The sequence below is a fragment of the Excalfactoria chinensis genome, chromosome Z (genome assembly GCF_039878825.1).
Source record: "Excalfactoria chinensis isolate bCotChi1 chromosome Z, bCotChi1.hap2, whole genome shotgun sequence".
In the NCBI taxonomy this organism is placed as follows: Eukaryota; Metazoa; Chordata; class Aves; order Galliformes; family Phasianidae; genus Excalfactoria; species Excalfactoria chinensis.
Window position 1 is genome coordinate 65,699,700 of NC_092857.1, and position 60,948 is coordinate 65,760,647.

The 60,948-nt window shown below is 41.2% G+C and overlaps 1 protein-coding gene across 1 annotated transcript; it reads right to left on the reverse strand.

Moving 5' to 3' along the window:
- Positions 1–43,698: 43,698 nt before the first annotated feature.
- LOC140264002 (E3 ubiquitin-protein ligase Topors-like) lies at positions 43,699–49,091 on the reverse strand. Its single transcript, XM_072359412.1, has 2 exons — positions 48,801–49,091; positions 43,699–47,499 (listed from the first exon to the last, which is right to left on the reverse strand). The coding sequence occupies exons 1-2, from the start codon at positions 48,960–48,962 to the stop codon at positions 44,299–44,301; spliced, it is 3,363 nt and encodes a 1,120-aa protein (XP_072215513.1). The 5' UTR covers positions 48,963–49,091; the 3' UTR covers positions 43,699–44,298.
- Positions 49,092–60,948: the final 11,857 nt, after the last annotated feature.

The following is a 60,948-nucleotide window of genomic DNA, read 5'->3' on the forward strand; positions in this document are numbered from 1 at the left end:
GCTTAATAAGAAACTGGTAAAAGCTCTTAATCACATGTTCAGTGATTTGACATCACCTTATATAAGTTGCATGGTCAGTCTAGCAGTGTTATGTTAATTCCATGTCTATTTACAATAACAAAATCTTTTTCACAATTACAACTTGTGAGAGCATGTGCAAAATTTTCTGATTTTTTCCTCTTTATAAATATGTTTCCCCCCAAAAAATAACATTTTTTGTGTAGCAATACTTCCTTTTTTTTGTTTTAAATATCAGCAAACTCTGTAAAGAAGAAAAATATATGCTTTGAATGAAGACACTTTTCAATATCAGAAGCAATGTTACAAGAGAGGAGGGTAAGAACTAAGAAACAATTTATAGACACCATGTGTGACAAAGGGGTATTTTCACCAAGTTATGGTGATACTAGGAAGCTTAATTTAACACCTGTTCATTCCGGAGAACCCAGGTGATAGTTTTCTAGCCTTTAACTGTATGGTCTTTATGTTGACTGGTTGAAATGTAAGTCAATCAGAATATGAGCAAGTATTGCCAGATATTGTGTAGTCACTGATGTTACACAGTTGAGAGCTATAAACTGATAGAGTGATAGATATTACTGCTTACCTGAAAAATGGACACGTGCCATGGGATACCACAGTGACTTTTAGCTCCCTGTGGCACAGATAACGTGTAAAGAAGGTCTTAATTAGACATAATTAGGCACTCGCTTCTATAAAAAAATGAGGAAAACTAGAACACTCATTAAGCCATTACAGTTTCAGTTAAATAAATAACACATATCAAATGAAGTAGCTGCTGACCTTGCTTTAGCTGCATCTACTTTTGTCTGTATGGTTGAAGAGACATCAGACAGTGGGTGCCAGTGATCTGTTTTTCTTGATGTGTAGAGCAACTCAGAGAGAATTACTGGCCTGGTAGGTCAACCATTTGTTAGATTATGCACAGAATTTGAGTGCTAGTATTGTAAAAATACTATTTGTGAATGATGACTATTACTAATTATATAAGTTAGTCACTGCTTTAATTGCTTTACTATAGTGTGATTATATTATTATGTTTTCTAATGACAGTAAATAGCATATAGAAAAAAAGCTGAAGGATGCATCAAAAAGATTATGTAAGTGGTAGTGACCTAATACAACAAACACCCCCTGAAATGAGTATGTAGCTGTGGGAGAAGATGTAATTTTGTTGAGTGAGTGTGTATGTGGGACAGAAGAGGTGATTTTGAACTTGCTTCTCATTTACAGATCTGTGTACATACTGACTTTAATGGCAGTTCTTTCCAATGTGTCAAACAATATGAAAGCAGAGTAGAGCCCTGAGATGAAAATGAGATGCAAGTGGAATGGTCAGACATTGAGCAGCTGCAATGCAAAACCACAGGATACTGTAGGTTGTACTGTGCTGTAGGTTGTCTGCCTCTGAAATGTGGGCATCCAGCACTTCCACGGGATTTTTACTTTGGAGAGGTGATGTCACTGTGGTTTGTTATTACTGTGGGCATTGCCATGTTTGCTCTGGCACAACAGTCCACGGGTTCTGTTGTCGCAAAGGGCAGTCACTAGCTTGCTCACCCCTGCTTCTATTCCTGCTGAGGAGTAGCAACATTTTGATTAAAATCAATGTCTATCAGTGTGCGTGCACTTCAGAAATGTTACATAAGGTTCTCATCTTTAACCGAAATTGTACTGTCTGTCATTATTTGGAGTCTGTGCTGTGCACTATAATCTTGGGCCAGGCTCAAAGCCTAATTCTGACTGTCTGTCGATGTTCCAGTGCTGGAGGATCAAAAAGCTTTGAAGTAACCTGGTCTCCAAGCTCTCTGTCAGTAACAAGCTTAGTTCACTACATGCCTCCAAAATAAAGCTTTGTTTTCAAAAATGCAGTTGTGGTAGACGGACAGAAGAAAAGTTGCAGTTTTCCAGTATTAATAGTGAAATTACCTTTGTGTTCTCAGGTAGGCGCAGTATTTTCCCATACGTGTTCCTCACTGCAGCAAATCTTCAGAAAGACACCCTGAGTTACATTTATAGTCTCCCCTCCTTCCTCACCATTTGCAAAATATTATGTTCATTAAGTTAAAGAGCATGGTATCGTTGTGCTTATAATTTTATCTGTCTATTGTGAGCCCACTAGTTTAGATTTAGTTTAGACTCAACTGCAACTGGGTGTTCCAAATACAAGCATTAGTCCCTTAACAGCTAACATTATGGCTTGTTGCTTGGTATAGGTGAAGTATTACTTCATATTATGTACTGTCTTATTAGTAGAGTCTTACAAATGCTGACCTCTACCATGAAAAACACATAAATTCCGTTTACCATTCTTATGCTAATACACTGGGAAATAAGAAAAACCTGAAAGAGACATTATAACTCAACACAGAATTCCATAGAATCACAAGGTTGGAAAGAACCTACAAGGTCATCTAGTCCAACCGTCCTCCCATTACCATAGCTACAGCAAACCACTAAACCAGATCTCATAGCTCCTCATCCAGATGCCCCTTGAACACTGCCAGGGACAGCGACTCCACCACCTCCCTGGGCAGCCATTCCAGTGCCTGACCACCCTCTGAGAGAAAGAGTTCTTTCTTATGTCTTGTCTAAGCTTCAATGTAACATTACAATGCAGTGTATAAAATAACGCATCTATTTGGGCTTTCAGACACAGGTATGTCAGAACAGTGACAGTTTCTTCACCTGAGCTGTATGTCATTTGTGTTGATAACTCACTTCAAGGCAACAAAGAAAGCTCTTTACTTGACAAGATTTGACAGCTGCTGCCAGGGATGGTGTTAGATGCAGAGCACTGGTCTAACTCAGGATACCTCTACTTACATTCTTTAAATATAAGAATGTTGGTTTTCATTTCACAGAATCATAGAATGGTCTGGGTTGAAAAGAACCACAATGATCATATGGTTTCAACCCCCTGCTGTGTGCAGGGTCACCAGCCACCAGACCAGGCTTCCCAGAGCCACATCCAGCCTGGCCTTGAATGCCTGCAGGGATGGGGCATCCACAACCTCCTTGGGCAACCTGTTCCAGTGTGTCACCACCCTCTGTGTGAAAAACTTCCTCCTAATATCTAACCTAAACCTCTCCTGTCTCAGTTTAAGACCATTTCCCCTTGTCCTATCACCGTCCACTTTTGTCCACTCTCTTCCAGGAGCTCTGTGCCTTTCTTATGCTGGGGGCCCCAGGCCTGGACGCAGTACTCCAGATGGGGCCTCACAAGAGCCGAATAGAGGGGGACAGTCACCTCCCTCTCCCTGCTGGCCACCCCTTTTTTAATGCAGCCCAGAACACAGTTGTCCATCTGGGCTGCAAGTGCACGCTGCTGGCTCATGTACAGCTTCTGGTTCACCAGGACCCCCAAGTCCTTTTCCACAGGGCTGCTCTCAAGGAGATCGACCAGAAGTTTGTATAAATACCTGGCTTTTCCCAGGTATTTCTTTCCTTCTTCCCTGTTCTTTCCATGTCTTGTGTCCACACAAAGGAAAAATGTTTCAGGACATGTGGGGGCATTTTTATCACTAAGGGAAATGAGTCAAATCTGGAAGATTTTCTGTACCACAAAAATATTCCTTCTGTAATTTGCAGTTTTTCCCTCCTCTCTACAAGCTCCAAAGCACAGCTGCCATGCTCACAGCATTTCAAAGGCTGTTTTCATGTCCTTTCAGGTTCTATCTTCAGTCTAAAAAATTAAAAAAAAAGAAAAAAGAAAAAAAGGGAACCTAAATCGGAAGGTTTGACACCCCCAGGAGGATCTAAGACCTGAAAAAAGCCTCAGCCACCTGTGAAATGCTACTGAATGCTGCAGCTGCGTGCTCGGAGGATGAGACAGCATTCATGTTGCCTTCCACATAAGTATATATAGGGATGATGCATCATATGGGAATGTGGAACACTTCAGTATTTCCTCTCCATCTGAAACACATAATCAGGTGCATGAAAAGCCTTCCCTTTTAATTTTACTGAAATGGTAACTACTGAAGTGGCTTTCACAGGGCTCAATGACTGAGCAGTTGAAAAGCCGGGTCAGATGTTTCAGTGGTTGAATGGTGCAGAGCTGCTGAACTCAGCTGCTCAAGAGCAGTGTGACAAGCACACCTCTGGGTGTGCAGTGCACTCATGAGGCAGGTAGGTTGCAGCAGAGGAAGAGGGAAAATGATGAGAATGAAGTAAACCTACAGTAAATACATAATGAAGGGGAGGAGAGCGGTAGTGACATATTCCTGTTGTGGAATCTTTCCTGCTCCCATTTTTAATGTAGTACCAGTGATATTTCTTGTATAGGTACAACAGCACAGTCAGTTGTGTGAGGCAGGGATCTCACATGGCACCAGCTGAGGTAAAGGCATCACAACCCTATCTTCCAAATAGGTTCCATGCCATGGTCAGCAACAGCACTAAGATTAGGTGAATGTGTGTTTTATGTAATGCCTTAGCCATAGATCTCCGAGTGGATGAAAACTACTGATGCCACCATGATGCTGATCAGCTGCTTCGCTAACTTACACTGCACGTTCATCCATTTGAATGCTTAATCCAGCACCATGCAGTTTCCCACAAGGACACCAGTGTTCACAAGCTCTGCTGAAGATCATTTCACAGAATCACAGAATTGCAAATGTCAAAAGGGACCTCTGGAGATCACACAGTCCAACCCACTAGCTAAGGCAGACTCCTTACAGTAAATTACATAGGAAAGTGTCCAGGTGGGCTTTGAATGTCTCCAAAGAAGAATACTCAACTCTGGGCAGGCTGTCCCAGTGCTCTGTCACTCTCACAGTAAAATGTTCATATGGATCTTCCTATGTTCTGGTTTATGCCCACTGCCCCTTTTCCTGTCTCTTCGCACCACTGAGAAGAGCCTGGACCCATCTGCTTGCCTCTCATTCCTTAGATATTTATAGACAGTGATGAAATTACCTCTCAGCCTTCTGAAAGCCGAATGGTCCCAGGTCTCTCAGCCTTTCCTCACAAGAGAGATGCTCCAGGTCCTCAGTCATCTTTGTGGCCCTCCGCTGGACAGTCTTTTTTGATCAGAGAAGCCTAAAGCAATGCAAAGGTTCTTCTATATTTTTAGGGAATCAGGATACAAGTAAAAAGAGCAGGTTACTCTGCCATCAACAAGACATGTTAAAATCCCATAGAAAAGATTCTGTGGGGTTTGCAAGTTCAAAGAGTAATTTAAGCACATCCGTATTGGTGCCTTCCACATTAAATTATGTAGAACTGTCCGTACGTGCCTCTAAAAGTCTTCTAAAAGGACACCTTTCAAGTTGGCTGTTTTTCTTAATCAGTTTTCAGACCACTGTAAGCCACTCTGATCTGTGTGTTAAAAATATATATATATACAGAGTGGAATTTGTTCTCCTTCTCTGGAGTTTAAAATCAGTTAAATTCCTTTCAGAATTCAGAAATTTTGCTCAGCTTAAAAGTAGTGGAAATGAGATTGTAAACAGGGCCACTGCTTTTATTTATTTAACTATTTGAAGTGAAGGGAAAAAGTAGCATTCCCAAAGCAGTGTTGAGGAAGAACTGTTCAACAATGAAGGGGTGGAAGAGAAAGTGAAATTATTCTTTCTTCTATTTGAGGATGTTTCTTTCCAGATAACCCCCCCTCCCCCCAAACACACACACACACTTCACACACGATCCTTTAATAAACATCAGAAACTTTTAAAGTGTTTAAAACAAGCATTCAGAACAGGAGAATCACATGAGATGTGTACCTGCCAAAAGAAAGGAAAGAGGTCCCAAATACAAAGGACAGCTGTGTTCAGGGGTCTGAAGTCACCAGCTGTTCCCAAGGGAGAGATATCATCATTTCCAAACGGCTCACACTTGTATTTTGATACACGCTGTCCTGCTTCGGAGGAGAGTCCAAAGCACAGTGGGTTAATCTGCAAAGTAGGTTGCTCCGAAAGTAATGCCTCCCATTTATTTCAGTGGAAACAGCAACAAATATGAAGAGCACAATAATACCATTTGGTAGAGCAAATTCTCACCTACAAAATGTTAATTTTCAACCTTGTCTCCACAACTAGCACTGATTTTTCATTAACAATGAATGAGAGCCTGCAAGCCGTGTTTGTAACAATCTGCACCAGCAGAAGTGACTGTTGTCACTGTCACAACCACAGAAATGTACCGCCCACAGCCTCACTGTGCTCACATCCACTGTTTTGTCTCCATAAACCCTCAGCAAGTGTTGAGGAATGTCAGCGGGTGCCATTTTTTCTGCACGGAGGAATTCAGATTCACCCCTTTGCTTCATCTGAGTATCCATGTCAGATGCCGTTCTGTCAGAGCGCCCCTCTGCTGCCATCTGTCACACAGCAACAAAACGGAACAGAATATTCCTGAGAAGGTTCTACCTCCATGCCACCAACATACACTTCTGACATTGAGGACCAGCATCCTAAAACAGGAGGCGTTACTTTCAGAGCTGTCCTGTTAGCACTGATGAAATGAATAAACTTAACTTCCTGAAGTAAACAGAGCTGAAGGCAGATTTCAGCTACGCTTGTGGAGCCATGGAAGCTGTGCTATAGAACTCAGAAAAATGGTAGCACAATACGTAAACTGCTGTCAATCTCAGTTCACAGTTATCTTTAAATTGTGATCTACCTTTTTGTAGGAAATCTTAGCTAGCTAAAGCTTACAGAGAATTTTCCTTCAGGGTCACAAAAATGGGGAGCTTTTAGAGCAAAAGGTACAACATCCTTCAGTGCAAAAAAAATGTGGCATTGCTTATAAAAAAAAAAACAAACATGAAGCACAGAATGTTGCAAAGCAGGATCACACTGTTTTGTGGCAGATTTCCTCAAAATTCTGAACAACAGCACCTTATTTCCCATATTTCGCTTTAATTACTAAAGTAATATCCAATTCTTTGCTTTTGTTCATACAGTTGTTGCTACAGTGTTGGACGGGCATTGTATATTAGCATGAAACTGCATTATGCCAAATTTGAATATTTTTCTTTGTTGTTAAGGGTTCAATTTAATTAATTATTCATACTTTTAATAGGAGAAACCTTAGACAGTGTAACATATGTAGAATGTGCTTCATGCCCATGTGTTTGCCTGATAGAGATAAAACAGCACTGCATTAAATGAGGATTAAATCTCTCAGTCCATTCTGAGCTGAGCACCTGTTGAGTGTCTTCCATGTGAAAGACATCCTTCCTGGCCTCTGTTGTTGTTGCTGTGACAGGTACTAACTGGCAACACAGCAAGGAGCTCTGGTATCAGCTTGCTAAAAGTACTCACCAGCCTCCTATGGAGAAAGTAAATCACAGCACTTGAGACACAAAGGCATGATCATTTAACAAACTGTCATACCTCACCTGACCTGCAGAAACTTACCAGAGGCAGCACCAAATGACAAAGCACTTTATTTTACTGACATTTTGCCTAATTATTTCCCATTTTTATCTACATAAGAGCACACCTTCACTTTTAAATGACCTTTTATGAGCACACACTGTCTGCTTTTGGATGAATTTTTGCGACAGTGCTTTAATAATATGTCATAAATGTTTTACTGGGAACTGAAAGCTGTTAAGTTCTTCTGTAAATCCAGTCGTTTATATTTGGTTTTAAAAGATACAAACTCACAGACAACTAGTTCTAATCAAGTCAGTAGCCTAAAGCTACCATAGTAGTAGTAGTAGTAGTCTACAGCAGTACTACAGTAGTAGTAGTACCATAGTAGTAGTTTATGGTAGTCTACAGCTACCATAAACCCCAGGGAGTTTATGATATCATCACAGAAAGGTTTCTAGCTTTCCCACTGAGCTGGCAACTGTTATTCCCCCTCACTCCCCTAGGAACACACATGGAACAAAATTTTCTGGACACTGCCTGCACTGCTGCTTTGAGATGATCATTAAATACTCTTCAATTTTGTCAGGGTAAAATGGGAGTTTAAATAGAAATGTCCATCATACAGAAAAATGCATTCTCAGCAGCAAGGTCTTTTAAAGCATCTTCTAATTGTAGGTAGTGAAGGCTCACTACGTCTCTTCAGCAGGTTTAATATTTCTCTTTATGCTTAACTGAGTGGAGCAAACCGGTTTTTAAATCACAGTTACAGGATCCTTTACATCTGCAGGCAAGATGGATCATGGCCTGCTGTTTTAGAGGCCCCTGAGTTACAAAACTAATTCTCTTCCCCAAAATTGTTTCACACCAACCACTTACTCTCATTTACAATTAGAGAAGCATATACATAACCACCAATACATACACATACTCAAACACACGAGATGCATTGTTTCTGTTCTTTGAGCAGATGCTTCAAAACCAAGGGAGACCTTGGTCACTCCTATAAGAAGACATGAAAGGAAAAGCCTCCTGCGAAAGGAGATTTCTGCTTCTGTTAACTAAACAAAACTTATTAAAATATAATGAAGCTCTTTTACATGAATATGAAGTACGTTAATAATTCATTGAAAATTATGAAGTTCCTGTGTTTCACTACATAAAAAGGTAAACTACAAAGCTGACCTAATTTTCAGGGGCAGACCTTCTGCAAGAATATGTTTTCTGTATACTGAAACTGAATATTTATTGTGCTTTCTCCTATTTTATTTTATTTTTTTTAATGAAATGATTGAATTTGTCCATTGAGGTCACTGTTTTTTCTATGTGTGAATAATGGACAGGATGAATTCTTTCCCACTCAAACATTTCTACTGTGGAATTTTCACTTCTTGTCCACAGAATAACTTTGTCAAGTTCTGGAGAGCTTTTCAGCTTGAAGACAGCTCCACAGTGCAGTTGTCCCTGGAATGTGTGGTATCACAGACTCACAGGATTGTAGGGATTAGAAGGAACCCCTTCACTGAGTCCAACCCCCTGACAAAGACCCTGCAGCAGGTTGCTCAGGGAAGCAATAAAACCAGTTCCATTTCTCTCTTCAGCCCAACTTCAGTTCACTCATGGAGACAGCCCATGATGACGCACCGAGTCATTTTGTACAAAGCTCCATCTGATCATTCTGGGGATACCAGAGGACACTTAATGCAATTTTTAATTCAATTTGATCAGTTCCTTTAGATACTCAGCTCTCTTTTGATGTTCAGCTCTCTTATTTTCATTATGCAGTTGGTTCAGTGTATGAATTTTCCTTATACTTGTCCAAGTGTAAGGCAGCTAGAGGAACTCCCTGGTGAACTTGATCTCTTTTCATCAAATATACCACTCAGTCATTTTCAGTTTGACTGGCCCTGCATACTGTCGTGTTCCACATCATTCAATACCTACTGAGGGTTCACACATGTTGACTGGAAAGTGATTAAATCTTCCCCTCGGGTCATACACATAACTGTTATGGTATTGCTTCAGAAGCATCAGGCACTTGGCATCAGTATGCAACAAAGAAAGAAAAGACAAACAACCACTGCTGGAATTAAGAGAAATAAACTCAGCTAAAAATGCCCTAGCAGTAACCTCCATCTTGGAGACTGGTACAACAGATCCAGGCATGAGGAATGCTTGTGTTCAAGGATCCAAGCTCAGGTGGAATTTGCTATGAACCACCATGTATTTTACATTTTTGCAGCAGTGGATGACCTAACAGGTAGGCACACACTGTAACAAACAACCAACAAAATATTTCTACCCTTACCGTTGACCACAATTCCCTCCCCCTGTTCCCCAAAGCAGGTACAATGGAGTTTACAGCCTGTCCAGGGTGGAGTTTTTGATTTACCTCCCTGTAAGCCATTCCCTTGAGAAGGTTCTGCTTCATCTTAATTTCCAAGGTTGTAGAGTCAATACCACAATGATTGTGACCCACGGTTCCCCTACAGGACACTGGTTTCCCAATTCTTGCTCAAGCCTTGTCACGTAGGCCTAGCTGTGTTCTGTAGCCCAGTCCCACATAGCAACAGGTTGCTTAGCAATTTCTGGAAGGAAAACATAACATTCTATATGTCATGCAGGCAATAGTGCTGATACCTTGTGAAAAAGTAACACATATTGGGGGGGAAAAAGCACAAAAGCTATTCCTGTATTTTTCTCCTGTCAAGGAACAAATATCTCCTAATAACACAATGGAAAAATATCCTGCAAGGTCCTTTCTGTTGATCAAGGAAAGCTGTAAATCACCACCTCTGTAGGATGTAAATGTATCACAAAGGGATAGAAATTTGGTGTCTTTTCCAACAGGCAGACATTGCCACACTGCAAAAACAGGGACAGATATCACTGATTAATTGTCCACTGTGCGGATTTCCTTGTCAGTGGAAAAGATATCAATTATACATTTTGGATAAGGTACAAAAAAGAAACATCACCAAATCTGGAATTTCTAGTGATGTCAACAGGGAAGCACAGTTCAAAACCATATTCATGTTGCTGTATGGAATAGTCAGTTATGCAGGAGAACAGAGTTTCACCAAGCATAGATCAAAACTGTACCCTTATTTTTGCATTATTTAAAAGAAACTGCCCCTGCACAATCATGATTTGCTGCAAAAAGGTACTAATGTTATGCTTTCAGTTTGGTTCTCCAATGAATCTCTCCTCATTAATGAGTGTGAATGCATTTTGTTCATCTTCAGGTCCTACCTCCCATTCAGATTTGGCTGTCCATATGATGGTATACAATGGATCTGAGTAAGGAGCATCATGTAGTAGGATGTAAACCATGCTGTGTCAAGTTCATTTTAATCCCCCTCGGAAGAACCCCAATAAATCTGACCACTACTTGAATCTGAGTGCCAAGCAAAGCAGCCAAGAGCCATGAAAATGAAGAAATTTAAAGCAGCTATTCACAGACATTATGACAAGAAGTCTGGGCCAAGTTTATCCCTCATGCAAGTGCTTTGACTACAGTGAAGTTATATGACAGATGAATTTGTTCAGCATCCTCTGATCACAAGGAATTTCAGTTCTAAAACAGGAGATAAAAATGGTGACCTGAGCATAATGAAGAGGCACGGACTGGCAGGGAGCAAATAAATGAAGATGGAAACTCACTGACTTGCAGTATCCTGAAAGTCAATCTGCCCTTGTAAAACTTTATTCAAACATAGCAGCAGATGAAAATACATACTTGGAGCTCTCCAAATCATCTGTTCAAGAGGAAGATAAAACGTACATTCACTGAGGCTGCAAACAATATTATTGAGATTAAATTGCAGCAACGGAAGAAAATGTGTTTTCCAGGCACAGCATTGCAGGATCTGCAGAACAGCTATTACAGGCTTCAGAGGAGGAAGACAATACGACAGCTCACAGGAAAATCATAGGAGCAGCTTCCTCCATGGGGCAATGTACCGAGCTGTGAGAACATAGGCAGCCTGATGAGAGTATTTCCCCAGAAATTATTGTATTTGGGGATGTTTTTATATAGAAAATTGTTTTCAGCTTGATTATTCCTTGGTAATTTCTTTTCATTTTTCTGTATTTCTGAGGGGTTCTGCTGTTGGTTGTGGGGGTTTTTTTGGTTTGGTTAGTTTGGATTTTTTGTTTTGCTTTTTGTTTTGTTTCTTTGTAGTTTTGCAGTGTGATGCAAAGCTCCTAAAATCCACCAGGGCAGATGCTTCAATGTTCCCACTCCTGAACGTTCAATCAGTCCTGCCTTCTAAAATACATCATGAGTCAATGAAGTACCAAAAGAAACTTGAAGCACTCAGGATAAAATACGAAGGTTAAGTCTTCCTGTTCTATTAATCTTAATAGAAGGAAGCAGGCTATCTTCACATGTCCTGACACAACAGATTTAAGAAACCGATTTCTAAAACTATTTTCGTCTAACCAGTATGACAACAACCTTCAGTCTTCATGATCACCAGAAACCCCTTTTCTTCCCTGTCCACAAGTATGCAATAAACAGTAGCTGAACTATTCTATGCAAAGCTGACTATAGCCTCATGGTCCATGGAAAAACAACACTAAACACCTCTTTTTCACTGTGGGCATCCTTGAACTGCGTTGCTTCCTAAGTGTAATCAGGGGTTAGTTTTCTTTTCTGGCTATTAAATATAATTGATTATATAATTAGGAAATTATCGGATCTATTTGTGCCATCTATGTTTCTCAGATGTTATTTAAAAGAGTATTAAAAGCTCTTGCATGGCATAGTGAATTTTCTTCTTCAACATGGTACATATAGCCATAGCAACATCTGTCGTCTGTGATACATCAGCAAGTCTTACAGTTAGCGAAGCACTTGTTTCAATGTTCCCTTGGCTGGAAGAGGCCAGAAAATTGCAAGATGTAGTAACTCTAGGAAGAAAAGATTACAATCCATTTGAAAACCCAATCAGAATCTGATAGCTGTCAAATATGTTATTTATTGTTGCATCTTTTACATCATGAAGTCTAACTGCAGACAAGACAGTATGTGGATTTGTGGGGCACATTTTGAGTTATAGTAAATAGAAGCATTGAAAACCTTGGATTTTAGTTAAATAAGTATAAACTCATTTCAGTGATACTATCCACATTATATATATATATATTTCTTTTCATGTATAAACAGTGCAGCTTGTTAAATGGTATTTTTTATTTGATAAGAGACAAAGCATATTTGATCACTTCCTGAAATGCCAGTTACACGTTTATTATCTTATTATTATCTTATCCTGCCACCTCTGAGTTTTTAAAGCTCTATTGCCACTTCTGTTAGCCCAAGTCATTATTATCATTAGATCATCATCATTATCATTATCATTGCATCATCATTAGATTTTCTTGCTACTAGAGTATCAGTAGGGATGAAATGTAAGGTAAAAATTGAACAAGAATTAGCAGTTTTCTCCCCAAGTACAATGTTTTGACAGGAAGGCTGGATGGATAGCAACTAGAATACAAAGTTCCCTTCACCTGGACTACAGGATAGGAAAGAAAGATGAAGTGGAAGTGGAAATGGAAATAGAAATAGGAGTAGAAATGGAAAAGAGAAGGGAATGAAAAAGAAGTCATTCTGATGTCACAATGTTTCTGAATCTCTAACGATGTTATTAGTTGATGAGTGAATCAAGTACAGAGAAGAAAATCTAGCAACAAAAAGGAGATAAGGCATAAAATTCTTTCTTACAGAGAAAGAAGTAAAATGCAGTGAGGAAAATAATTATCATCTGGAATATATAAGAAAATATGGAAAAAATCCTATGGGGAGAAGAGGGGAGGGAAGCTATTACTTTCTTCAAGAGCAACAGCTCTGAGACCTCAAGTTCTCTGATTTATACCACGTATTAAATCTTGGGCAAAAACTGTGAAGTTCAGCTAACATAGCATTCCTTCTGTTATTAACAAGGATATGGCATGGCACAAGAGAAAACTGCATAGAGGAGCTGGGAGTAAGAAAATGAAGGCTTAAACCCAGTTTGAGTGATCTGTGAATCACTTTCACACATATTTCAACACAAAACTGACATGGACGAAAGGACAAGTATCGTGATTTCTCTAGATGTGTAACAGTTTAATGTTGTGGCCTTTAGACCACCTCACAGCACTGTGGTATGTAAGCAAGAAAAGTAAAATCTTTCATATCCTTGTTCCTGTAAGAGCAATACAATTTTCCAGTACCTACAGAGTGCTCAAAATAAAACAGTGTCTTTTTCCTGCTCATTAAAGCGGCGCTAATAAAGGATGGGTACTGTTCAGCAGTGTCTCCTGCTGGCTGCCACACACGAGCGATACTATTTCTCTGCAAGATGTCTGCCATGCACACAAGAACATTACTTATCTGTAAAATGGCTGATGACGGCAGTGGGCTCAGAAGTGGCATTTGCTGCCTTGGAGCAGGTTTCACAGAATACGCATGCTGAGAAATGCTTCCTACGTTTCCATCTTCCATAATTCCAGGCTGAGCAGGAGGTTTATCTCTCCTTAAAATGAGAAACGTGTCACTGACTGAGACATTTGCCTTTGTCCCTTTAAAGAGCGAATTAAGGTCATGATTTTAAAGAAGGTATTAATAAAGTAACTACATAATAGAGATGAAAGCTTAAATAATGCAGGGGCTTTGTAGCTAGAAATCACTTTTGCACTCAGCACTAGCAGCCACATATTCAATGGGGGAAAAAAAAAAGGTATAAATGTTAAAGGAAATCTTCAGAGCATGTAACTTCAATTGCAATATTAAAGGAAAATGAAGCAGGCAACACTACAGAGAGTGAGAGCTTAGCTCCTTTGTCTCTATCCTCTGCTTGCTTCTGGTGTTAAATAATCCTTAGCCCGGTGGGTGTAATATATTGCAGTAAAAAAAAGGTCAATGCGGCTTAAACCCTGCAGCAGAGACCATGTGAAATGATCAGGTGGGAGTGTGCCACTATGCAGACTTATGCAAAAAGAGATGGGGACAATTGTCCAGCTCACGGTAAAAAGCGTAGCTACTTACATCAGAGGCACTTCTTCAGAACCACTGAAAAAAATCTTGGAATAAGCATGTAGGGGTTCAGACATCTGAGGGAATGGCATATAAAACAGAACATGAACAGGAATTTTAAAAGAACAGCATTAATTAATTGGGTAAGAGACATTTTCTAGTCTCAGACCATCAAACGGACTTCATTTTGTGGCTGTGCTTCAAATTACCTGAGAGACTTATCTCCTGAAGACAGACCTATTCGGAACAAATGGCAAAATCTCTCAGGGCTTCAAAAGCCGACGTGCAAAGATGTCTGGCATTCAAATGTTAGCCACTACTGAGTATGCTGCATGAGGCTTTCAAAATGCTAATTAACTCATTCACTAAATTTTAGATAGCCCAAGTAACATGTTTTCACTCTCATTATATTTCCCATGCTTTCTTAAGTCCTGCCTTAAACTCCACTAAGAGATAAATAACAAGTCACTTGTGGTGCTGGTAACATTTCTGAGAACTGCTCCTTCACCTTGACCCTTCACTCCACCTTCATATGTAACTTAGTCATTACCATTAAATATTTTCCAGGTCGGGCAAAACTCTACATAATAATACGAATCTAGTAGGTAGGATTAGGTATACAGTAGTATCTGCACTGGACAGAGATTTCTGTAGTGAGACATGTCCAACCTTCTCTGTGCCTCTGTCACACTATGAACTTTGCTCTTCTGCTTTTTGAAAAGATGCAAACTCAGATTAACGTAAATAGTTTAATAAAAGCCAAACGATTAATTACATAAAGCTGAAGACTTGTTTTCAACACACTGCTCTTTCCAGGTCTTGAAGCATAAAACCAAGGAGTCTCACCTGTTAACAACATCATCTGAAAAGCCTACAAAAACAGGCAAATAAATAAACAGGTCAGTATCCCACTGGTTGAAGTTGTTTAAAGACAAACTTTGGCAACCACTTGGAATACTAATTGTCATTCTTTTTTCAGATCCAGAAGTTAAATATTCAAGCCCCAGATTCTGAATTGTGGTTCCTGCCTAAAACAGGTGACAAAGCAGTGCAGCCCAAGGCATTAAGCTTCCCCTATCCCTAGGGGGTAATCATTAACCACTGAGACTGGATAGACTGGGCTTAGATGGAATAACATAATCCGCAACCTTGTGGTGGAACCACACTATCACAACAGACCATATAGTCAGGAAGAAGTAGATGAGGCCTTTTTCCAAGAAATGGAAGAAGCCTCATGTGCACAGAGCTTCATATTCAGAGGTGACTTGAGCCACTGCAAAGTTATATGCAGTCCAGGAGATGACAGAGTTTAGCATTCTGGGAGGAGGGAGCTGGTCAAAAAGAAAGACATAGGCTCAGCAGAGGGGATCAGTTTCAGTAATATTTAAGCAGACTGGACAAACAAATTCATAGGGCATGGCAGAATGCATGCACAAGTGCAGTTTGAGTCACTTCTTACTTCTAAATGATCGTGATGATCAAGGAGGTTACTGAGGACTAGGAGAAAGCAAATATCACATCTATTATTAGGGAGGACAAGCAGGAAAAGAAGCAAGAAACTGAACAGCTGAGCTTAGAGGATTATGATCAGTGGCACAAAATCGATTTAGCTCAGGTATGGACATACCTGGACTACTCTGTCCAGTTCTGGGCTCCCCAGTACAAGGCAACCAAGCTAAGGGCTACAAAAATGATTAAGTATCTGGACCTCATCTCCTATGAGAAGAGGCTGAGAGAATTAGGATTGCTCGGACTAGAGAAGAGAAGGCTCAGGGATATTTTAGCTGTGTGTATAAATATCTGATGGAAGCAAATAGTGAAAACAGAACCCGACTCTTCTCAGTGGTGCCCAGAAAAAGGGCACAAAATGAGGCACATGAAATCCATTTCAAAAATAAGAAACATTTCTAATGTGAGTTCTCAAATGCAGGAACAAATTAACCAGAAAAGTTGTGTAGTCTCTACTCTTGGAGATACTTAAAGCTCAACCGGACATATTCTACAGCAACATGCTCCGGGTGACCCTGCTTCTAGCAGGGATGTGGATTTGATATTCAGCAAATGATTCTGTGGCTCTCTGAGTATGGACTGATGTGTTCTGTGTTTCTGTATTAAGACAAATTTTGTTGGAACTTTTCAAAATGGATAAATAATCCCTTTGTTCTTGTAGTCTTTCTTGGCTGAAGAGTGACTTAGCACCTACTTAGACCAAAGGGATAACTTTTGTTTATTTAAAAGGTAGTAGAATCAAACCTTCAAGGATTTATAATATAAACTTCTGAATTTTAAAAGGTTACTTGGTTTGCTTTAAAAGTATTTAAATTACCAGTCTGCAATAATTTCCAGCATTTTAAGTAACTTGAAAAGTTATTGTTTGCATATCTTTATGCATTGAGTTTCTGGCTGTTATTAATCATGTCTGAATTCACCAGTCATCAGTGCAAAGCCTATTGGTGCAAAAGGATCCTGATATTCAGACAGTGTAAATCTGTTCATATTGTGGCTGCCTGGAGCTCTGTTTTGCACAGCTGAAAGCTGAAAACAAGTCTTGGTCAGTTCTTTATTTGTTTGCAACATGTGTGAGACTTTACATTTGATACCAAGACTTCCAGGTACAGACTTACATTATACCAGAATCTTCTATTGTTTTTTCCTCTTAAGAAACAGAGCATTTGGTTCTGTCCTTGTGCTCTGAAGAAAGAAAGGGGAGCTCTCTTCCAGTGTTCCCTGAAAACCACTGTTCTCACAGAAGAGAGACTACTCAGGATCTTTCTTCCAAGTTTATCTGTGAAAGAAAGGATAATGAGAAATAAGCAGCATGACTTCCAGAAATATGATTAATAACAATTAAAGTAGCATTGGCTCCTCTGGGTTGCTCCTGGGAGAGCACTGCTGTAGGTATTTGAATTGCAGTGTGGACTGAAATAGAAGTGCAGTGAAGAAAGTGTTGCACACTACCTCCAGTGTCCTTAAAGCTTCTCTTTGTGTACTTTATCAAGTGATAAAGAAAAGCCTAGCTATTACATAGGAAGAAGAGCCCTTGCGGTCCTGTCCTTGGCTACCTCAGTCCCATTTCTGTAAAGAAAATAACACATTTTGAGTCCCTTTGTGTTGGCACATTCTCCTCCTTGGTCACTATCGAACAGACTATCTTGGTGCCCTGTTTGTGCTTCACAGTCAGAAGATGAATAAACTTCACAGCAAGAGAGGAATTCTGACAAGACAAAACCATGTGTACATTATGAGGCTGTTGGGGTAAGTTAAATCATTTCCTGAGTACCAAGAGAGTATTCAATTAATTTCTTTGACTTCTGTGATCCTTTATAAGCCTAGGATGATATTAATAATAATCAGTATTTACTGACCCTTTTTATTTAACAGTTTGCATCTTGAGAGCTACAAATTATCTTAGCAGTAATAAAGGCAAGACATTTCTGAATTTATTGCTAGCTCCTGGCTTTTCAGATCCTTTGGAATTCAATAATGTGTTAGAATTCTGCAAGATTTTTTCGTTCCTCCAGGCAGATCCATTGCTGTTGTAATTATTTTTATAGATCATGCTCATAATATTCATATCTTGAGGTAAACAGTTATATTGCTCAATGTATTTCAGTTCTCCATAGACAGATTGTCCTGGATAGCCATATGCACTATGGTTTCATTTTACCATTTATAGCTAGGGACTTATTTTCATCAGGTTGTTTAGAGAAAACTACTAGCTTATTACTTTTGAGTGGGAAGGATGTCTTTGTTGCACCCAGCCTATCCTTGCCAAAGAATTAGATCTACAGTTTTCCTCTCTTCTTTCTTTCAGTCTTCATTCTGTTTCTTTTCCACATCGTTCTTATGGTGCATACCATAATTTTTCAGTGTGTATACTCAGAACTGATCCAACAAATCTCCACTCATGCATCGTATCCTATCTTAACTTTGCAAAAAGTGGGCCATAAAGTAGAATGTTTCAGGACAGATAGGACAAAAAAGAAGCAGCAGCTAAATTTGTGCAGCACAGACTTTATTTCAGTGAATGTATAAATGGAGATTAAAAGATGAACCTAAATGGTCAGAGAAGTCAGTGAGCTGCTCCGCATTCTCTGCACAAACCCTGGCAAGCAGCCCTTGCTTGGGCTTGCAGGACACGCAAATACATCAGCTTATCAGGTTTCTGCCACTGAGCCACATGCTGTCTGTATCTGCACATCACTTATACCCCAAGTCAGCATTTAACACTGCAGAATTCAAGTGTCTTTGTAACAACCCATCTACTGCTTAGAGAGCTGGCACTGAAAGCCATGGTCTCCTGAGTTTTAAGGACACTGGTTAGATTATTTTCCTTCCTTTTCAGATCTGAATTATAAGAGATACAAGCAGAAAGAATGATTGTTTTTGAATGCATCCAGCAAACATAGATAGAGTGTGATGACAAGTGAAAAACCAAGAAGCAATGAAGAAAAAAGAATTATAAAAGAAATTCAAGATGAATACAATGGTTATATTAGAAGTAATTGAACTGTGTCTTGGAAGCCTTCAAAAACAGTCCAGAGAAAAACTGTTTTCTGTAGTTTACAAATAAACATTTGTATACTAACAATTATTAATTTTAATGAACCTAAGCTTCCAGTCTTCAAAAAGAGCAAGAAAAAAGATCCAGGAAACTGCAGATCATTCAGCCTCAACTCCATCCTTGGAAAGGTGATGGAGCAGCTTGTTCTGGATGCCATTACCAAGCAATTGGAAGGGAAGATGGTTGTCAGGAGTAGTCAACATGGATTCACCAAGGGGAATTGGTGAATTCTCCCTCCTGGAGATGGTCACCTTGCAGATCCTTCCAGAAAGCTTCCATGCCCAGGAAGGCACAAAGAGGAGCCTGACAGCCCACACAGCATTACGAAATGACAGTAGCATATCAGTGAGGGAATTATTAATTTTAAATTCACTGAAGGCTTCCAGTTCTATGCATTAATTGAGACCTAGGGCCTTTCCAGTGGGGGCCAAAGGGGATGATCCCCCTTCCCAGACTGAACCAGGTACCCTGTGGAAAAGCTTGCATGCTGTTATGGAAGAAAATGCAAGTTAATATATATGTGTTAGGAGTGGGAATGAAACCGTACTGGAGAAAGCACTATTCTGACCATTTCTCATTTTCTAAATGCAAGACTTCACAACTTCAGTGTTCTTCCAACTGAATCGAGTAAGAGTATTCATGGGTTCAAGAATAATCTCTGAAACATTTATTTTATTTTATTTTATTTTTTACCTAATCTTCTGAGAAAGCTAGATCAACCAACTGTTGAGCAAATAATATCTCTATGTACAAAACCAGTTCAGGTAGGAGTTGTTCTGGCTGTCTTTGAGACAAGTAAACTCCAGCTATGAGAGTTTAATACATCTGTTTTCACTTCTGAAGAGCCTATCTACCACAGTTAGGATTAAATATGTATTCTCCAAATGCCAAAACTCAAAGAACTAATAACTGTGCAGGTGATAGGTGGCTCCCTACTTTTATTTTGCTGTACAGAATAGGATTCACAGTTGTGGGCAGCTTACTTTTACTGCATGGGAGATACTATTCCTTATAACATTGAAAAAACATAGAATCATAAAATATCTGAGAAGGAAGAGACCCATAGGGATCATCATGTCTAACTCCTGGCTCCACACAGGATCACCCAAAAGTGAGTTCATATCTCTGAGAGCACTGTTCAGATTCTTCCTGAATTTCTGCAAGCTCTGTGCCATGACTGCTTCCCCAGGGAGACTGTGTCAGTGCCTGACCACCCTCTTAGAGAAGAAACTTCATAATCTGAATTAATGAGAAATCTAGGATAAGTCTATTTGGAAGTACCGTTCATCTCATTATATCAGTTTGTCTCTGGAATAACAACTTTCAACCTAAATTTTGAACACATTTATGATCCTGACTGCATCACATACCTTTAGAAATTTGACTTCATTGAAGGTAAGTAATTAATTTATTATGATATTTAATTATCATTGCAGATTAACGGGCAGGGTCAAGTTAATAGTTCTAGTCTGACCTGACTTTTCTCTGTTGTTGTTGTTATTTTAAATCATAGTATCAAGATAAATTAGACTTGATACTATGCTTTTAATGTACACAATAGGTTTAATTTAAGCAAAACTGTAAACCTACTCTGTGAATGCTTTAGAAATGTATTTCCCTAAGGTGTGCTGAAATGTTGTTTGACCTGAGTGCCCACAGGAAGGCTTTGCTGGAACACAGGTCAGTGGGAAGTCTCACTGCTGAACACTGCCTCTTTCACAAATGCCTTGTTTAAGCTAAAGATGAAGTGAAAAACTAATGTCAATATAATCCACAAGACAGACTAGAAATTTAACAGCAGCCTGATTGCTGTGTGAGGAGTATGCATAGTGTACTGCAGTTTCCAAGTTGTAATGCCTTTCTGTGGTTGTTTAAATAGTCAGAAAACACGCAAGCTTTGCATAAAGGGCAGAATTTTGTGTCACTGCCTAGGTTCCCATAGCTATCTGTAAATTAATACCTTGCCAGAAAGAGCATGTTTGGACAATATCTTGCTGGCATAAAAGTCTAGCCATGTCTAGACTATTGAACAAGACCATATTTTCTTCAGAGATGTGGGACAACTCAACATGAGTTTAGGAATTTCCTAAGAGGAGCATTGTCCTTTCTGTGATAGCGCACTGACAGCACCACAAGCTACTGCAATGCTTCATAGCCTTGTTTTACAGATTCTTAGATTTTATAATTACTGTATTCTTTAAACTCACACTTGTTCCTCACCACATCAATTATAAACTAACACACCTTTTTCCCTACAGTTTCTTCCCACAAAGAAATTCTTATGTGTTCACACTCACTTTCCTGTTGACCTACTTTGAAAAGCTGAACTACTAAGTATGAAAGACCAAGCTGCTTGGCGACTTATGAAGAGAGCATGCTAATGAATAAAGGCAAGTGGAAAGTGGATCTACAGTCTCTCCAGGTGAAGAAGATACAAAGCTTTGGTTCCTACTGAGATAATATTTCATTTTTCTTTGCTTTGGGGAATTTTAAGTGAGATCTTTCCTTTCAGGAAACTTCTGACAAAGTCAGAGAGAGAGTATCCGGCTTAATATTTGTACTGTGGCCTCAAGCCACAATCTGTTGTTTACACATTAAAACAAAAACACAAAAGGAGGATGTTGGTGATGAAATACCTGCACTTATTTGGCATGCTACATCAGTTCTTTTGCACTGTTCCTCAGTTAAAATTTCTTCTTTACATTCCTGCAATCTTCACCATCCCAACTGTTTTTCTTTCTCCCTTCCCCCTTTTCCTTCTTCTATTCACATTATATTTCTTCCTGTTTTTGGATTTATTATAGTGTCAGTATCCAACTCCAAACTAGAAATATGTAGAAAATAAAGTAATTTGTCTTGGTCAATTCCCGGGCTGCAAAGCTTTTATTATTTACCTGATTTGTTATTATAGTTAATGGTATTACTACTTAGGCCTGCTAATACAGCAGAAAAGCAAAATAAATTGATAGCAATAAGAAGCTTTTAGAGGCAATATTTAAGCAATAATGATCCCTGAGTCAAACATTTCCTGGCAGCTAATGACTGGCTGGAAGAGTAAAAGTTCTAAAATACACCCAGGGGCTCCTCACCCAACCCATTAACTGTCAGGAAACACCCGACCCAGAGATTGCTAATGCTATTATACATCATAAAAACATAAAGAAAATCTAATTACCTTCTTGCTTGCTGGAAAACTGAAAACGGAACTTCAAGTGGTCACGGATTTTGTGCCTTGCTTCTTCACTTGTGTTTTCCTGGGTGCTAAGCATAGTGCAGTTATCAAAACAGAAACTGTTAATAATTCTTTTGGAGTCAGCAAAGTTATTTGGCGCTAGCTGTTCACCCCTGTGATTAAGCCTAGGTACATCTCTTTGCAACACATGAATCATTATAAATACTGAAATGATCATAAATACAAAGACAACCCATCAGTTCAGTGGGAGCATAAAAGACATGCTTCAGTGTAACTTTAGATGTCTTTCTATATATGTAGGCACCTTTGTATCAATACATTATGAGCAAACGCTTGGAAAGGATATATGTGGTATTTTTAATGCCAGTCTCCACACAATGAAAGTTGGAGATGAACATTTACTGAATAGGATAAGGGTAATGGTTTGAGAACCAGTTCAGTTCTTATTCTAGAATAAAAATATAAATATTTATTTCATGATTTCATGACCTGGTCATTACTAGTCTTTCTTTGATGTAGGTTCTCTTACATTTCAGATGCCAGCAATCTTTTTCCTTGAAACACTTCCTATGAGTTTTGTTCCATTTTACATTAACCTTCAGACATGACTCTTCTTTTTGCCTCCACCTCATCCATTTACTTATTGTTCTCTTTGTAAACAAATCTCACCTTTTCTGACAGCTTTCCTAATATTCTTTGAGACAAAGCTTTACTGTATTATGTAGGAAGGGAAGCTGCTGAAACAATGGAGCTCAGAAAGCATTGTTTTTGGATGGGAACCACTGCAGAACAAGCAGAGAGCTGGAGCTGTCATGTGAGAAATGGAAAGCAGGTTGAATGAAAAGTAGCCCATTTGGAAAATGCTACTCTCCTCCCTGCTGAATGACTGGGCATGACAGTATTTCTGCTGCTTGCCTTATCTACAGAACAGACTGCACAGCATGGCTATGGCCAACAGACTCTTCCATCTCATTCAGTGTGAAATTTCATGTGCCATTCTTCTCTAAATATTTTCCAGAAGTTTTATTTTTCACACGTGCATCTGTACCCACGTGAGCTCAAAATTAGCTCCTGAGCAAACACTTCTCGTGATTTGTATGCCCCCTGCTAATTTGAAACCCTAGGGGAAAGTCAATAAATCAGAGAAAATCCAGGAGGCATTATACAGTTTAAAATAGCATGTGCTTACTTAGGTTAATGTAACAAGGTATTATGGAAGTGAAGAAGTGGCTCTGAAAGGTGTGGAATCACAGCTACAGAAGACAAAGAAATGAAGAGAAGCCTAGCTATTGCCTTTTCCTTCTTGATTTTCTACCCAGATAAACATTTTCAGCCATGGTTTACAAACAAAACATTACAGAAATGTCTTATAACCAAAAACTGAGCTCAAAGACCCCAACATTCTTTCTTACTTGTCACACTACAAAACACACTGTGTTTACATCCAGCACCAAGATCTGCTCTTGAGCACCCGGAGATGTACAGATTCATTCACTAGTAATTACCGACAGTGCAAATACTATTGCTCAATGATTTTGTACTACAAAAATTTAACCTGTAACTCGTTCTGATTCTTTTTTGAGATGGCAAAACCATGAAGAAACAGCGGTCTAGTGCTATATTTATTTTATATTTCCGTTTAATTGATTACCTTTTCTGCCAACTCTTTTTAGATACATGGGAAAGCCACTGAACTCAGATCAAAAGAATATTTTTTGCACATAAATTCGTAAGACTTAAAAGTCAAGTCTTATACAAAAAATCATTTCTTTGAACATGATGTTCTTTACTTACTTTAGATTAGTACAAAGGGCTGGAACTGAGTCCTGTCGATTGTGACAGCAACTTTTGATCACTGTTGCTTAAACTGCAATGACACTTAGTCTAGTTCCAACTCCAAGGACACAGAGTTGCTTCTTGCTTTGGAATAACAGGATCTGCACGAAAAATCACTAACACAGGCGTCACTGCCAGGTTTGCTCAGTGCAGTGGGTTAATGAACTAGCTTTGTGCCTCAAGGAAATGCGAACATGCAGCTATTGTTGATCAAAGGATAAGAACTGGCCTTCTGTGTTTATATGTACACTCCAACACTCTCACTCTATTTCCATAGAGACAGCTTGAAAGGCATAAAACCAAGTCCAAAGGTGTGCTATGAAGATGAAGAAGGGTCTGGAGGACAAGAAGTGTGAGGAGCAGCAAACCCTTGGGTTTGCTCAGCCCAGAGTAGAGGAGCTGAGGGGAGGCCTCATGGCAGCTACAGCTCTCACAGGAGCTGTGCCAGGGGATAGTTTGGGGGTCAGGGAAAGTAAATGCAACTATTTAATACAAACATTGCTTGTCATTATTTTGTGGAATTATGCCTTTATTTTAATTAAAGGCTGAAAAAGAAATGAAGAAACAAGGATCCTTCAAGGCATTAGCTGTTTAACAGGAGACTAATTCAAGCTCACTTCTTTAAGCATATATATGAAGGAGAAAATTCCCACATGTGGTATTTTGGAAATTTGGAGATTGCTGAATGATTCAAAGCTGTTGGTTTTGAAAACAACAATGAAATAGAACAGTCTACAGACTAATAAAGACACAAGGGGGTGTGTGTTGTTCTGTATGTTTCCATTATTTAAAGGAATTGGAAAGCAATCATTCACAACTTCTACTTGAACAATTAAAGTAAGTGAAGATTCCTCTCCTTTTCTATATTCCTTTCCAGTAATTTATTTCAAGCAGGATATTCATTGCAAATGACATTTCCCTGATGCTGTTACTATTTTCTCATATAAAATACATATTTCTGTCAGTGAGGAAAGCAAAATAATCTGTGAGGGCTGCTCCAAAAGTAATGCCTCCTACATTATGATGTTGGCCTTCAATGTCAGAAATAGATATTGGAGATATAGCAGTAGAGGTTGAATGTTCCCACCAAGGGTTGAACTTCACCATGTGGTGTCTACAATGCACTGATGATAACTATTTCATATAGGTGCTGGAGGAGCTGATGAGAAGGGGTGTGGTATTCGACCTTGTACCTACTAACAAGGATGGACTAGTTGGGCATGTAAGCTGGGAGCAGCTTGGGATGCAAAGATCATGAGATGGTGGCATTCAATGACTTATGTGGAAGAAGAAAAGCAGTAAGTAGGATTACTTACCTGAACTTCAGGATAGCCAACACTAACCTCTTAAAAGACTTACTTGGAGGTATTCTGTGGGCTGGAGTGCTAGAAGATAAGGGGGCTCGTGAGAGCTGATTGGCCCTTAGATTCCACTTCTTCCAAGCTCAAGGTTGATGCATTCCTAAGAGTAAAAAATCAGGGAGAGGTGCAAGAGGTTTGCATGGACAGGCAAGGAAATCTGGATAAACTAAAAGAAAAGAAGGTCCATGAAAGAGTACAGGAATGTGTTCAGGGCCTGAAGGGATGCAGTGAGGAAGACTAAGGATGTTTAGTTCTGTCTTGGAACTAAACCTTGCAAAGGACATTGAGGATAACAAGGAAAGTTTTTTAAAGTATATCAACAGCAAAAGGAAAACAGGGAAAATGTGGGGCCCCTCCTAAATGAGGTGAGTTCCTTCACACCAGGATCCCCTGGTACTGAAAAGGCAGAGAATCTGAATGCCTTTTTGCTAGCCTTTAATACTAAGACTAGCCCTCAGGGATCCACACCCTGGATGTGTGAGAGAAACTCTGGGTAAAGGAAGACTTCCCATTGGTCAAGGAGGATCCAGTCAGGGAGCATCTTGCCAAAATCAATGCACACAAATCCATGGACCTAAGTAGGATACTTAGTCATAGTCATAGAGATTGTTGTTCAGGCTGCATGGAGTCATAAGGGTTGGAAAAGACCACTAAGATCTTCTAGTCCAAGCATCAAATGCAAGCCAAGTAGAGGATAGTTTGAGTCCATTGACCTCTGGATTATCGGCCCAGTATGCTTGCACTGTGCCATTCTGCTATGCAGGCTGTTGTTCATCACTGGTGAAAGTACATAGCTAATGGTGATAACTATATTGAACAGTAAGTCTTGTAGCTGAGGATTTGCTCTATCAAATAGTGTCATTATACTCCTCATTGTAGCTTCCATGGAAGTAAATGGACAGTATTATTTTCAAAGCTACCTACGTGTATTTCCTCTTCTTTTTATAGAGCGAGAGAGTGTGAGGGGTTTCTCCATATAAGAGTTAAATCTCCATTCTTTATCATTTCCTTATTATGTTTACCAGAGTGTATGACAGATTCAAAGTTCTGGTTCATTTGGATTCTTCACTCCTAGCAGTAGAAGATTAATGTCCTGAAACATCTTGGAGGTCTGATGAAGAACCGCTTCAGTTACAACAAGTTGCAGGTAAGCAAATTTTCTTAAGGTGAGAGCTTTAAAGAATAAGAGAAATGTAGTTAACAGTCTGTTAGTATGCTGTTAATGCATTCAGTGTCATTGAAAGATGCCCTTGCTGAATTTGATATAAGAATTGCAATATAATAAAATAGGTTTTGATACTGGTGCTTCTTATAATTGCTTTTTCCATCTTCTAATCAAGAGAAACTAAGCTAAATGTGTCCATGCAGGATAAATAAATTTCACCAATAAAACCAAGTATGTTTTCTCCCTCGCTGCTTTCCTGCCTTCAGGCAGCCATTCTGAAGCAGCTTTCTCTTGTACCAGTGCACTTGGTCTTCTGACATATTCTCAACGATCTGCAACACCTGGAGACTTTCAGATCACCTAAAATCTACTTCAGGTTTGTACCAGAGAGCATGAGCAGAGCCTTGTGGAGTATGTGTGTGTCCCCAAGGGGATGGGGGAGAAGAGCAGCCAGCAAGTGGTATCCTCATTCAGGTCTATCAGGTCATATCAGGTGGATAAGCAGTGTGGAAAGTAGGGGCAATGTACCATTTGAGCATATGTACATATATATTTGTGTACATTTTTTGAGTGCCAGTGTGGTGCTGTGATGCAACCCTTGTCAGTCATCCGCAGATTATTACCTTAGGGTGCAGAATAACTATGCCACATCATTTTTAAACACGGGGTGAGCTGGGTCTACCAAGTAGCCAGAGCACTTTGGTCGTAACCGTGGCTACTCCATGAGTGTAGTCTTTCATCACCCACTCCTCTATGCGTTTACCTCAAAGAAAAGCAAGGCTGCTTTATAGTGCAGGTAGAATTCATTATGTTTAATACTGAAGTCACAAAGTCTCTGACAATAGAGAGCAACCCCCCGCCTCCACCCAACCATCCTGAAAGAGACAGAATTCAACAGCTTCTGCTAAATAGCACAGGATATTTGAATATAAAAGGAGAGAAATAGTAAATCACAACCCAAAATCAAACAACATATAAAGTTGATAAATTCAGGATCCAAACCAGAAAACAAAGTGACTGATCAAAAAATCTCAAGCACCTTCTTCTGCAGATCAGAGTTCTCACAGGAGCCTATCAACACTTCCTGGAAGAAATCCTGTGCTCATAAATCAACTGAATTTCAAAGACAGAGAAGAAAAAGTGAATTTTAAAGCAGCCAGTAGCAAGAAGACTTTGTCTTATAATAAGAGCTTCACCAGGATTGTTGCATTTTGTAACTGCACATCTCCTTACATCCAAAGAAAGAGGAATCCAGCTCAGGCACTGCAGGGGTGTGCTACATGCTACCAAATCCAAACAGGCTTTCTGCACAGTGGGCCATGCCTGGCTGTCTGCTATTGACAACATGCCAGTGCAGGTATGACCCTGCTGTGGGTTACATTCTGAAGCACAAGAAGTACTGAAAAGTATTTCAAACTGCAAAACGTTCATTCTTTCTCTTCTTCTGAGGGTAATACGAAATGTCTGTCACTGAAACTGTGGGCTGAAAGAAAACCAGTATAGTTTAGGTCTGTGTGTTTCTACTGCAGTAAGAGGAAATTGGATGCTGTAGAGTTTGCTTGTTTGCATTGCCAAATGCTTTTTTTCCCCTAATGTTTGCCTTTCAGTTTTAAGGCTTATGGAGAAATTGTGTGGAGATTGTCACTCGCTGTCAATGTATATATGGGCTTTAGTCTCCAGATGTTATTTATGTCATCAGGGCAAATCTGTACATACTGAGCGGAGGTACGTCAGTTTGGATGTGTATGTCATTCCTGGTCTGAAGCTTGGTAGTTATCCTGGGGATGTGTTTGGTCTTTTAGGTCTGGCTGTGTTGTACTGCTGGCGTGAAAACAATTGTGTGTCAAGGACCATCAGGTCAAAGTAATTCTGTCTGTGATTGCAGGGAGTCTCACAGTGGAGTATATCTTGTACCTGGAGAAATCTTTTTGCCTGCAAAGTTTTGTCACTGCTGATAAACGCTAATGAAAATTGGCTCTGTTAGATTGTGAATTTGCCCAGGGACTTTTAAGTATGTTGGTAAGTGTGAATATCCTTACTATACTATTAGAGTAATTGGGACACAGGTAAAGCAAGTAATTTGCCCAGTGGTAAGGCCATGGTAACAAAAGAGACTGGGTAAAGAAAAAGGCCTACAATGAAAGTGTTTCTTATAATCTGACGTTCAGGTTCACATGTCAATCACTCTACTCACTGAAACAAATATTCTTTAGATGGGATATTTTATCCCAGAAAACCCGTAATTTGTGTGATCACTGGAGCACTGTCCAGTCAGGAGTTCAGTTTTGTGGTCAGGATGTAAATGGGGAGATAACTGAGCCTGGTGCACCAGTAAAGAAGGTGATGGGAACCACACCATTATCATGACATTTTAGTCAGAATCTTATGACAAGCATTTGGGAAGTCTGGAGTTAGTGAGAGCTGGATGTAGGCAGTTATCATCAGAATCAGGGTCCAGATCAGTCCACCATTCCCCCGCTCCTTCAGAGAGACTATGCTGCTTCTTTGCCTGCCCTGTTGTTGGTGTTTTAACATTTAATAAGCATTATTTAAGGTCTGTGGAGCACTTTGCAGACTCAGAGCTCTTTGTGAGGTGCTTAAGTATCATTATGAGTGAGGGCAATACAAAATTGCACTTCCAAGAAGGCAAAAAAAAAATGACAGCATGTATTTAGGTAATACTGCAGTACTGTTACTTGTTGAAAGTCAAAGTGGGAACCAGTACCACTGCCTTAGCTACCATAGTGATTAAAATTCAAGAGGATTTCTTGGCCAGGTACCCAATTCAAGACATTAAGCTTCAACAGATAAAGGCTCTGGCTGAGAGGTCTTATGCTGCAATACTCTGAAGAGATGAAAACAATACAGAAAGTCTGTCAAAACAAAACTTTAGAGAACCTTGGTAGAGAATATACACTTTAATAAGCTTTTATTCCTCTTTTTCTAATGTATTCCTCTGAGAGGCTGTTTCTGAAGAGTGGTGCAGTGAAAAAAATTGTAGTTTCACATCATCTTGATGTGAAACCAGGCAAATCTTAGCAGACATAAAAATATGGGTTTGTTGCACTTCTATGCAAATATTTATTTGTTTGTTTATTTATTCCTTGGCTGTTTCAGAGTGTCCTAGTTTGATAGTAGAACTGTTTGAAAAAAGAGAAATACTTCTCATAAAGTAACTAGAGAGAACTGTTGAAATATTCCATGAATTTTAGCTATACGTGTGTTTTTGATGGTTTCTGTTTTTATAAATCTTGCTATACGTGCAGCATTGCTCAGAGAGAGCAATAACTTCCAGAGGCAGGGTTATCTTTTTGCTCTGTATTTCTACTGAACCTCGTAAAGTTTTCACAAATCCTGCTGGATCTCTACAACTTGCAGGCAATAATTAAAGGTGTACACATGAGGTACTGCAAACCAGCATCTAAAGCACCACATTGGAGATGAGATGTACTTCATTTTTACAATTAGAAAAATCAAGAGCGCTGAAATCAATTCTCTTCCAATATCTTTTCATTTCTTTTCAACATCTCGAAACAGAGGAAAGTAGAGCTTGGAAAAATCTTGGGAGTCACTCAAAAGCTGGAATTCTGACAGTCTGAGGGAGAGAAATGGTTATCATTATAGACTGAGTCAAATAAGATCAGTGAATCCGCCAATATACCAACTTCCTTCTTTTCATTTTTTTAATTCACTGCACTATATAAATTCTAATATTAAAAGTACTTATTAATGTACTGGCAGTTCTATGTTCTGTTTATATTCAGAGAGTTCTTTGCAGGGTTATGTGAACAGAACACTTTTATTCTTTTCTCATCTGTTCCTGAACACAGTGCAGAGAATGAGTTAGATCTTCTTCTGCCTGGATCACAATAACCTAGCTGGAAAAGTTATGATCTTAGAATCCTTAATTCTGAAAAAACGTAAAAGGCAAACCTTCACTTTCAAGTTTCAAGAGCTCCTAAGAGCCAGTTATAACAAAATGCTTTAATGGTCCAAATTAAGAGACAATGAAGAGATGGTAAACATAATGCTCTTGAGACAACACATCCAGTTTATTTTTCAGAGTAGAATGGTGCTTTGAAATGGTTTCACTCTCCTTCCAGTAAGAATCTGAGTCACATCCTGAAGTTAGCCTTCAGCTTCCCAAAAGCCAAGAAACTATTGAACCTTCTGCATATTGCTTTTTCTGATGTACACAAAGCAGCATTACTGCCTGATATGAGAAGCGGAACAACTTCTGTTTTTATTTATGCTTGTGCAAATGTGAAATGCAACACAATTAGCTATATCATCTATTTCATCATTATTGCTTTTGGTTTGTAACTCAGATTCTTCATCAACAATTCAGAGGAAGAATATGATCTTGCTTAACTAAAAGCCACCACCTGGTTATGAGATGGTGCTAAGAGCATTTAAAGCATCACATTGGAGATGTGCTTTATTTCCACAATTAGAAGAATCAAAAGAGCTACAGTCAGAGTTATTCCTGTATTCTTTCATTTCTACCTTTAAAGTTTTGCTAACAATTGCCCAGAATTAGAATTCAAAGTAGCATATTTCCAAATAAAACCTTAGACAGACTTTCTGTGCGTCTCCTTTCTGTCTGTGACAGGTTGTGCCAGAGGAGGTTTAGGATGGGTATTAAAATTCATTCTGAGAAAGAGTGGTGAGATTTTTACACAGTCAATAGAAGAAGTTAGAAGTCCTAGAAGTTTGTTCCCAGGGATATGGCAGAGTCTCTGTGGGTGTCTCTGCAGGTGCTCAAGAAAATGGTAGATGTGGCATTGAGCAACTCAGTTTAATGGGCATGGTTTGCTTTAAGCCCATTGTACTGTGATTTCTTGCTTTGTCTGCCTTAAACAACATCTGAAGGTTCAAAATCAGCCCAAAATGTTGAGATAAGGAAAGAATATGCATACATGCTTACAAGTCATGCTGGGGAACTTAAAAAACAAACAAACAAACAAACAAAACAGCCAACCCTAATAATAAAGATCTGAACAGCTTACGCCAATGAAGCAAAAGCTGTGTGTTTATGGAAATCCATCTTTTTCAGTCATCTAAAGAGCAAAGTCAACTTGACATTACAATGAGTCAAAAAACACATCTGACATCTATAACACAAGCTTTCACTTCAGCAAACAAAGTCTTTTCAGGCTTTCCATGTTTTCACAAACTATTTTTGAAAACATAAAGGCATCCAACAGTCACTATTGTTCAGTGGAAGGTAAACACTACAGTATACCAAGAAACGGCAAGGACACAACTTGTACCTTACTTGTACTTACCAGAGTAATGCTTTGGTCATGCAATGTGCATCAGTTAGCTTCAAGACATCATAAACTTGGCTTAACATTTTATTTGCAAAGCACTACAGCTCTCGATGATTTCAGCAGAAGTGGAGTCTAAGTCTTAAAAAGTGGAGATGAGATGAATTTTCAAAGTGCAGGAAAGCCATAAAATGTCATGATGGAAAAAGCAGTTACTGTGCTCAGGAAAAACAGTAAATGAGGATCTGGTCATTAGTGATCAGGGAAAAGAAGAAAACACAAAACAAACAGCAAAATAATAGATGTCATTTCAGCAAACAATGCAGGGAACTTCTTCAGATGCACTTATTTCAGAGGGCTGGAGCACCTCTCCTGTGAGGAAAGGTTGAGGGAACTGGGCTTGGTTTGCTTGGAGAAGAGAAGGCTCTGGGGAAACCTCATTGTGGCCTTCCCTCCCTTGAAGGGAGTGTATAAACAGGGGTGGGAACAAGGGTGGAAAGAGATAGGACAAGGGGGAATGATTTTAAACTGAGAGGGGAAGTTTAGGTTAGATATTAGGATGAAAGTTTTTACTCAGAGGGTGGTGGCACACTGGAACAGGTTGCCCAAGGAGGTTGTGGATGCCCCATCCCTGGAGGCATTCAAGGCCAGGATGGATGTGGCTCTGGGCAGCCTGGTCTGGTGGTTGGCAACCCTGCACATAGTGATGGGATTGAAACTAGATGAGCATTGTGGTCCTTTTCAATCCAAGCCATTCTATGAATTCCAGAAGTACTGCAACACATCCTAGGCACAACAGCTAGAAAAAATGCAATGAAACTCCCAAAAGAGCTTGAAACAAGGTAAATGCTGGATGGGGCTGGGGGTGGGGGGGTGCAATTCTTACTTGAGTAAGGATCTACCCAGGTGAGCTCTTCGCTCATACAAATCCCATAGGAAAGCTCTGTGTTACCTCTAGTAAATCTGTCACCCTTTGTAGGCAGCTTGATTTACAGGCTACCCCAGAGATACCTGTCCATATAAGTCCATATAAGCTGGCATTGTTTGTGTCTGCAGAATGCAGCTTTCCACCACATGGAGACCCACTCTATAACATGTTCAGGAAACAGCTATGTTTTGTGTTGTCACTGTATAGTAACATTCATACGTATGAATGCAGGAGTATGCAATGCTGGGGAATAGTGATGGAAAAAATGAAAATACTCAGTTTTTGTATGTGCACACACACTTGTAGAGAGACATGCATGGTCCAAGCTGCCACAGCTTCAGACTAAAGATGGACAAAATCAGCTCTTTCTTGCTCAAGGTTCCAAGTTTCAGCTTCCCTACTCCCAGGTACTTTCTTAACAATATTAGATTAAATTAGAGATGAACAGAGTTGCAGGACTTCGGTAATGATGGTTATGTTTCACAGTTAGGAACAGAGGAAAATACTGTATTCTATCAGATACTGGTTTCTGTCATGTTGGAAAACATTCACATAGGGCAGTTCCCTGCAACTGCTTTCGTTGTGTTTTTGTTGCTGTTTTCAGTGTTGATTAGAATAAGACTCAGAGCAAAACTACGCAAAATGAAAAATAATTTGTATTCATAATAAAACCTTATTGTCCTTACACACATTTGATACTGCATTTTTAATGACTTCCCCCCCCCCCCCCCCCCGTCTTTTTATCATTTGAGATGTCTTTTGCCTGCAGTATTTTTCTTATGCAAACATTTTGTGGATCGTAATGTTCAGTCAACAACAGATTCAGATGTCAGCATTTCGTAGGAGCTAACTCGGGAGCGCTGCGACTGTATGGATATAATAACATGTATTTGTCTGAAAAATCTGTACACAAACACACATAAGTTAAAAATTATCTCAGGTGACTGTAATCAGACCCTGTAGCCAATTCTGTCTCCCTTTATGAAAGGACGGCAGTCTATGATCTTAGTTAAAATGAAATACATGCCACCGCGGCCACAAAAGGGTGAAGTACAGCTGGAGTGTTCTCCGTTACTCCATGACATCCACATGCTTGCTGCTTTATCAAAACCCTATCTTCTATTTTCAGAGATTTTTGTGGCTCAGTAGCTCTTCCCCTGTAAACTTCCCAACTCAACACTGCCATCTCCTGGGGAACACTGTGCATTCGTCAGCTTTTCACACACACCCAAGTGATGAAAACCATGAAATACAATCTCAGAAGAGATGTCTAGCAGTTAGCTGAAAAACACTGCCTTATGTGGAAGCCAGAAGTCGTAAGATTCACTCCTCTACCATGAAACTACAAGCCAATAATACTCATTTTGTAAGCTTCTAAGCACTTCCCAGCACCATCAGAACATTTTGTTCTCAAAAGAGAATATTCTCATGCAAAACTCTAAGTGTGGAATATTAAGCACATGATACCATACCTTACTAAATATAGATATATGCATGCAACATATTTAAGTATTATATAAACTGAACCAAAATAAACCATTTGTTTCGACATCTATTGAATGCTTTTACATAAGAATGGAATTATGTTAACATCTATTTTCCTGTGTTTTCGGTAAAAAACTGTGCACGTTTTAACAAGATATTTCTATTTTTCACAGACTGAACTTTATTGTGCATTTCTTCTTTCCAAAACCTTCAGCACGTGCTGAAATATGGATAAGTGATAACAGAACGTCCCTGTCAGGTCATCATCCCCAAATGTGAGATGTTTCAGGTCGGCACGTGACATCTCTCAAAGGTGGGAGAACTGCAAAAATACATCATGGTAAAATAAACAACAGCCTTCCATTTTCTCGTGTTTTCTACAATGTGCGTGGTCACACGTTGTCCACATCACACCAAATGGGGATGGACTGTTTTCTTCTGCTTGTTTTGAAGTCAGCACTTCTAGTCTAATGGATTGGCTGACCCCTCGCCTGATTCAAGAGCTACTGTACCCAACATGCAGCCTAGAAGCATTTTGATGTGTATTATGTGATGCATTGCTGTGCTTTATGATGCTCCAAATGTACTGACATGTACAGCAGCCTTAAAGGCTGTGTTCTCATGTTGATTACAGTGATTTTCATGTCAGAAGTTTGTTACTTTTTCTCAATAAACAGGAAGTTGTCTTGCTGCCTCCTCAGGATCAGTCTGAAAGGGACTGTCTTCTGTTAGGAACAGGAATTCTGTTATCAGTTTGCTGGTTTATGTTCCTTAGACATTTGCACACATAACACATTCATTGCCTTTCTGTAATACTACTTTTCCTAACTTAACAGGTTGCCTGTGAACGCAGATGCATTCATCCTTCTGGAACCTGAGATGGGGCACTGTCACGAGTACACAACACATCACAGGGTTCTCGTGCCAGGAAGATTTCTTTACTGCTATGATGATGATGATCATGATGTATATCTGCATCACCTCGTGTATCCATATCATCTTGTGTATGCCCATCATCTTGTGTATTCCTGTCATCTTGTGTACCCCTGCTTATTCTTCTAAGCAAGACTTTTATGTTCTAACTCACATACTCAGTACATTTCCACTAATAATCCATGGGCTAGAAAGCAAGCAAGCTCCATAACAAGCAGAGGGTTATCTTATGCCTAGGTACAAAACACTCCTGTTTATTCAGACCTTCTGTCTCCTTTTCAGAGTCTCATTATCAGCGAGTTGACAGTCGATGAGGCTGAGCTGAACTCTCCATCTCCCACATCTCCCCCTTCTTTACTAATGAAAAAAGCATGGTATAAATAATTTTGTATCACTCCTGAACACACTGTAATAAGAAAGGAATGCAAACAAAAACACAGAGAAAAGCAAAAACTAACCCTATTTTTAACACGTTCTGTACCCACGTTCCCAGGCTTAATTACACCAAGCAGAGTCATTTCTATAAGCAGTTAATCTAGAATTATCACACTGAACTAATGATTGATTCTTTCTACTGTAGTTATAATACAAACAATAATCAATTTTAAACAAACCCAACAGTTCCACAACAGTGGAGGGGTCATCTTCAACGTGGCAGCATTCAGCTCTATCATTGCTGCTGGTGTCAAATGTGGTGGTGATGATAAGTCCAGGTCTCCTTCCAGTAGTCTGAAGAGGGGATCTGACATACAAGGGATAAAACACCAGCAACAAATTGTTGACAGATGGTGGGGCTGCTCTTCATGCCCTGAGGTAACACAGTCCAATTGATGACAAGGTTCCCCATCGATAATGGAGGGAACCAGAAATGCTAAATGTGGTCCATCATCAGAGCACAGCGGGATGTTAAAAAAAACAGTCTTTTAAATCTGTTGCTATAAGTGGCCACGACTGTGGAAACATAGTGGAGGAAGGCAGCCTTGATTGCAAAGAGCCTGTATTTTCAATAACAGCATTGATCTTTCTGAGATCGTATAACAGTCTTCATCTCCCTGGTTGTTTTTTGATCACAAACTCGGGGGAATTCCATGGGCTTGTAGTTGGCACTGTATGTCCAGCCATGAGTTGTTCTTGAGCAAGGATATTTAACTGCAGCAGTTTTTCTCAGGATAGGTGCCACTGATCCACCCCCAGGACCAAAGGGATTGTTGAGGCCCTCAGGAGGGGAGGCATGAGCCCAACCCCCCTCCCATGGTGGTGGTAACGAGGGAGTTGCTGGCATAGCGGGTGAATCTGAGGAGGAGCCTGCAGCTCCTTCTTTCTCGTGTGGACCAGGGGTGACCAACAATGAGCCTGCGTGACTTTTTAAAGCTTCAATTTTTTTTCTCCAGGTTTCATGCAATCCAGATGTTTTCACCTTTAGTGGATGCATCCCACAGTTTCACCCCAATCCCTTCCCAAGTCTCTGGGTCATAAACTGTCTGACTGGTGATGGAGGGATCCTTCCTGGTGGCCCATGCAAGCATTTGCTGTAGATGAGGGGAGGATACTGAAAGTTGGCAACACAACAGAGGGTTCTCATGCAGGAAGATTTCTTTATTGCTGTGATGTGTATCTGCATCATACTATGTATCCCCATCATCTTGTGTATCCCCATCATTGTGTGTATTCCTACCATCTTGTGCATTTCTATCAACTTGTGTATCTCTGCTTATTCTTCTAAGCAAGACTTTTGTTCTAACACGTGCATTCAGTACATTTCCACTAACAGTCCATGGGCTAGAAAGCAAGCAAGTTCCACAACAAGAAGAGAGCTTATCTTATGCTTAGGTACAAAACACCCCTGTTTATTCAGACCTTATGTCTCCTTTCCAGAGCCTCATTATCAGCAAGTTGACATTCAACGAAGCCTCTCCATCTTCCACAGGGCATCTGAATGTTTTGATGGCAAAAGGCAGTCTGGAGTCTGATCAGGAAATCAAAAAACATGCTACTCTCTCTTCCCTGCTCCTACAGCTGTAAAAAACAGGGCTGAATCAGAAAAAAAGACCTCATCAAAACCACAACAGTTAACAAACCATGAGATGAAGTAGGCTGCGAAGTCCTTAAAGAGAATCAAGTAGGAATTAATGGGTGTCAAGTAGTGTTTGATGCAGCTCATCTATCCTGATCCATGAGATACAGAGGAGTAACGTGCTGCCATGAGGATTTCAGAATCAAAAACACAATCTTCAGAGTAATGTCTATGCAGTGAATATCAGCAAGGAGCAAAGCTTGGAATTAGCACTTCCTTACAGATACTGGGAGGATCTGCTGACATTAGAAGTTATTTCATACAATTGTGTTATAGGAGAAACAGCCCTCACCACTCCAGCTGTATAAATGATCTTCACCAAGATGTTTGAAACCATATTCCAGGCATCTTTCACTGTGTGTTGTTCTAACTGGCAATATGTGGTACTTGGATGATGTACTGGAATGGCTGCAGTTGTGGTGGGCATAGTTACACAGCGTAAGTGCAACTCATTTGGAGGGAGGGCATGTTTAATTGAAAAAAACAAACAAACAAAAACAGTTTAAAAGACAAGCAAAGGAAAAAATAAAACCAAAGCATACCATAGAAACATAAAATACAACTACATGTTTTAGTTAGAGCAGAGGTTTTTTACACTTTGAAGTTAGAAAGCTGATGTTTCGCTCACCACCCAGTTAGAAAGCTGATGTTTCACTCAGATTTGGAAGAGCAACACATTTGGTGTGAAACTCCAGCTTCTGTCCAGGTTCATTTCTTTATTTCACTGCAGTACCAAAGGGACAACAGTCACAGGCAAGCCATGGCATAACTTCAAGCCATTTAGGCCATCAGTTTCAACAGAAAAATGGACCTCAGCTTGGGCTGCTCTCCCATGAACAAATGAGGCCACCCGATGGGCTGTAGGGCCTGTTTCCACCTGCCTGGACTGAAGGCTAAGAGAGGAAATGTCTGGGATATCCTCGTTCCAAAGGAAGATCCCGCAGCAGTATTGAATCTGGAGGGAGGAAGGACAGAGGTGTGTACCCTTAGGAAAAGAAAAGCTGCTGTGTATTATATCAAGGTAGTTTTTGCATGTGTGCTTAACAATAGGATCAAAGAGAAAAAAAAAAAAAAAAAAAAGAGAGAGCAAACATGAGCTAGTGTTTGCTTCCCTCATCTGTTTCCTGTCACACCACTCACAAGTGGCCCTTAGAGCCACTTCTTTTCTGTCTGCTGACTGCGTTGCATATATATATATATATAATGTGGAAAGTCTCGAGGAACGTGCTTCTTGTATACAGAATCAGTTTTTGACAAATTGTCACTTCCTGCAACGAGAAAAATGCGTCCAAATCAACTTTTATTTGGAAAATTGCCCATCTCCTCTGACTGCGTCAGGAACAGAAGTAATGAAACAGATCGGATAATTTCTTTGCCTTTTGCAAATCCAGAACTGTCTCTGAGCCTGAAGGAAAACATAAGACTCAATGTCAGCAAGGCAAAGACATCATCCCTCTGTACTTACGTGCAAGACAGAAGTAATATTATTATCTTTTCCTGCAAGTCTTCTCATATTGAGCATTAGGATACCAGTTTCAGTCGTGGTTACAGCACAGCACATTGGACATGGCTGCCCCTAAGCCAAACATGTCAAATAATTAGCTCCAGGAGGCAGCTTACAAAGCTGCAAGGCTTGGAGGGAAGGAAAACACTCATCATAATAATTCTTCCACCAAAGTGCACAGTTGCAAAGAGTTGCAGCAAAGAAAATCATCTTCCAGAACTACATGATACGATCCAGCATTTTAAACACTTTTAAGACACAAACGTTTAGTCATCCTGGAGTTTTGCAGTCAGCATATAAACTTAGTCTGGAGGATTTTTCAGTTGCTCCTTGCCACAGCAGAACTTCTTTCCCATCTGAGCAATGTATCTTTAAACAAATCACTGTCATTTTGAAAGCAGCGTAGAACCCTTGGTTATCAAAGTGAACACTGCAGATGTGCTACATGCAACATCTGAGTTTATACACAGATCTGTATGTAACACTATGCTTTACCTATTCAGGATTCCATGTTCTAACACAAGACTTCTCCTTTACAGGGAGCTGAAGGAAAATTGTAGTCATCATAATGAATATTTTAACAGTCTTTGTTCAAGAACTATTTACAGGGCTCTCAAATGTTTTGATAGGAAACATGTCTGTATGACCTCATCGCTTACTCTACATATGAAGGCCAGATAGCTATCGAATAATGATCCGAGGATAAATATCCTCATAAAGTCTAATTGTAATGGACTTTCAGAGATCAGATTTTTGCTCCTGTTAGCAAGTGGGAAGTAAGTGAAAAAAAATAAAATTAAATTAAAAAATGAGATCTTTCTTTCATGTTAGAAACTCCCGTTTGTTTGTATGAAATCAGGTATCTTGATGATGAGTCTAGACAGAGGCTTCTGGGAACTAAATGTTAACTTTAGATAAAATATCAGATATATTTCAGATATCTATTTACAACCTGGTAAAAGACAATTTGTGATTGTTTTCCATCAGTCCAGTTAAACAGCAACAGTAGAGTCAAGCAAGGAGTAATGTAAGTCCAGAATGAAATACAAATTGATACAACCTCATGGAAATCTTCATGGACCATCAAAGAAAGCTGTCCACGCAGAACAAATCACTTCAGTAATTGTCATCTCTACCATTCATTCTGTCTGGCACCTACTTGCCTGATACCACTGAATCAGCAACACTTATACGGAAGCACAGAACTGTACGTATCAGTGGACTTCAGAGCACCAACTGCTCATGAGATTCCTCTGAATTCATTGCAACATATGAAAGAAGGATTCTGGTTTATCAGAAGGTTTCATGTTGCTGTTGCCAGCACTCAGGCTTGTTTCTCCTTTAATTTTCTGCACGTGGTGAAGCAGAAAAACCTGACACCCGCACTGATGTTGTGGCTAACTGAAGTATCCCCAGTGACACAATTAGACGTGGCATCCAGATGAGATGAAAATACCTTCCACCCCTCTGTGCCCTCCTTTGGGTCAGTTTGCTACAGAATTCTTACCCATTTGGAGGTAGTGTCTGAGCGGAATGTAGCACAGGTGCTCAGATGCAAACAGTGCTCCTTCCAGCCTTTCTCATCCTGAAGCAAATACAGCACAGAATTACAGAGTAATGCTGGAGTGATTCAGAGGAAGTACCATAATATTAACATGACTATCATGGATGGCACATTTCTACCAGGACACCAAGAGAAACTACTTTAACATGGCACTGCTGTATCAAAATGTTTGCGTGCTATTTCCATGGAAGATGCCTCTTAATATGATTTCAGATCCCTCAGGTGGTTGTTATTTGTTTTGCCAAATGTCATTTTCAGGAAGGTTTGCATTTTACTTCTTGATGTGTAGTAGTTACAGATTGAGGAGGGAAAGAAGTGGGAAGGGGAAGGGAAGGAGAAAGAGAAGGAGAATGAAAAGAGGAAGGGAAAAGGAAGAAGGGACAGGGAATGAGAAAGGAAAGGGAATGAGAAGGGGAAGGGAAAGGGGAAGAGAAATTACAAACACACATATAACAAGGACTTCCATTGACAATGACTAGATATTTGTTCTGTGTTTTTCCACTGGGCAAAAGCCACAAAGATTTTCTGAAATAATCAGATAAACTAATTAAATATGAATTATTAAACATAAATGAATCATGTGACATCCCTTACAGTGTGAAAAATTAACATGTTGTTACTGTTACCACTTTGAAAGATCTCTTCCACACACACAATTATTTTCTGGACAGTTTGCTTCAGACTTGTCTCTGGGGTATTCATTCATCAAGAAAATGCCTCTCTGTTACTGTAAGACATCAAACATCTACCCAGAGAGCTTCTAGGAGTGCTCTCTTTTTAGAAGCTGAAACGTCTAGGACCCATCCTCAGCCTGGCAGATGATGACAGATGATACACGATAGACCAACATGTACTGCAGCTGTAGGTAGCCTAGCAAAGGGGGCCTGTTTGGCATACAGGTATTCCTCGGGTTTTTCATTTTATTATCAGCGATGCTCAGACGATGCCTTGTTCAGGATGTATAATTATCATTCCCATTATTGTTTTCTCTTCCTTTTGTGTCTTGGTAAAAATACTTTTTTCTCTACCCATGAGTTCTATTTTGTTGTTTTCCCCCCCCAGTTCTCTCTCTTGTCCCACTGGGATAACAGCTGTGTGGTACTTAAATGCCTGCTGTTTAAATCACAACAGTAGGAAAGGTTCTCCAGCCCTTTGTCCTTATTATTACGGTTTTCTTTTTAGCAACCTGCTTAGGCACCAAATGGGATAAAATCATATAAAAAAGCTCAGGATACACTGGCAGCATACCTTGAGGCAGTGATGTTCCCTGAAATCAGATCCTTGCAGTCTTATGTTGTATATGGCCAACTGTGAGTACATATTCTCCAGGAAAGCAACCCCTTACTGAAATGCATAACAGCAGACCTTGCTGCCTAAGGAGCTTTTGTACTCAAAGTTATGGTGTCACCTCATTAATGGTAATAAAATCTCTGTGCACTGCAGATACTGGAGATCTGCAACACATTTTCAGTAGCAGCACAAAATGACTCTCTTCAGGATTTAGATACCAAGCTGTAGTTCTCTGTGCTGTCAGTGCCCTCATCACCATGTTTGCATGCACAATCAACTATCATCTGGCACAGGCGATCCATACCTGCCAAGCCAAGTTGCGAGGCTTTCTCCATTGTCTCCCATGACATTCTTATCAATAAGCTGAGGAAGCATTGGATAGATGAGTAGACAGGGAGATGGACAGAGAACTGGCTAAGCAGCAGAGCTTGGTGTGTTGTGATTAGTATCATAGAATCTAGCTGAAGGCCCGTATCTAGCAGTGTTCTCCAGGGGTCAGTAATGGGTCTGGGTTGTTCAATGTCTTCATCAATGACCTGGATGAAATAATAGAATGCACCTTCAGTAAGTTTTCTAACGATGCAAAGCTGACACACCAGGAGGCTGTGCTGCCATTCAGCAAGTCCTGGGTAGGCTGGAGTGGGGACAAGTGGAAATTTACGAGGTTCAGCAAGGGCAAGTGTAGAGCAATACACCTGGAGAGGAATAATCACATGCAACAGTGCAAGTTAGGGAATATCCTGCTGGAAGGGTGCTCTGGGGATTTAGGAGGCCTGCTGGACAACAGGATGGCCATGAGTCAGCAGTGTGCCCTTATGGCCAAGGCGGCCAGAGGTGTCCTGGGATGCATTAAGAGAATGCCAGCAAAGTGAGGGAGGTGATTTTCCCCATCCACTCTGCCCTGGGGAGACAACACATGGAATATCATGCCCAGTTCTGACAGGGAACTTCCAGAGGGTCCAGCAGATGGTTAGAAGGCAGCAACACCACCCCTGTGAGAAAAGGCTGAGAGAGCAGAAGAGTGAAGGGGGAGATCTTATCAGTGCTTATAAATACCAAATGGGTGGGAGCCAAGAGGATGGGCCAAGGCTCTTCTCAGTGATGCCTAGAGATAGAGCAAGGGGCAATGGGCACAAACTGAAACATTTTAAGTTCCATCTCAAATGAGGAAAACCTTAGTGACGTGGAAGGCAACAGAACACTGGAACAGGTGGCCCAGAGGACTTGTGGAGTCTCCTTCTCTTGAGATATTCAAAGCCCACCTGGATGCTTTCCTATGGAACCCACTGCAGGAAACCTGCTTTAGCAGGAACTTGGATTAGATCTCCAGAGGTCCCTTCCAGCCTCTATGGTTCTGTGGTTCTGTGACTGTTCCTGAAGCACTGTGCTCTGTGGGAAGGATCCATGCAGGAGAAGAGACACAAAGTGAGGAAGAAGCAACAACAGAGACAAAAATCATTACAGACTGACTGCAACCACCCTCCACCACCACCTGTGCTGCTCAGGAAGAAGCAGAAGCATCAAGAATGAAGCTGTGCCTGGGAAGAGAGTAAGGGGAGAAAGTGAATTTACTTTTTTGTTTCACACCTTCCTACTTTAACTTTATTTGAAAGTGAATTAAATATATCCTGAGCTGAGTTTGGTCATGATAGTAATCACAAGTGATTTCCTTGTGTCCATCTCCACCTAGGAGCTTTCCCATCCTATTTTCTCCCTGTCCTGGCAAGGGTGGGCTGCAGGAGTGGATGTATGGACATCTGGAAGCCAGCCTTGACCATATCTACCACACAAGAAGGTAGCTTCTGGTGTTGGCTCAGAGAAGGTGTGCTGTGCCCAGATCCAGGGGGGCCCCATGCCTTGTACACACAAACAGCATGACATCCAGGGGGCAAGCCTGGGACCAGCTGAAAGCAGTGAGCTCAGGAGGAGCTGCCTGTGTTGCACAGTAACAGGATGTGAGGTAGTAGACACAGAAATATGAGAAACATGAGAAGGACACACAGAGAAAAAAAAGAAATCGCATGGGAGTTGTCTGAGATTAGAAGAGGTAGCACAGAGAAGCTGTTGAACACTAAAAATTAGACAGATCCTGAAGAACCCGATCAAAAGTGTTCCTGCTTTCAACAGGAGGTGGAACTTGACGATCTTCCAGCCTGGAGTACCCCTCTCAGCACAAATGGATTTACATTCATTTTTTTTTTTAAAACAAAAAGTCTTATTGCTTTATTAAGATATTTACATAACTCATGTTACTGGAAGTGCTGCTCAGTATGTACGTAGAAACAGCTTACTGCTTTTCCACAGAGATCACCTCAAACCACACAGATCAAAACGATGGTACAGTTTAGGCTGAATCACTTTTTATGAACTAAGCAACTTTCCTCTGTAACAAGAGCAATCCCCATAAAGTGTATTCACTGTCTTTTGGTTTATGTTTTTTTTTTGTTGTTGTAAAACACAGCTTTGAAGTACTCCGTGGATGTATTTTACATACAAGATGGATTTACAAAATTCTAACTTCCAAAGGGATCCTAAATATCACCAAGCTCCTATGCACCTATACTTACTTGACATAAAAGTGCATAAACATTCAATGGGTTTAAACATCTCAGACACTTTTTAACACACACACACACACACACACACACACACACACACACACACACACACACACACAGAAAAACACCTGGTGCTTTGTTCTTACAGGAGAAAAAAAAATTAGAATCAAATTCACAATTTTAAGGATTGTTCAGCATAAAATACGCTACATGTTTTTTTCAAGGGACTCAAACCAACACGATTTGTTGACAAGTCTCTTTGGCAGCCTTAGTATCAGTGGTGGTCTCTCTGGATGCCCTAGTAAGGAAGTCCTGGGGGAAGACAGTTGACTGGAAGGCGCTGCTTGTGCTTCTTGACTGTGACTAACTACAGTTTCCGCGTTACCACTTGCTGTATCAGCTAAGTCAAGACTTAGATGACCTCTTTCTGTTGCTTCCACAAGCTCAGCTCCAGCATTTCTAATGTCACCATCTAAGTCCCTTCCTCTGTCAGGAATGCTAAATTCTTTCACTACTCCTCTAGTTTCCTTACTCACTCGGTAAACATCTTCACATCCTGTAATCCCCAGGAAAGAAGATGGAGACTCACATTCCCTCTCATTCAAGTGAGTTGTGCCAGTCCAAGTAACACTGCTATCACATTCAGTACTTTCTGGCTCCTTGCTACTATCACTATCAATTGTAATAACCACTGGAGAAGAATGTGGTGAGTTATTCATGTGGTGCTTTCGATGTTTCTTCCTATGTTTTTTCTTTTTCTTTTTAGCATGTTTCATTGTGTCTGTCACTTTGCCTTCATAGACAATCTCCACACTTGGACTTCTCATCTTTTTCTTCTTTTTCTTATGTTTTGTCTCACTACTTGCTCGATTGTCTGAAAGGCTGTCTTCATTTTTGCAGCAGCCATGGAACTTTGAGAAAGCTTTCTTGGGGTCCCTTTCTCTCTCCAGACTAGTGTTCTCCTTCACTGCATTCTCCAAATGTCGAGTTTTGTACTTTCTCTTTCCACCAGGCTTTTCACTTTTCAATCTGTCTGTTCCTCCAGAAGGGGTCCTTGACTTGGTGCTTGATCGACTCCTTGATCTGCATCGTTCATAATAGTAGTAATGTCTCTCGTGCAATCCCCTCTGGCTACGTGGATCTGTTCTTTCAGTAAAAGACTGTATCCTGAATTCTGGACTAGCAGACTGCCTTGAATAGTGAGCCTTAGACTGAGTCCTCTTCCTGCAGGAGGAGCCATCCCCAACAGTCTTCCGACTATAAAAAGCATAACCCCACTGGTATCTACTTTGGTAATTGTCTCTTCTGTAGTAATAATCACTGTCTCTGCTCCTTGACCTCCTTTTGCCATGGCCTTTGCTACGTGATCGTGATCTGCTTACCTCTCTGGATGTAGTGCTCTCACGACTAAGGGAGCCCCTCTGGCTTTTTAGGGAGAGGCTCGCGTCACAAGTTCTTGACCTCCTCCTGCTTCTCTTGCTCCTATGTTCACTACCATCTCTGCTTCTTGATCGTCTCTTTTTAGACTGGCATTTACTAGCATGCTCCCTCCTAGACCGATGGCCATGACTGTCACGACTGCTCTGTGAATAAGTCTGAGGACTCCTGGTCTTTCTCTTTCTGGACAGTCGGTGGCTGTATGGAGAACAAACAGTGTCTGTTTCTGGAGACAGGCTCCTGACTGAGTCCAGTGGAGACAGATCTTTTACTTTACCTTTATTCTTACTATAAGGAGAGCAAATGGTATCTGTCTCTGGAGACAGGCTCCTGATTGAGCCCAGAGGAGATAAATTTTTTACTTTACTTTTATTCTTTCTATAGGGAGAAGAAATGGTGTCTGTCTCTGGAAATGGGCTCCAGACTGAGTTGTGTGGAGAAAGATCTTTTACTTTATCTTTGTTCTTCTCATCTGCTTTTGACTCTGTCTTCTCAACTGCAGAGGATAAGGAACTCCTACAACTACTCACATTTTCCTTGTACAGAGGGGAGCGAGGTGATGAAGCCCTGCTTGGTTCACTGTCACTCCAGCTGCGACCCTGGACTGACTGCTCTTTCTTCACATCTTCCCTCTTCTCCTCCCTGATGGACTCCTCAGAGTCTGAGGACAGCTCAACCAGTTCTGGTGTCCTCTCAGCTAATGGTTTAACATACCCAACAATAACACAGTTGTCTGATGAAGAGTCACTCTCATTGGAGTCAACACCAGCCTGTAACTGAGGATGCAGTGTGGTTCTTTTCCTAGCAGAATCCTCATCAGAACTTTCTGACATTTCCAGAGGAGAAGTTACAGTGGCACGAACCTCTTCTGAAATGGAATACGAAGGCCCTGGAGTTTCATCATCCCAAGGGGCCTGACCAACCCCAGACATGGATGAACTGTGTTCTGGCCCTTGAGGATCTGCCTCATCTGGAGAGATTGTAATAATTGATGAGTCTGAGCGGCTTCCTTCATCATACGATGGCGCAGGACAGTCATAATTGGCATGCTGATCATATGCCTCTAAGTTAAAAGGACATCGGGCAAAACTGATGAATTCATGTAGGAAGTGTTCAGTCCGATTCAGTAAAAATGGCTTTAAATCATCAGCAAAAGCCTGGCTTTCCAGATCATACCTGGTCACGTTACTCATGATGATATGCTGTACAATATTAACTAAAGAACCATGGGCACCAAACAAGACTGTAAGCTCTCGCTTCAGCCAGGGAACCAACCTGTGTAGGCAGGCAGGGTTGTGGCGGAAAAACTCTGCGGAAATGTCTCGATAGCGGCCACCATCCTGAACGCTACGAACACGCACGCCAGTGCGGTACAGGGCTCTGCGGAAGTTTATCATGTCCTCCTCCTGGATCTGCCGCAGAGATCTGCCCTCTGCACTAGCCTGCCTACGTGAGGCCAGCCTCCTTATCATCTGCTGAATCTCTCCATCTCTCTGCCGCAGTGGTTGGCTTGACAACCCTTCAAACAAAATCCCATTATCCGGAGGGGACAGCGTCCTTCGAGAAGAGGAACTGCCTCTGTGGTAAGAGGAGGTGCGGCGTTCCCTTGTTAAGGTGGTACGGTAACGAAATCTCCGTCCGTCAGGGCTGGCAAAAGAACCATTTTCTGAAGGTCTGAGTATGTATTCTTTAAAATCATCTTCAGCACGAACTGTATGGAAAATAGAAAAGAAAGGCTGTTTGCAGAGTGGGCATTCTGCTTTGTTTTTTGACCACTCCTGAACACAACGGAAGCAGAATCTGTGCAAGCAACGATCTAGATAGGCAACGTTGTCAAATCTGTCCAAGCAAATGGGGCACTTAGAGTCAGGAGAGGCATCTGTTGGCATGGTCTGGTGCAGTTTGCTGTTGCTAGCTTTTGGCAAAAAGCTGCTGTCTTCTGAGAACTCCTTGGCTGCATTAGTTGTGTTCTACAAAAGGAAGAGACAAAAAGATCACTACTCTTCTTGAGAGAAAGAAGCGTTTAAGTCTATACACAGAAACATGCAATGGTCAGCTATAGGGTTGAAAATGCCAGCATTAGTTCTGAGAGAACACCAAACAGAGAAACAGTACAACTTAACTGCTTTGCTTGCTTCTCTTTACTTTAAAATCAGGCTTTCCAGTGCTGCAGTATTTAAATGGAGCCTGTAAATGCTGGTGGATGTAACACTAACAAACAGTAAGTCTGTCTTCCCCCTACTCACCACTTTGGCACAATCAGTAAGATTAGGATTCACACAGAATCCTCCAAAGCACACTTCCAAAAGAAACCAGCACTTAGATATGAAAAAAGGGAGAAATTAGTTATCTTTTGAAAAAATAGGTTGTGTTTGCATTTAGCTGGTCCAGCAGCGCTGAGCGCACCTTGTACAGCTTGCTGGACCAGAAGACTGGTCCAGGAACATGCTGAAGTGTTCTTGCTTGGATGATATTGCAGCCAGGTGTCACCCCTGCACCCCCCAGGCGCTTTGTTCCCCCAGGATATTGGCAGTACTGAGCATTAATCCACCTAGTCTGAAGCTGTGTGGGGGACCAGCACTGCAGACAAGTGCCTGCGCTGCTTCCCGAAGAGTAAAAGATGGTTCACAGAAACAAAGGATAAAAACAGTTTACAGAAGCAAATATATGGAGGCTGCTATAAGAATGGGGATGGCAACAAGCTGGGGTTCTGACAGCGTGGGGGGGTGGAGGACATAAAGGTGAGTGTTTTGAGAACAGCTTGAGAACATTTAGTGTTCAAGATGGACAACGGAAGTTAGAACCGGTTCGGAGGATACCCCCCCCCCCCGCAGGGTTTACAGCGTGGAAGACTACAAGCCTTCACAAGGAAGACGACGAGCCGTCATCTACCGACCACCAGGAGACCCCCCCAACTGCTCAGAACGCATGCGCGAGAGGGAGGGACCGTGTGCTAAGGGTTTTTTTTGGGGGGAAATAATGAATAAGTATGCGAATTCCGGGAAAATTATTGATTATGTATTAATTCTGGCTATATCTGTGCCAAGCTTTTGCCCTACGGCGTGCAAGTGAGGAGGAGCGATCCCCCTCGCACTCCTGCTCTCTGTCTCTCGGACTATAGAGTTTGATTTCCATAAGTCACCATAGCAGCCCCCTTCACGCCGGCCACGACCGCCACCGGCAGCCGCGGGCCCGCAGCCGTCACGGCACGGATACGCTCCGCCACCCAGGCCCGCCCCGGTCCTTCCGCTGGGCCAACAACCGCGCTCACCTCTGCCGAGCCCTCGCTCCGAGCCCGAGTCCGGCCCGATGGCGTCTTCAGCCCGTGCCGAGATCGGCCGCAAACGTTGCCGGGCCCGTCCCGCCGCTCCTCCCCCGCGGGATGGCGGCGGCGCCGGGCGGCCTTCGCCACACCTCGCGGAGCCTCCGACATCGTCGGCGGAAGTGGCGTTGCCACGGGAACGATCGCCTCCGCCCCCGCCGCCAGCGGGGCAGCGCCGTGTGACGTCAGCAGAACCGGTCGATGGTTTTATACGTCACTTCGTGAGGAAGCGGCGGGTACGTGGAGTTCCGGCCGGCCGCCATGGAGCCGCAGGAACGGCGGGATCCGCGCCTGCTCTACCGGCTGGTGCGTGGGGGAGGAGAGGTTCTGGGAGAGGCAGCTTGAGGCCGATGCTGACTGTTGGTTTCGTAGGTGCTGGCCGCTTTGGTGCTGCTTTCCTGGGGATACGTCCTGTACGGGGCGCGGGAGGCAGCGCGGCGGCAGCTGCAGAGCGAACGGTCGGTGCCTCGGCTGCCCTGAGCGGAGGCGGACGGGCCGAAGGATGGCGGCGCGGTGTGCGGGGGAGACGGCGGGGGACGGGAGGAGCCGCTGGGCCGACTGGGCGAATAAAGGCTGAGCTGCTTTAAGAACCTGTACTGTACCAGCACTGCACCAACCCTACTTGTAAATATATATATATTTTTTCCTTATATCCAGCCTACATTTCCACTCTTTTAATTTAAAACCATTTTTGCTTTCCCTCTCAAAGAAGGCTTTGCTGAAAAGTCTGTGATCTTCTGTACTCCCTTCAGATCCTGAAGGGCCACTCTGAGGTCTCGCTGATGCCTTCTCCAGGTTGAACAGCCCCAGCTCTCTCAGCCTGTCCTTGTAGGATAGGTGTTCCATTCCTTGGGTCATTTTTGGGGCCCTCCTCTAGTTGCACTCCCAACAGATCCGCGTCTCTCCTGTGCTGAGGACTCCACATCTGGATGCAGTACTCCAGTTGAGGTCTCACTAGTGCAGAATAGAGGAGCAGAATCACCTCCCTCAGCTTGCTGGCCATGCTGCTTTTGATGCAGCCTAGGGTACAGTTGGCTTTCTGTGTTGCAAGAGCACACTGCTGGCTCATGTTCAGCTTGCCATGTACCAGTACCCGCAAGTCCTTTTTGTCACAGCTATTGTTCATTGCTTTCATACTCACTAGCTCGGTGTCATCCCAAATGCACATGTGCTTCTGCTGTCATCTTTCAGATACTCCACTTCTCCTCTCACACCCACACAGGCCTCTCTACCCTTCTGTACTCTTGGTCATTTGCAGGGCAGAATTATCAACAGCCAGCCAAGCTGAAAGTTTGCTATCAAATTACATTCCTCTGCAGATATATTTCCTCACGGGGTTTGACAGTGATGCTAAAGCACTTTGGCTTGCCAATACCAGATACATGCTGTGCTCATCAGTCCTGGTGCTGGCACTTGCTTTTGCTTTACTCATACTGGTTGTGTCAATTACTGCACCTGGTCCTGTCCTGAAATCATTAACCACATCCATTACTGCCATCAGGACACTTATCTGCTTCTCTTGATAGCAACACCGATGCAGATGTTTCTCATCTGGTCTACTTCCTAAATGAACTGTGTATGTCATTTCTTAGGTAAGCTGGGAACCACTTGGAGTCCTGTGACTCTAGTGTCACCAAATAGGTAGCTGAAGCTGCTCTTGATGATGGGAGGGTAGGGGAGGGTGGGGGTCATAGTACAGCAAAGAGAATAACAATCCAAAGTATTTAGCTATCATTTTCATTGCTGTCCACATTGTCCAAGAGAGAACAGTGGAGGCTGGGCACAGAGAACTGGGACAGGCGCAAGGGACTTGTGGCATTATTTCTTAATATTGTTCGTTATTGTTCAAGCAGCCATGAAGAAGTCTGTCCAGCTTAAACATAATCAATTTATTGTCACAGCATCTAGAATCTAGAAAAGCTCAAGTACGATAAGGAGGGACTCACAAGGCCAGGTGTTTTTCTGCATGAATGGGTAGAGCAGAAGCCTGGTGATTTCTCTCCCAAACCCTGCACTCATCTCACCAGACCTGTGAACCTCTTCAGGCTTTGCTCCCCAAGCCATTGGGTCCCTTAGCATCTCCACTGGCAGCAGAGTAGGAGGTGCGTCACTATACCTGGCCTTCAGGCCCCATGTGGAGGTGTGTGCTTCTTTGGCAGCAGAGCAGTCGAATGGGAGCTGGAGGCTGTGGACTGAGAGTTCCTTGTCAGGCACTGCAGTGACAAGATCCGTTATTTTTTTGTTTTTATTTTTATTTTTCTTGTGTGTATGTGTGTGTGTGTGTGTGTGTGTTTGTTTGTTTTTAGCATCTCCACAAATATGTGAAAACTGTTACGGGTTCAGCTGTGCTGTGGCAATGCAGACACAGAGGCTGAGTAGCCGAGCAGCCACTACCCAGAGCTGTTTCACCGGTGAGCCACCAGATGGAGAAGCACTCCACATCAGGGCTTCTGAGTCCAGGCAGTTCCCTTGCCTGCGATGAGTGGCAGACCTGAGGGAAGCATCTCCAGCATCTCCAGCAGCCCCCGAAAAGCTGCTCACATCAAAGATATAAGATGCCCAGAAAGTTCCTGCAGCTGAGTAAGTTACTGCCCTGTCACATCAAGGCAGAAAGGTAACCCACAATTATTGCACTATCCTAACTAAAAAAGAATTTAAAAAGCAGTGTGATGTTCTGCAGTGAGTCTCGAGAGCTTCTGTGCCTTGCCTTGTCCTTCCCTTTCTCTGTCCTATACAGCAGCACGCCTGAGTCGCTGTTGAGACTGGAAATCCTGAGTGCTCTGTCCAGATGTGAGCTTTGTCAGAAAAAGAAGAATTAAAATCAGATGCACTCCAAGGTGTTGAAACCACCCCCTCAAGAGGACAGACCTCTCAGAAACCTGTGATTTAGATTCAGCTCAGTTTGCCACATTGGAGGAAATCTTCACTGTGAATCTTCTGTCCAGAAGTTATGCTCTGTTATGAGGCCAAAGCCATAAGGGTCATTGTTCTGTATTAGGCTCCTGGTAAGTGATTTAAGAAGACCTGTAGTAGGTAGCTAGTCTCCTGATATAAGACTATATAATCTCACAATATCATCATTGTAAAAGTGGTAAAAATTCAGTTCCTGTGCAGTTTTGGTGACTGATTTCTTTATAAGCTGAAATCCCCTCTCTAAAGGAGCACATGCAAACCCCTTAAGCTTGTATCCAAGGTGTTGCAGGAAGGGCCAAGGCTTAGCGTCCAGCTGGGAGCAGTCAGCCCTCCTTATCCACAAAGATGCAATAAAGAGCAGAAAATATTTCCTGTCCAAAGTGGTACAGCAAGCAACAACTATGTTTAGGCAGCATTAACCATTTGGATGCTATCACCTGAGATGGCTGTTCTTATGCCTTTCATCCCTAAGGGAACGTATTCGTAATGCTGATGAAATCCCCTTCAGATCTTTTTATTTATTTTTTAAATAAAGTGTTGCCTATTTATGACAGCAAAGCTTGTTTGTTAGTCATGAAGTGTTCTGTTTGTTTGCTTAGCTTTCAGGGGGTTGTTTGGGAAGATTGTGATTTTGATGCTTTTGATTAGCATGGCTAAGAGGCACTTTAAGTTAATGAAATGATTAATTGATTCATCCAGGAATGCAGTCACACTAACAGCTGCTTCTGCAGATACAAAGGATTCCCTTTCAAATACATCCATGCCTCATGTTAGTACCCATGGATACGTGTTAATTACAAGGCTGATGCGAGTATGTAAGCATAGCTAATGTTGTTGCTGATTTATTTAATGAAGACAGTTAAAAAAGAGTAAAAAAAATGGAAATAAAATAATCAGCCAAGCAGGAAATGGTGGGCTGAGTTTTGCCTTAAATCACCTTAATCTACCAGTGATCAACAATTTCTCCCAGATTAAAACAGCAAGGAAGCAGGAACATAATTACTTAATTCCTCCATTGCAGACTGTTTGAAAATGGAGGAATTACTCAAGTTCAAACCACAGTTTAACAGTGCCGTATGCTAAATAATCGTATACTTTTATTGTCCTGTCTGTTTTTCATGCAAGATTACCTGTATCCTAAAAGCAGTATAAATACAGATTTTGGTAAATACACACACACACATAGCTTGGTAAAAGGATGCCTACCAATTTATTTTTAAATTCTGGTATTTACTGCCCATAAAGTGTATATAGTCCTAAAGACAGTATTGAAGGCTTTGTGGTGAAAGACAAAAAAGGATGTATGGCACAGGAGCAGAAAAAAGGGTAGGAGAGAGGCACAGCACAGTGGAAGACACCAGAAAAGTACATGGCGGTGTGTGCAGGGAGACGTTACCAAAGCTTCCTGATTAAAAACACAGAACAGACATAGGACTGGCTTGTCTGAGTGGTGATGCTGCCAAAAATCACATAAAAATTAAGACTGAAGAGCTCCAGTTCTTTATTCCAAATGCAAGCAGGGCTGTTTCTTACTGCACTGCTACTATGGGTTTCTTCCCCTGTTCGCTGCAGTCATCTGCCATCACTTATCCCACGCTGTGTGCAATTTAATATATCATGGTGGAAAGGAACACAGATCTGAGGAGAAACCAGTGTTACACTGCTCTGGCCACTGCTAGTGGCTTGATAAAGCTAAAAAGCACATAAATGTGAACAGATAAAGTGAAGCAATAGCATACAAAATCCTCTGCAGAAGCTAGACGGCAGTGTTGGCACATGCTTCAAAGTACAGACAGGCTACTGCCTGCATTTTGCCCCGTGGGTTGAAAATTCTGAGTCCTCTGCTTACAAGGATTGGGTTTAGACCTTCTGTTTTGTCATCTGAAGTAAAAATGGCTTCACATCTATGAAACTTCAGCCTGAAGACCAACAAGCAAAAAGTTTTTGCAGACTTCCCCAAGCAGAAAGAATATATCGTTTACTCTAGAGGCCTTTTTTTTTCCTCCCACCTAATTCACATTTATGTATACCTATAAACTGATTTAACAGTGATGCGCCACCAAATGATCATGACACAAAAAGGAATGTGTATTATTAGAAGTTAATATTTACATTCAAATAAAAAGAGAAGTGGAAGGCTTTGCCACAGACACTGAAAGAAATGAATGGTTAAAAAGATAAAGACCTTCAAAGACCATATGTTGCCCAAAGCAAGCTTTAATGAATTTTATTGTGGTTCAGTGAATCTGGTTTGCTTTTAACGGTTCATTTGGCAAGCTGTTGCTGCAGCAATTTCTAATAATAATGTCACAACAATCTTTTAACCGAGTACAGATTTGTGACCATACAGGACTGCTCTGAAGGCGATTTCTGAACTTGGCAAGATGGCAGAACATATGCAGTGAGCTCCTTGAGCTTCCTCCACTGTGACATGCATTGCATGGAAGAACAAGAGGACAGCATCCATGCTGAGGTGCAGCAGAAGGTATTCTCTTCCACTCAGATGAGGATTATTTTGAAATGATAAGAGCAGCTGAGAGCAGAACATTGCCAGCAGATATGGACAGTGTTTACTTCATCCTCTGGTGTGACTTTAGTCTTAAGATCTTCGGCTGTTAGTAATTAACAAACAATATGACAATATGTTTTTACTCAACATACTAATTATTTTGGTTGAGATTTCTTTTTACTAGTCCTCTTTTCCAAATGGTGTTTTGACTCCATACTTATGCTGATTCAAGTAGCAAAATAACCAAAAATTACTAAAATATTTAAGAAATGGTGAATTGCAGTTAAGACTAAATATATACTGGTTTTTATCATAAAGCACGAGCTTAATGCCAGCAGAGCATAACTCAAACACAGGCCAAAAAAAAAAGAAGAAAAAAAGCCCATACTATTTAAATACTAGGCTAGCTAGGCAGTTTGATAACCATACTTATCTTTTTGCAACAGCTGCAGTGGTTCAGCTGTACCTCCACATTTCTAGAGTCTCTCAGGCACATGATAACAGAGTCTTCTGTACTATCATTTTCCAGCTGTAACTGTGACTGGACAACACATTTTGTAGCAGGCAGAGCATGCCTAATGCTAGGAGGTGAAATCTGTAGTGCAAGAAAAGAGGGAGGAATGGGGGAAGAGAGGCATCCCTCAGCAGATTAAAGCCCAGACCTATACAAATGGCTTGCATGCCCTTAAATGGGGCAAATAATCCCATCAATGTTAATGAGGTCAAACCAACAAGCTCCACCTTAGTAAATGTTGAGCTCTTCTCCAGACAGCAGAGCTGCTTGGGTACGTCATGGACACAGAAATACACTGAGCAATATGAACATTTCAGCCCTGGTTTCCATTTTTGTGCTATTGGTGACAGCTGTCAGGAGTGATGTGCCAAATGAAAAGGTAGTCCATTCAACTCATATGCTTTGCTGTAGGCCACAGAGGGCTGCGAGCCTGCAGATTTCATTCACTGTGACTTAGAGCGTTCCACCTCAGTAAAGAACCAAGAGATGTGGTGTCCAGTAATGCAGGAGTCAGCTCTGCCCAAAACAAAACAAACCAGAGAGGAGTCCTCTTTCTTTCCTCAGCACAAGGGGCTGTGCCGCTCACATTGATGGATCTGCCTCTTTCATCACAGAGATTCTTCCTTTCTGAATAGCACATTAATTCTGCCTTCCAGCGGAGGAAAAAATGAAAAGACAGCTGCACAGGAAATTCTGGGCTTCAATAAAAAGAGAGGTTTCACAACAAACATTAGCGCATTGTTGAGAAATCAGAAAAAAAAAGTTACTTTTCCAGATAAAAAGAGCAAGTTAATATGTATTAGCACAAAGTCTGTGTACAAATATATAGCTTTATATGCTCCATGAAGCAGTTGTGTCATAGATAACTAACTCTTCTTCTGAACAGACAGTAAAAAAAGTCAGAAATCTTACATTTCTTAGCATGGATCTCAGCAGACTTGGGTGAAGACTCTTGATTGTATTGTCTGCACAAGATCCACCCACAGTTAATCTACGAATAAGTGAGTTGAATGTTTTGTAATGTCTTTTTTTTTTCAGGTAGACTGAAATTAGGAAGACTTTATCCAGCAGGAAGAAGGGTACATAACTGCGGCTCAAAACTACTTCAGTCATAGTGCAGTCTTGTCATTGGCCAAGATAACTCTCACAGGCCCATTAATGTTGATGATAAATACTAAATGGTTCTTTCCGGGAAAAGAGTACCAATGCTTATTTGAAGAATGCGCACTTCAAGTTTGAGAAGCAATTTCTGAAATGGCTTAGTAGGATTCCTCTATCGCTGCTTAATAGGCATGTTCTCTGATTGCTGCTGTTGAGTTAAATGTTTGCTCACTTATTCTGTTTTTTGCTGTGGAAGGTGGATAATGAAACTGTAAATGATGCTCCAGAAATCCTTCTAAAACTTCAGTGCTAAACAAAATGGACAATACCATGTGCTAAATAAAAGTGAGCTGCAATTAATTTTAGGGGAGAGCAAGCCATGCCTGCAGCCTGCTGATAATTTACATTCCCACAATCACATTTTTTACTGAAATAAATGCTTCTTTCCCTTCCTGGTGGTGTGTGAAAGGCTAGAATGAAGAAACAATAAGACTGATGATATGCATATGAATGTAGCGAGCTGCCAGCATTAAATCAGGCATGTCTCCATATCTCTGCCAGGGGATAAAGTATCCCAGCAGAGACTTCTGGAACCACCTGCACTCCAGAAATTGAGGCCACCTCAAGCAGATGAAGTTCAGGTCCATTTACTGACATGGTCAGCACACAAAAAGTTACTTCTTTGAAAAGAACTAAAAGAAAAAAAAAAAAGAAAAAAGAAATTCCTCGCTTTGCTTCCTTTGTAAGTTTAAGCACACGTTGACACCAGCTGAAATTAAAGACTGAAGTTGAAGTAGGGTTTTTGCTAAATCCATACAGTGTTCCTTTAAACTGCAGTACGGTTCGAGATTTGAAGTCTAAGTAGGCAACAAGCCTTGCAAGAAGCATTCAAGCAATACATAGGACTTAGACAACAGATGAAAGTCATTGAGACACCACCTATTTCATACCCCATCTTTACAAATCTTTAAGTCTTTAAGGATCTCCTTCTTCCACACATGCGTGGGTAAGCTGAATTACTGTGGTACTAAGCTGATTTGGTCAACAAATTAGAACAAAGGCAGCATTCATGCCTCTTAATACAATCCACCCACAATTTAGGTATCTAGCCTAAATTAGTCAGGTTTATCACCACACCGTGGGTCATCTAATTTTTATTAGATCAGATGTCTTCATTTCATCCAAGTGTCAGCCATGGTGTCTCTCAGAGAGTGGTCAGGCACTGGAATGGCTGCCCAGGGAGGTGGTGGAGTCACCATCCCTGGCAGTGTTCAAGAGGTATCTGGATAGAGAGATAGGAGATATGGTTTAGTGTTTTACTGTAGGTATGGTAAAGGGAGGATGGCTGGAGTAGATGATCTTGTAGGTCCTTTCCAACCTTTGATTCTAAGAAGATGATGATTCTACGATGCCGATGGCTTGCAGAAAAAAGACCAACAAACTACTGATTTTTTTCTTAAGTTCTGAGGACCACCTTCAAAATGTGCACTAGACATGAATCATAATTGTATTGGTGCCTACAGGAGACTACAGACAGCTGTAATGGGATCCTGCTATGCCAGTATAATGCTAACTTGAAAATCTATCTGTAATTTCAGTTTAAACAGTAGAGGGTAGGACAGTGGAAACAGCTTTTAACCACTGCATATGGGAGGTCACCTCTACTGTTACTCCCTGAAACTGCCCATCATTGCAAGTATAGAAACTGCAAGGCAAGAGGGCTGTTCTGTGACAAAGATCACAGATTTCTCCATGCTCAGTGCACTCCAGGTTCTGTGCAGAAGTGTTTATGTTTTCTGAGACAACAGTTTTGCCAACAATAACAAAAAAAGTGATCCAAATTATTTTTCAGCAGGAACATAAGGCAGAGAGATGCCACTGAGATGGGACTAGTGCACAGAAATAAATAGTGGACACCTTCTCAGCACCTCATCCATTTGCTGCTCATCTTTCCAGGACTTACGAGACGTGTGACCTAATTTAACTAAAACAACCCTAAACAATGTCATTTATTAAACAGAATGTGCGAAGAGGATGTGAGTGACACAGAAGTTCTCCTATGCGTGGCGTGAGAGTACAAAAGCTTTTTTTGTTCGTGTCTAACAATTTCCTTAGAAGTCAATCATGAGAACTTGGAGAAGTTCACATCCTCCTTTCATCTGAATGAGGAAAGTGAAGTGTCATGTCTAGGAAAAACCTAGACAAAACCTCTGATAACCTCTCATTATCAGAGAAGCATTAGAGGATTAAAAAAGAAAGGCATCTCTATACCTGTGAAGGTTTATGTGGATATATATAGTGCCTCCACTCTGTATGCCACTTTGTAAATGGAAAGTATATGGTATGTACTGCCAACTTTTCTACATTTCTTGCCTTATTCCACCTTGCAATTAGCTTCTTCCATACTTTTTTTTTTCTTTTTTTTTTTTCCTGGTAATCTGGAAAATTGATGTATCACTTTTCTTAATGTCCACATCAAAAACCTTAATTTGTTCCTTCCACAGATGTCAAACTACTTGCTGAGGTACCTTTAGCTTTTGAGAATAACACTCTGCACATGGAGTAAAATCAGCAGCTTCAATCTCCACTTCTCGACTTGTTCAAGACTTCCATCTTCTTTACTTGTTTCACCTGAAGAGTTACACAGCAGTCAGTGCACTTCAGACCCTTCTATAGAGCTTGAAAAAAGGCAACCAGCAAAAGATCCATCTAAATACTGCAAAATAATGAGGTGAGTTTCATTGTTGAAATACAAACTTATCAATTACCTTGCAATGAGAACAGTAACAAATAATCAAGGGGGTGTTTCTGTTTTATCACTAGGCAAGTCCAGCATATTCCAATATGTTTAAGTACCTACACAGGCATATTGTATAAACAACCAAAGTTGAAACGCACATAAAAAGAAAAGCAGCATATTGTCCAGTCCCTGCAAACCAAACAGGGCATGGCTTACGCTAAATCATTCAGGGATCTGAAGCACAGGATGTGTTATATCATGTATGCTCAGGCAAAGCACTGATGTTTGTGGCACTCATTAAAGAAGAGTAAAGAGGATTTGCTCCCCAAGAAATTCTGAATGAATAGTTCACCCCAAATTGCTCTCCAGCTATGGAGTGCAATGCTGCAGGGACCAGCTCTGAATGCTGGGCACTAGAGCAGGCTCAGTGCAAAGAAGACTTCACCATCTGCCTCTCCGCAGAGTTTTCAGTGAGCAGCCTCGGCTCATATGTGATCCCACATCCTAGAAATCCAGGCTTTCCTGGGGAGCCAGGACTCAGCTGTTTCAAAGAACAAAGCTAGCACCAGTTCAACACAGAACTACCCATTTCAGAGGTATTATTATATCCCTTGGGTCTGACTGATACCCAAGGCAACCAAGGTTCAAAGTCTTGCCAGAGATGTGAATGCAGACACAGGACTCTAGAGATGGCATAGCAAGAAGGCATTTAGCCAAGGAGTTCTGTGAACCGACCAGCTCTTTCAGTTCCCCATGGCATCTCTAGCATCAGCAGAAAGAGTTTTATCCATTTCAAGAGAGTTTGGATTACTTTCCGGTGTGGGACCTTTCTAGTCTCATGCAGGAAAAGCATCTGCCTAGCATGAATTAGTGAATTAGTATAGTTTTGCAGTGGATTGCATGCTGAAAGGTGAAAGACTCCCTGAGGCTGGTTATAAATTCACAGTGTTATTATTGCCTTTAGTTGTTGCAGTGATGAATTAGCAAGCCATATGAGACCATGGATGAAAATGATCTACCACTGCACTCAACTATCAAAGAACCTGCAATGCTGACAGGAAGGAAAATATTTACTCATTTTATAGGTGGTAATCTCAGATCAAGGATTAGCTCTGCAGGAGTCATCTAAAGAAACAGAAATCACGTGGTGTGCTCTCCATGCTTTCCAATGTCTTGGCATGCTTTCACATGGAAATTCATTTCAGAAGAATCCAGTGAAGTCCAGCAGAAGGCATCTGGCCTTAACAGGATCACAATAATCTGCCACAGCTCACTGCATGTTGGAAAGCTACAGACAATATGTACCAGCAGGCTGATAGGGACTACTTTTAGATATTTCCAGAGGAAGTAATAATTTCATTACTTTACCTCTCTCTGGGCCCCAAATGCATTATGCGTGCCAAATAAACATCCGCTCTTGCTCTGATAGTGGGGCTGGTTCTCTGATTCTCACTGTGTGCACAGCACAGAGCCCATACCACAGACTGAAATGCTGACCCAGTGTTCTTCTTTTTGGCCTCACTTCCACTCCAGTCAAATGACCACATTTTTCTTAAGACTGAAGCAGTGCTCCCTGGAGGCTCTGTGGGCAACAGCTCTTTCTCCAGCAGAGGATAAAATGAAAGACAAAGACCTACAAGCCAGCAGTGAGCAAGACTTTCTAAGGCTACGTGACCTGGGGTACAAGCAAGAATCACACACAGCCTGTGCTACTAATTAACACCACCACCTCTAGGGGGGACAGTCAGGATAAATATCAACTCGCTTTGTATTCCCTTTTGTCAGAGCCTGCTGATGCCACAGCAGAACTGTAAGTTGCACAAAATGGTACGTCCCAGGCTTCAACCATTTTACCCCATACGCTGCCTTTCCTACAGTAGATACAGATCCCCTCCCAAATTCCTCTGTATCCCCCAGGCACGAGGCGTGCCATGTTTTGATCCTCTTATGTGAGGACAGATCTAGCAGAAGAAGGAAATATCAGGACTGCTTATCTGGGGTGAGTTCCATTTGCCACTCACCACTCACAGGGGACAGCTGGCATGCGAACTGTGTATCTCTAAATAAAACTTGTGAGGACATAGCAGTGAGGAGATGGGCAAATTCCACGTGAGGTGGGTTTTTCTGCTCAGCTTTTTCTTCACCCAGAGCAGATCAACACCGTGGCAAACTCTGAGTTTGTTTGCTTCTGAAACCCCCTAATACCTGTACGCATTAAAGAAGGAATGAGCAAGTTGGTATTTTTGCAGCAGACAGAACTGAATCTCTGCCTGAGAAAAGATGCATGTGATTGAAAAGGCATTTTCCCAAGGGAGTTCCT

Bases quoted from the DNA above. Each gene is read 5' to 3' on its own strand.
- LOC140264002 (XM_072359412.1), bottom strand. From the start codon at position 48,962: ATGTCGGAGGCTCCGCGAGGTGTGGCGAAGGCCGCCCGGCGCCGCCGC. The intron at 47,500-48,800 runs GTGAGCGCGGTT...TTCCTTTTGTAG, and splicing joins GGAGCGAGGGCTCGGCAGAG to AACACAACTAATGCAGCCAA.